Source organism: Acipenser ruthenus, chromosome 17 (genome assembly GCF_902713425.1).
Source record: "Acipenser ruthenus chromosome 17, fAciRut3.2 maternal haplotype, whole genome shotgun sequence".
NCBI lineage: Eukaryota > Metazoa > Chordata > Actinopteri > Acipenseriformes > Acipenseridae > Acipenser > Acipenser ruthenus.
The window spans coordinates 32,505,939-32,573,602 of record NC_081205.1 but is presented as its reverse complement, the minus strand read 5'-3'; the positions used below and the strand labels follow the sequence as shown (position 1 = coordinate 32,573,602).

At 39.3% G+C, this 67,664-nt stretch overlaps 3 protein-coding genes across 5 annotated transcripts; all 3 read right to left on the bottom strand.

The window, feature by feature from the left end:
* Window positions 1-22,654: 22,654 nt before the first annotated feature.
* On the bottom strand, window positions 22,655-25,463 carry LOC117423724 (somatostatin-like). The gene is made up of 2 exons (XM_034039845.2): window positions 25,221-25,463; window positions 22,655-23,152 (listed from the first exon to the last, which is right to left on the bottom strand). Exons 1-2 carry the CDS (start codon window positions 25,356-25,358, stop codon window positions 22,940-22,942), a joined length of 351 nt encoding a protein of 116 aa, XP_033895736.1. The 5' UTR covers window positions 25,359-25,463; the 3' UTR covers window positions 22,655-22,939.
* A 19,301-nt stretch (window positions 25,464-44,764) lies between these two features.
* Window positions 44,765-46,155, bottom strand: LOC117423209 (somatostatin-1-like). Its single transcript, XM_058989649.1, has 2 exons — window positions 45,903-46,155; window positions 44,765-45,083 (listed from the first exon to the last, which is right to left on the bottom strand). The coding sequence occupies exons 1-2, from the start codon at window positions 46,032-46,034 to the stop codon at window positions 44,883-44,885; spliced, it is 333 nt and encodes a 110-aa protein (XP_058845632.1). The 5' UTR covers window positions 46,035-46,155; the 3' UTR covers window positions 44,765-44,882.
* A 6,025-nt stretch (window positions 46,156-52,180) lies between these two features.
* On the bottom strand, window positions 52,181-60,929 carry LOC117423599 (B-cell lymphoma 6 protein homolog). 3 transcript variants are annotated; one of them, XM_058990429.1, is made up of 10 exons: window positions 57,444-59,173; window positions 56,967-57,339; window positions 56,701-56,872; window positions 56,247-56,468; window positions 55,204-56,124; window positions 54,909-55,081; window positions 54,440-54,607; window positions 54,060-54,190; window positions 53,720-53,857; window positions 52,181-53,461 (listed from the first exon to the last, which is right to left on the bottom strand). In XM_058990429.1, the coding sequence occupies exons 3-10, from the start codon at window positions 56,859-56,861 to the stop codon at window positions 53,330-53,332; spliced, it is 2,046 nt and encodes a 681-aa protein (XP_058846412.1). In that variant the 5' UTR covers window positions 56,862-56,872; window positions 56,967-57,339; window positions 57,444-59,173; the 3' UTR covers window positions 52,181-53,329. The 3 variants fall into 3 exon arrangements, with proteins under 3 accessions (XP_058846412.1, XP_033895549.1, XP_058846410.1); XM_034039658.3 differs by lacking the exons at window positions 56,967-57,339; window positions 57,444-59,173 and adding an exon at window positions 60,833-60,929; XM_058990427.1 differs by lacking the exons at window positions 56,967-57,339; window positions 57,444-59,173 and adding an exon at window positions 60,833-60,929 and having other exon boundaries at window positions 52,181-53,455.
* Window positions 60,930-67,664: the final 6,735 nt, after the last annotated feature.

Here is a 67,664-nt window from a genome sequence, read left to right as displayed (position 1 = left end):
CAATTACGAGTCACTGTGTTTGTAAGTGACCTTAAAAGGCCAGCTTGGTTTTTTGTATAAATGCTACTAATGCATCATCTGCTGGCATTTTTATTGATTCCAGGGAGTACTCTAAATGGTTTATTGCTCCTAACACAATATAGTGTTCTAACAATGAACATGAGGTATACAAACAAATTAAAACCCAGTGAATCTGTCATGACAACGTTTATGAAATGCTGGCACGTCATTATGTTATTATGGGTTTATTTTTCTCTCTTTTCATAACATTGGTTTTTTGTTCATTATATTGTTGTATGGGTATTTTTCTGTATCTCTTGTATTCTGCTGATTTGCGAGGGTGGTTAAAAGGGTAACCTGTGATTCTCATATTGTATTAATTACCTTTTAATGCCAAACTGCAAGTATTCTATTGGCCATTATTAATACAAAAATCCTTTAACGAGGACAGACGTCAACATTTACCTTACTTATTCTTCCAGATCCAGTCATTCTATTACACCCCATGAGAGCACTAAATCACCAATCTCTTTTATTAAAGCAGGAAATTACATTTCTATTTGAATAGCTTTTACCAATGTAAGATAAAGAGTAATCGCAGCCCTGTGGATTTAATATAGGGTATCGGATGGAGAGCCGAATACAATGCATGATAAATAAACATGAAGCTGTAAATGGGATGCTGGAATTCAAATAAATAATGAAACAAATACATAAATGGATACATTTCATTAAAAAAACTTTGTAGACACCAGACCGAAAAAACGAGTCTATTGGTACGTGCAACAGGGTAGAGGAGGCCTTGCAGTGTCTGAAAGCGTTACTGAACAGTGTAGGGGTTTACAACAAAACGCAAGCCCATGATTGCTGTGTTGCATCTATGCTAAATCCTTTTCAATGTAATTGTAAAGTTCATGTCTTGTGACACAAGCCTAGTGATTGTTGTAAACCCTACAGCCCGTGCAGTAACAGTTTATCCACTGTGCAAGTGAACCCAGCTTGTTCATGAGATGTACACACCTCCAGGGCTCACAATCTGTAGAGGCAGTTCAAACACTGCCATAGGGTTTCTTTTTTGAGTGTTACAGAAACTTACACCACTACAGGCAAGAATGACAGCTGAAAGAACCGGTTAAATTGCTCTTAGTGTATTTAAATGTCAGCGGTAAATCAGAGTTAATTAAATGTACCCAGATATAGAAGTGTAACTCTCTTTTCATGGAGAAGTCAGGTCTCATTTCGTTCAGTCTAAAGGGAACTGTTTCTGATCGCTCCTTGATTACAGTACATGTATTAATCTCACTTAGGCGAACAGGTCTGTTTGAAAAAAACACACTGGATGGGGCATTTCTCGCCAGTTTTACCACACTCAGAATTATTCCTTTCCAAGTCTCTGATAGAGTAATCTGTTTCAAATGTGCAGAAGTGCCCCAAATATCTTTCATTTGGTATCAATCCAGAATGACTGGTAAGTCTAGAGCCTTAAGTGGTTAAGTCAGATGCATTTATCAGATCTCTGCATTGTAATATCTCCCTGAAAGTAAGTACCTTGTTGAAAATGCTGCTTTCAGCTCATGACAATCGGTATTGATATTAGATAACTGATCGCACGCAGCATGGATAACTTATCAAGAATCTGGTGGACTTCTTTTCATATTTATTTAATTAGTCAATTGACATGCAAATATGCGGTTTATTCTCAAAGGCCAGAGAACCATGGAAGTTGATCTGGTAAAGAAATGAGTATGTGTGCCTGTCTTATTGTGTGCCCCGTTGACATCATATAAATGTACAATCTTATTTGGTAATTTGTTTGCTTTTTAAAAGTTTGCAATCAGTTATTTGGAATCAGGTCTTTCAAGTCCATTCAAAGCCTGTATTGCATTTCAGTGTTCGCTTTTTTGTTAATGCGGATATGTTTATGGTTATAAAAAAATAAAATAATAACAACTAAATGCCTGCGAAAGACATTCTAAGTTTGGGTATTGCAACTGGACAAAGCAAGTGTAAATGTTAACTTTTTAAAACATGTCTGGTTTCACAGCAGCTGAGAGAATCCTAGCTGTCTACTTTCATTTCAGCGTCTCTTCTGATTATCTGTGCTGCGAGTCATGATAATATCACTCATTGTCAGAGCGTGATACAGCGCAGAGAAAATCAAATGCATTGCCACGCTAGCTACGGTGGTCTATTATTCAGGACTGGTCACAGCTCAGCAGTCTCTTTCAGTTAGTACATTAAACGTGGAGATTAAAGGTTGAATCTGTTATGTATCAACAGTTCCACTGTTACAGAAAGCACCTGAGACCAAAAAAATAACGAAAACAAAATAAAGCACAAGGAATCCGGAGAAGTGGCTAAATTAGACTGTAATTACTGTGCTCAGGATATTGGAGCACCCTCAGGGAAAGCAGTAAATCAATAATACAGGTCATTTAAGATCTATCTAATTTCCCTGTTCTATGCCTCTATTGGTTAATGTACCTTTAGTTTAAGCAACATATATTGTTCTCTTGTGGCACCTACTGGGGGGGGTACTCTGTGGATCATCTCCCTGTTCAGATCAAGACATACTCTGTGGATCATCTCCCAGTTCAGACCAAGACATACTCTGTGGATCATATCCCGATTCAGGAGATCAAGACATACTCTGTGGATCATATCCCAGTTCAGACCAAGACATATTCTGTAGATCATCTCCCGGTTCAGGAGATCAAGACATACTCTGTGGATCATCTCCCGGTTCAGATCAAGACATACTCTGTGGATCATCTCCCTGTTCAGATCAAGACATACTCTGTGGATCATCTCCCTGTTCAGATCAAGACATACTCTGTGGATCATCTCCCTGTTCAGATCAAGACATACTCTGTGGATCATCTCCCTGTTCAGATCAAGACATACTCTGTGGATCATCTCCCTGTTCAGATCAAGACGTACTCTGTGGATCATCTCCCTGTTCAGATCAAGACATACTCTGTGGATCATCTCCCTGTTCAGATCAAGACATACTCTGTGGATCATCTCCCTGTTCAGATCAAGATGTACTTTGTGGATCATCTCCCTGTTCAGATCAAGACATACTCTGTGGATCATCTCCTGATTCAGGAGATCAAGACATACTCTGTGGATCATCTCCCGGTTCAGGAGATCAAGACATACTCTGTGGATCATCTCCCGGTTCAGGAGATCAAGACGTACTCTGTGGATCATCTCCTAGTTCAGGAGACCAAGACAATTGCCCAATAATTTGTAGAACATGATTTTACTGAACAGATTAGTGAATATAATGGGCAGTGGAAGACATAGAAATGACTGGAGTGTATTGATACAATATTTGGCCTCTTACACATGTTAAGTAGTGGGCTAAACAATAGAAGACTCCTGACTGGCATGCATGTTATAGAATGGAACTGTGGAACTAGGATATGCATGGTCTGAAGCATATGACTGTTAAAATGCATGTGCTCTGTGCTTGTACCCACAGTCCGTGTCTGGACAGGATTAACATCAAACCAGTCTGCCTAGTGTTACGATCTACTGATCACAGAACTGTGCCATTGACTCCTTTAGCACCTGACAAACTAGAACAAATACTTACCAAGCATGTATTTAATGACAAAGTCTAATGCTGTTTTGCAAGAATCCCATTGCAATAATAACATCATTCATTTATGCATGCTCATTTATATAAAGTAAAGAATGAGAGCTGGAAATTGAAAGTTATTCATAAAAACATAATTACACGTTGTCCCCAGGCACAGTAGAAGAGGTACTGTGTTCCTTGGCAAGTAAAGCAATGTTGTTTTCTCCCTGCAGTGATCATATGTTGAGTGTCAAACTGGTCCAAATTGTTCTTTGTCATGTAGACTCGATGACTTGCTGGACTGTGACTCATTCATCATTTAATCGATAGGAATTACCTGCGTGTCATACAGCAAGTCGTCACAAATGCAAACCCACAAAGCAATAGGGCCAGGAAGCATACTGTAGCACTCCTGAAACACCATTTACTATGGGGGATATACATGAGACTTTAACAACTTCAACTGAACTTCTACTGAACTGATGATTACAAAACAAGACCTGACAAACCTGCAATACTTTTGACAGAGCTAAGAGTATTGCCTTTCAAAGCGCCTGTAGTTCCAGTTTAATATTGACGACTTGGTGTGTAGGTATGTACCGTACTGTAGGTGGCCTAATTAGAAGCTTTATCATTGCAACTGATTAGTCATCTAAAGAAGATTGCAAAGAAAGTGATTCTATAATAATTACTGTCATTTGGAAAGAGCCGTCCTGTGTCACTAATGACTAGCATTGATTCAGTCCATTCAATACATAGAGACTCTGACATAGTGCACCATCCCTCAGCCTACACTGCTTTTAAATATACCAATATAAAATAAAAATGTACTATATATATATATATATATATATATATATATATATATATATATATATATATATATATGATGCAACTGATGCAATGTAGCTTCTTTATTTATCTCATTTCTAAATTGTATTAACAATTACAGATTGAGAAACATTATCATTGAGATAATGTTTCTCACATTTGCTGCGACTATAGTGAGTGAGTTCACTTCTAACATGTTGTGAAAGTTCTATCCAAAGACATTTTGTATTATGTACATTTGTTTTCGGATAACAGTGAGATTGCATTGTGCCAGCTTCTTAAACATAACATTCTCCTTTTTCAGATGAATAGAGGGTGGTTGATCTAGAATCTCTTATCCCTCAAATGTCATGAACAGAGGGTACGCAAATGGTTTGATCAATACATGAATAAAGCCTATTGATTTCTTCTAAGTTCACGTTGTAAATAGACGTCATGGCTGCACACACACATTAATCACAATGAAACCAGTAAGAGACTAATTTCAGTGTTGAAGTCTGCCCCAATATATCATGATGAAAAAAATTAAGCCTGCTACTGATGCTGGGAATTGTACAAGCTCCAAAGATTACCCCCCATGCGCACTGCTGAAACAGTTCATGGGGTTTATTGCTTTATACCAGCTAGTGTTAGATACAAGTCATTCCAAAGAGGTATCAAAATGAAACTCATTTGTTTCAGGCAGCAAAAGTATTTTCTGTTTTGTACTCTACAGACCTTGATGAAGGCATTTGACTAAATGTTTGATGAAGTTTCTGTTTGGCACCAGCATACTGTCAAAAGGGCTCTATCTGATTTAAACCATCAGTGAATGCATTTCCATGGTTTTGGGTTTTCCTGCAATCCTCACGACTGTGTCGAGCTGACAGACCCCAAATGCCCCTGTAATGCTCAGTGATGTATGATACACTGCAGTAATGTATTCTGCCCACAGCTGATGCATTCATAGTGAATGAAACCTTTGAGAAACTGAAAGTGCCTCAGAGTCTGTGAGAACATTGTGCCCAACATGAGCTGAGAGAAACACACTCTACACAATGTGTAGCTGTCTTGCCTTGCCTGATAGCATTCTGTTTCTGCTTCTGCTTTCGCTTGACTTTTGGTAATACACTTCATTCTTTTGTTTTGTTTTTTTAAGTCTTGAGAAGAGCGTTTTGGCTTTGGTTGTGGGAGAGCGTCTGGTTATCTGAGCCATGCATTGGCTGATGGTTAGCATTCAGTAATACGTTAAATGGCACCTCTTTGTAATCCTGCTTTTATTCTTTTCCCAGTTTGCACTGCAGCCCTTATCTTCCTGGTAAGAGTCTTCAGTCCTTGAGTGCTGCTGAGATAATGTAAGGAAACAAAATGATTTATGTATTTGTGTGTCTGAAGGAGCATCAAGAGTTTAAGCAGAATTTAACAAGTTTCCTTTACTGATTCCAAGAATCAAAAGTTACACACATATTGCTTAAACGTTATCATTGAGACCTTATAATGCATACATGCCACCAGTCCCTATATGGTCAGGACAGTCCCGATTTCCTAGCAAATGTTCCCTGTCCCGATGCATAGGAAGAAAGTCCTGATATTTACCCATATAAAAAAAATGTATTCTGCACAGCAGAGTTAGTGAAAACCACACGCTGCGCTCTTTGTGCAGCTGACACATCTGCTGATCACTAACTTATACAAAGGTAAGAACGCTTCATTATCTCTGTTTTTACTGTCATGATGGTCGTGTCGTGTTGTATATGATAATGAGCATTTTTTGTGTATGACTCCTCCGATGTTTATGATGCATATAACCCCCCTCCCCCCTGAGACAAGAATCCCGCTGAACAGTTTCAAAATGTTGGCAAGTATGAATAATGTAGCACCAAGTTCTAAACAGAAATGAAGCAGTGATCAATGACCTCATCCCCTGGAAGAAGCACGTCATCAGGAGAGGCCTCAGGTCTGCTTCTTGACTGCACCACCAGGTGTCTCCTGTTTTTATAGAGTCTCCACACAGATGCTGCGTTTACACTGCCACCTCCGACCTAAGCCGACTCGGGTCCGGATTGCAGAGATTCTTATCATTTTTTCACATAGCGTTTACACTGCTGTTGTGCCCTGAGCCGGCTTAGGTCCGAATTCGCGCACATACCATCTAAATTACAATTCGTGCTCGGTGACGTCATGAAAAGATATCTACTTATCTTGCATTCTACTAGAAAAATGGTTACTCGTTTAGACAGTGTTTGACACAACATAGCGGTTCCTGACCCATTTGTTATGCGAAGGATTTCACCTGGAGTAAGATAAGTACACTTGCTGTTTATTACTGTAATAATAAAGACCCTTTTGTTTTCAAAAGAACTCTATTCTGTTTCTTCACCATTATTATCTCACCTTGTATATATATACATAATTGTATGATGCAAATAAGTCCTTTATTTTTAGTTAAAATAGGCTAAGCAGCCACAGGAATACCGGAGAAAAAACATTTACTGTATACAATTGCAGTTAACCAATTTTATTTTTTCAAATTAGCCAAATACGACTACTGCAAGTGAATAAGTAATAATAATAATAATAATATGTTATATAAGTACACTATCTAAATTGTTTGTAATTATTCAAAATATCTCATTCCTTTTTTTAAAAAAAACGAAATGACAGGGACCCCAAATAATTAAAACAATCTTTATTTAATACTTAGAACATAACATGTAAAACTCAATTGTGTAACAGATGAACTATAATCAAAAAGTGCCGAGAGGGGGTTGCACAGATCTCGCTTTTCTACAGTGCTTGAGAGACAGCTTTCACAGACAATGCCAGGTGTGAGGTGAGGCTGGCACCGGGGCAGGTGTACGTTCATTGTCCTGGGTAAATTCCTGTGAGGGGTAGTGGTTGGGGGTGAATGGTCCTGGTTGCTGCTGCTGGGGGTTGCATAGACCTTGGTTCGCCAGACCTGCCGCTATTTTGAAACAAACTAACAAACAAACAAAAAAAAACATTTGTAAAAAAAAATATCTATTCCGTGTTTTTAAGCTGATCATGGGAACAATCAAAATATTTATTTAAATAACAATAAAAACAAACTACAAAAAGATGTATTTAGAACTAAAGCAATAACTAAGTGGTTTTACAATAAAACAACTGTGAAAAACACAATCCAGGATAGTTTTTGTATAAAATTATTTTTGAAAGCATTTTTTTTTAACAATTAAATATTACGCTTTGGTTTCTTTGACGTCCACCGGCGTCCGCACCTGTTTAACAAAGCAAAAAAGTTATCGTCAAAAGTTTACATAGCCCAATGTACGGATATTTGGGGTATGTACACTTTTGACGACAACTTAATAATAAAACGTAGATATTTACAAATACTCCCCAATATAAACAATTTGAAATATTGAGAGTCGGCCGTTTGCATTTACACTGCAGAAAAAACACCTGAGGCGGCCCTAAGCCATCCTAAAAATGGCCTGTGTAGACGCAGTAGGTGTGTGTTGAGCTTAGTTGCTGGCTTATCTGTGTCAGCAACATTTTGACCAGACCACTCTTACACCACTGAAGGCACATTAAACGGTTTCTCGGAAAACCCACAGTACTGTAGGCATCCTAGGTTACAAGATTAATGTGCACAAAATTCAGCACAAATTGCACATTGCAAAATGCGTGTTTCTTAAAACCCATCTTTATACATAGATATCTTCAAAAAAAGAATACCTATGCATGAGTTTTTTGTTTTCAAAGCTAACAAATGCAGTATGTTCAACAGAAACGTGTAATTGGTTTTTAACATCTGTGCAATTTTAATAGCATGTCACATATTGTCTACTCAGTAGTACATTAAATATATACATTTGGAAACAAGAGGAAATTCAGTCACACATAATAGGTGCGGTGGATTAATTTGAATATTATCGCAACGTACCATTAGGGAATCATTTCGTTTTTTGTTCAACGGTACAGGAGCCTCACGTGTGTGCTTTCCTCTTGCACAGCCTCTGTAATTTGTTTCCCATTTTGTATTACAAGCTTTGCTAGCTGTGAACAGCATCACATTTATCAGTGCGCAGCAGCGCTGGGCAGTGGGAGGGAATCTCTGCTCAGGTGCTGACCTCCGCTGTAAGTGGAAATGACAGGCACTGAATTGGATTCCGGAGAACAATTTCAGCTCGTTATCAGCATTGACCATTGTTCCTTTCCATTGTGAGAGGAATTAAGAGCCTATGTCATTTCGAAACAACTGTCTCGGCTCACAAAACAATACAGCAGATTTAGTGGGATGGAAAGACAGCTGTTACCGAGACTGAAGTCATAAAACACGGTTTTGAATGTCTGCTTTGGCTGAGGCTTGCTTTGTTTTGTTTTGCAATGGACTGATAGCATGTTCAAATTTAGGCCAAGAATGTATTGTACCCTTATTTTCTCAGTTGATGCAAACGGAGGCATTAGGACTCTTGTGAATGCCCCCCTCCCTCCACATGGTAATACATTGGGCAAAAATGTGAACAAGGCTCCTACACAAATGAGGTTATGTGGCAGTGTGGAAGAACCCTGTCTCTAGTTTGAAGCCAGCCCCAATCATGGCACTGGAGATATTGTATATTTTGTATTCTGTTGGGTTTTTCTTTGCCCATTTCTGCTGGAGATTTCTTGATTGCCCAGTTTGAGCTGATTAGATAGTCAATAGGCCAATTAGTTAATGAAGCTAATCCATCTGCAAAGCCAGTGTAAAAAAGGTTGCAATCAGCCTGTTACAGAGAGGAAGGTGGAGGCTGGAGCTTGCACAGGCCAGTCTGCCAGTCTGCCAGTCTGCTAGTCTACCAGTCCTTGGTCCAAGCAACCAAAGAGCTATCTGTTTAAAACCCAGAAGAGGTAGGTCTTTCATTTGTCTGTTCTTTATTTCTTTCCTTTTTATTTTGGGTTATTTATAATATGTACAAAAATATGAAATTATAAAATAGCTTGGAAAAACAAGCTGTCAGTTTGGCTGAAATGCAATTTTTGCTCTACAAATGCCTTATATCACACCCATATAATATTGCATTTAATATGTGATAGGCTATTTCTTTAGCAAGATAACACAATTCAAGGTGGGTGGTTGTACTGAGACTGTATGCCATCTTGTGCATTGTTGCTTTCTTGTTCAATAGCTGAGCCTTTGGAGTTTTCAGCCCCAGTCTTGAATTCTAATTATTTTACTGTGGGGACTTCAGGGACTAGTGTGTGTTCCTTACTCCACAACACCGTCTACAGTATTAAGATTTCTGTGTACTTCATGTGTGAAACCCTTGGGAGCTGACACTCCAGCATGTGAAACCAAGAGAATCTCTCTGCTAGATCTTGAGAGAGAGAGAGAGAGAGAGAGAGAGAGAGACCAAGTTAACTTGAAACTCAGCCATCGAATTTCCTTCCTGTCATTTCTCTTCATGCCAAATCCACAGCCTTTCTGTTAAGATCGTATTGATAATCTAAGTTCATCTTTATCAGAACTATAAGGATAAGATAATGATGAACGATGTTTGTTTCAGAGACATCCGCTTTTCCAATCAGTACAGGCTCAGCTTGTCAGCTTGTTTTTAAATACATGCAATGACATTGTGACAAAGGTGATAAATTACCATTGATGAACACGACAGCAGTTTAACATTATTTGGTAACACTTTACATTGAATCTCTAATTCCTGTGTGTTTACATAGCAGTTACTTAGTAAACACCTGTGTACTTGCACATAATTACAATGTAATTATGCATAGTTACAATGTACTTAATGTGTAAGTTTTTTTTTGCACGATATAAACCCTAACGTTTTTTTTCTGATACAATTATGTACTTACATATATTATGCAAAAATATTTACACATTTACACATTAAGTACATTGTAAATATGCATAATATCATTGCCCTCATGTGTAAGTAGCTACACATGCATTTACAAAGTAGTTGCTATGTAAATACATCGTCCATCCATCCATTATTTTAGTATATATTTTGTTACAACATCCTGCATGCTTTACATAATAAATATTCCATCATAGCTGAGTTCTCAGGTCTGTGAGATCAATCCCCTGCCAACCCCACTCTTTGATTGTGTTCAGGTTTGAGGAATAATGAAGCAGCGACTTGAGTCGTTGCCCACCTCCCATGTTGCACTGTTTATCTAAAGCTTTGAAAGAGCAGATGACACCCCCCCCCCCCCCCCTTGATCTTTGAAACAGGAATTATTCCGATATGTAATTAATCAAAGTACTGTACGAGCGCAGCTTAAGAAAAAGGTCAGTTTTAATGGAGGGTTTCATCCGCTTTTTGATATTAGATTTTACAGCCTGCCTTTGAAAATGGAAACATAATACAAGCACTTCCCATTCAGACATCTTCGCAGTTAGTTATTATAGTTAACCAATCGGTTAGACTTTATTTTCTTATACCTTTGTCTGATGTATATGTATATCCTATATGCCATTGCACAACCGATCTGTATTTGTACCAAAATGTAACGTATGAATAACACATGTAACAAACTTTGTATTTTACCCCCAGTCTGTTGAATTCCACAGATCTGTATAATGCTTGTTTTTTCAGCCTGTGGTACAGCTGTGTCTCCTTGGCGGTTGTACTGGATGTGTGTGTTTGAACAGCTTTAGTCCTTGATTAACTCATTAAAATACTTATTGAAGTGAAAACACAACTAGTTAAAACAGACACAGCACAATATGCTTCCTTTTTGTTTTACTTATACTGCATTTTGACTTATTAGTGTTTAATATTGTATTATATATATATATATATATATATATATATATATATATATATATATATATATATATATATATATATTCATTCTCCATGTCTGTTTAAATGCCATTTCTTTTCCAAATAAAATCATTAACAGCTTTTTATTACAGTGACTTATTTAGGACATCATTTAGGATCACTTTTGTCGAGATCAGGAACTCGACATTTCTTGTGATCTTGACACAACACATATTTGTATTTTTATTTTTGTCCATGTTATCAATGAGCCACTGCATTTTACTTATCTTTTTTCTTTAAAAAAAGTAATGTTGCCGTTATCATCCATGTAAATATAATTATGATGTCTATACCAGTGGCATTGAAGCACCTAACAATGCAACAAATTAAAAACGAGCCCAGCTGTATTTTTAAATCCTTAAACTAAATACCTGACACCTGTGTTAATTACTAGTGTTGTAAGTTTAACTGGCGTTTTACTCTTGTATTATTATTTTAAAGAAAAGTAAAAAGTACTCATATTACAGCACGTTTTATGCACGCGTTTCATTCTTATACCCAATGTCTATACCAGAAACCTCCAAAATTCTCTTTATTATACCAAACAATAATTCATGGATAAAAACCGATTTTTAATTAGGCACTGTGTAAAACAGATTTAGTAAAGTTTGCGTGGTAACTAGCATTTAAATATCTATGCATATCTGTCCTCCTCAATATATTTTTTTCAACTCAGCTGGGACGAACCAGACAGAAAAGTTAATATCCCCTTAACCCGGCGCTAAGCTGATGTTTATTCATGCGAAATCTTGAGCAGGCAGGTGTGAATTGAAATAAAGCCTGTAAAAACAGAATGCTGTATTTTGAAGTCGAGCGGTGTGAAATGAGTTCATTCACTATTGCAGAGTGGGCAGACGGATTTGCATAAAGTACACGGGTCTGGTAACATTGCTTTTTCTATCCGCTGTACAAACAAGGAGGTGCGCTCTGATGTACTCGTGCAGTTCTTCCCCACTACCTCGAATGTTTTAATCAACGATGATAATAGATTTAGTAAACGATAGCTAATGGAAAGCACTTGGCTAATTACTTTGAGCAAATTTCCGCAGGGAATGTGTGACCAGTACCTCACCTTCAGCTAGCAAAACTTTTAACAGTGCGACAATGTGGGATGGTTAACCCTTCATGAGGAACTTGCCTATATAGCTACTGAATCTCTTTATCTGCGCCTTTGTCTGTGTGTACAGTAACTGTCATAATATGAAGGTCATCCTGTGTGCAATACTGTGACAGGGTGAAGACACTGCACACTAATTGCAGGCTTGGCTGATCTGGGGTTAACTACTCCAGCTCAAGAACTCCGGGTGCATGTGCATGTGTTAAAATTGTTAATTGATTGCTAATTAACCAGGCCACGTGTATATAGGCACCTGGATCAGAGGGTGATAGAACTCATGTACTATAGTGCTGCAACCAAGCAGTCTTTCAATAGACAAGCACATCTCTGTGCTGGAATGTAATTCTACTGTTTTGGTCATTCCTGCTTCCCTGTCTTTGACCATCGGCTAACCTGTTGCAAACACCTTTAGGGACTGGCTAAGAATGAACCTATAAAAATGCCTCTTTTTTTTCTTTGTTTTCTTTCTGTATATATCTGTTTGTATTTTCTTAGAATTTCCTAATTGGAATAAACACACAGACATTAATATAAAGTCAGAATAAATGCGGAAATGCATGAAGGGAGGCTGGTGGAAATGCATGAAGGGAGGCTGGTGGACATGCATGTAGGGAGGCTGGTGGAAATGCATGTCATCCACATGCATGTGGTACATTTAAAGATCTGCGTAGTGTAATGCATGCTGTTCAGCATGGCACCCTGTGGCTTTACAATAATGAGCTCACTGAGACTTCCTGCTGATAGTGTGAAGGCAGATAATCCTGCAGAAGTGAGCTTGCTTTCCAGCACATCATTAAAGGCAGTTAGTGCAAGTGCTCTCCACTTTGTCAATGGATAAGCAAACAATCATTACTCAAGCCTCATAGCAGTTTACTGCGATCAAAATTGGTGTGGAGGGTTTAAGCCTATTGTTTTCCAAGCACACTTTTTTTTCTGCTCACTTAATGATGACTTGAGTCCCTGCTTTGTTCACTCTTCCCCCTGCATCTCTTAATGAGACCATGTCAATAAAGACAGGTACGCATTGGCTTGCTGGTTCACAGACATGTTTGATGAAAGCAGAGAATATTAATACTAATACTATTAATAATAGTTTTAATTTGTACAACCCAAGGCTGAAGTGAATGAAAAGTGTTGTGTTGTGTTGGTTCAGACTCTTGGCTCTCTATACAGATAATCAGAAACTTTCACAGAAAGGTAACATACAATTCCATCAACAGCATAAGTAAAAAAGGTTTATTTTAAGCAACATTATATGAAAGTGGCACCAAGAGTCTGAATATGCTCTCCCATATGCTGCATACAACACAGAGTGATTTTATTCCTTGAAGCATGTCAGTTAATAGCTCTTAATATGTATAATGCAATAGTGTTGTCTAGTCTGTTTTAATAAATAATCTATCGCATGAGTTTCCTCACTCAAACACTTGAGACTAATGTTGAGATGAAACTATAAAGTGGACACAAATTTTCAACAAACAGTATTTTTCCATGTTTGCTTGTCTACTTTAAAAGTGAATATCTGAAATTGTTTGTTCAGGGTGGAGAAATCCAGGTGAAGATCAACAGCTGAAGCAGAAAAAAAGCAAAATAAGAAAGATAGTGAGCCTCCTCCTGAAAACGTTCTAACGAACATCAGTAAAGATGAAAGGTGGACACAAGGGAATGGAGAGACAGGGATGAACCAGGGGACACAGGAGAAGACTCGACTAAATGACATCAAGTCAAAGGAAAGCAATTGGAAATTAACCCGGCACATGGCAGAGTGAAGTGAAAACAGATACAGTATCGGGGGCTAATCACCCAACAGCAATCTAGTGGTGAACCTCACCAGAGCCCGTCATTTTATGAGTTCAAATTGGACTCTCACCCGTGTGAGATTCAATATTCCTCTCTGAAACAAATACATTAAATCCTAAAGAGTTTATCAGCCAAACCTGCTGATCATTCATTAATTATGAAATTATATATATATATATATATATATATATATATATATATATATATATATATATATATATATACACATATAAGGTGTAGATAGACAAAGAATCACAGGCAACACACTGTAATTGGCAGTATAATCCATTTCTCTAGGTCATCCAGTTTTAGCAATGAGTCATCCCATCAAAGGTTCTGACCCCAGGCCCTTGGTTATATTCTAGCACCGAGACAGCCCCTCTTCCACACTGTGGCGTGCATGCATTGGTAGTGGAGTTGTACTAGCAAGAAATGGAGCAATGCACTCCAGGGAGATGTGTGGTGGAGGTGGGCTCTCAGTGCAGTAGGCTACACTATGTGAGGTTCCTATTAACTATGTGGCCTTATTGATTTCTGTAGTACTTCTGTTCACAACCAAGAGCAACGATCAGAAGAGAGATGCTGTTTCTGCACAGTACCATAGCAGGAGTATAAGGGCTAGCAGCTTGTTAATGCAGACGGAATCTGATGAGACATGGCAGTGCCAGTGTGACATGATTGAATCTATATAAGGCAAGCGCTTTACTGTCTTCTGAAGTTTTGATTTTACAAAGTACCTTGCCAGCTTCAGGGTGAAGCACACAATTATTGTGACCAATTATAAAACCTTCCTGAGTGGTAATTGTAAATAAATATGAATGATATTCTGAATATATAAAAATGCTGCTTTATCTATATTAACGTGCCCAGCAGCAAACTTCGCATCTGTGATGTTTTAGAAAACAAATGAGCTGCTATCTGACTTTACTGTCAATTAGGAAGGGCAAACGTTTCTGGGGAAAAATAAAAAGTCGGGTGCCATCTGCCTCTCAGCTGTACAGATTAATCTGAATGAAACTCTGTTAATGTGCTTGTGACAGCCCGCACGATGCAGCAAGGGCATTATTTTAACGCACGTTACAATCTTGTTTTGTGATTTTATACATTTAACAGAATAGAAGACTATATTAATTTTCTTTTATAAAGGGGGTCATCAGGAGGATTTTTTACCATAGGCCTTTTAAAGCGAATCATTCGTGCAGCGGTTAGAATGCTCGCTTGGGATCTGCATGATTGTCCATTCATTCCAGCGGAACAGCAGCTGCATTGGGACTGCTTCCTGTAGCTGTGGAAATGCAGCTTTATTTGACCTGAGTTTGGTCCTCTCACTGCTGCACTCTTCAAGCCAATCGTTTCTTTTCACCTGTCAAACCAAAGCAGTTGATATCAAATCCTGGAGGTGAGTTTCACCTGTGAGTGGAGCACAGACTATGGGTCTCCAGCCAAATCTGGTAAGTTCAGTCCAGGTTTTTATTTCAACCTGTCCCTAACGTGTCAATGTCAGTTTCCATTGCATTTCAGTGTCCATGGAAATCATTTTTTTGTGTTCTCCAGGTGTAACTGTTAAGGAAATGAATGGAACAAAAATGTGGACTAGAATATGAATTTTGGATTGGCAACTTGGTGAGACCAGGATTTAAGCCAGCAAGCTCCCGACTGCATGACTCCCTCTTTACATAGCTGTGTCTTTACCTGGAGAGCTGTTAGGAGATTTGTTTTCTAATGGATTCTCTAGTTATGCTGATAACTGTTAAACAATGGCCATGGACTCATGAAGATTTCAAGTGGAGCACAATGCGAATAACGGCTATTTTGTTGGAATATACTGTACATTTGTGGCAATTCTTTTCTCTTCAAGGTTAAAGAGATGAATTGCTCAGTTTGTAGCAAAATGACTTTCTGAAATCTCATACTGTGTAAGTAAACAGCAGCATTGCTTTTAAGACGGCACAGAATATTACATTGAAAATGTTTGACCAGGCAGGCCTTTCCATGTTCAGTGCTGTGGCAAATTTTCCCATTTGTTTGACTTTTGCTGCAGGAGTCAAAATGGCAAAAGGCTCATTGACCTCTTCCGTCTGCTCTTAATGAAAAATGATAGCACAGCCATTGTGAGTTCTACTCTTTACTGCACAGAAACACAACTATGATAGATTTACCAAGGCTGGCTTGGTGTTCCAGCATTTAAAAAGCTCTCATGATGCTCTACACAAAATAGTTTCATTTCCCACCTTCCTTTCAATTGATTTGTTACACAACAAGCTTCACACAGCATGTGTGAATATAAAAAGCTTTCATGAACAAGCCGTGCCTAAAATGGTTGTTTCAGATGAGCGAACATGGGACAGCAACTTTTAAAGAATTGCATCCTCTTTCAAAACTTTTATTCTCTCTTCTACTTCTTTATATTATTGTTATTGGGTAACTACACTTTTGTAAACTAATTGTTTGCCTGAATCAACATGTCAAATTTCCTTCGTAAATGAGTAGGGTTAGATAAAAGTGCAAGTGAAATACAAAATACTACAGATTGGATTAAGTGCAGGATTGAGAGAGGGTGAGGTGTGGAGGTTGAGCCGCGCCAGGTTATGTGGTAGGTGCAGTCAGAGAGGTAGGAGGAGAACCAGGCCAAAGCATTGCCAGAGATTCCCAGGCCAGCAAGAGAGGATAGGAGAATAGAGTGATCGACAGTGTCAAAGGCAGCAGAGAGATCAAGGAGAATTAGGATAGAGGAGAGAGAGGCAGCACAGGCAGAGGTTAGTGACAGACAGGAGAGCAGTTTCAGTGGAGTGAGCAGAGCGGAAACCAGATTGGAGAGAGTCTAGCAGAGAGTGGTTAGACAGGAAAGCAGAGAGCTGGCAGTGTACTGCCCGCTCGAGGGTTTTAGAGAGGAAGGGTAAGCGGGAGACAGGACAGTCGTTCTGGAGGGAGGTGGGGTCGAGGGTTAATCTTCTCGGCTGCTTCCCATCCCTATACCTAATGCAGGGTTACTAACACTGCAGGCATCATTAAGAAGTGCACAGGTGCATGTATCCTACTCCTGCACCGTCCATGGAAACCAAATGCGAGGTTAGTGCAATTGTTGGATTGGTCAATGGATTCATATACATTCCAAAAACAAAATGTTCATTTTTTAGATTTGGTAATTCTGGCAGAGGTCTTTAATACACATGGCATTGATCCTATTGTGAGGGTCTGGAACCAACTCCTCAGTAATGTTGTTGAAGCTGACACCCTGGGATCCTTCAAGAAGCTGCTTGATGAGATTCTGGGATCAATAAGCTACTAACAACCAAATGAGCAAGATGGGCTGAATGGCCTCCTCTCATTTGTAAACTCTCTTATGTTCTCTTATTGATCCTTTAAATCCGCTGTATACGAGCCAGACAATTCCCCGTGCCATATTAGTGTGGTTTGTGATACTGCTTTGTCTGTGATGGTCATCAGTTGGAGCCCCATAAAACCTGACCATGTTGCAAGAGGCTTCCTCAGTCTGATCGTGAGTAAGTTTGTGATATCTATCCTGTGGATCATTTTATCAGTACACAGAAAGAGGAGCGGGAGAGAGAGAGGTGGAAGGCAGACTGCATAGATGTTTAGCTGAGGGCTACGGAATTACATTAGATTCTTGAGATGGATCCCAGAGTTTCCTAAGGAATAGAATGCCCCCAGGTCTGTCCTTCTCAGAAGGAGTCTCAGCACTCCATAGAGACTCACTGATGCAGCAGCAGCAGCACTGCTGGGATCATAGGCTTTCAATGTGAGCTGAGAATTGGATTAGCCATCCAATTGCACCCGTGCTGTGATCAATCAATGCAGTACCTCTGCAGTAACTGTCGATTAACCCAAGTCAATGATGCAGCTGTGAGAGGATAATGTTAAACATCATTTGACACTTGGTATGAAGCAAGCAGTTTGTCTCTGTCCAGTAACTCTCTCTCTCTCTCTCTGTCCACAGCTGAATACATAATGGGTGATATGAGTCTTTTGTTACACAATCAGTTTTTATATATGTTGCCTTAATTTACCCTTAAAATGGGTGTTTCTGTAAAACATATAACCCAACTGTAATCTTCTGTATCAAGTACAACCCCACTCAAGATTGAAACCAAGTACCCTTCTTTCAGTGCCAATAACATCATGAATGGTCCGAGTAACTGAGTCTGACACAAAGAAAGCACAGCATTGTCACTGTGTCAGGGAAAAAGATAAAATGAAAATGGAAGATTTAAATGGAAAATAAAGAAACGATTCCCCCACCCCTGTTCAATACATTTGTAAACAACGGCTAATTATGCTGTCACACAGTCGGCTCTGCACAGCATTTAATCTCCTCTGGGGTAATCTCTGACAAACACACGTGTGTCTGCATGAAAACAAACACAAAATCAAATTAGTAAAAATGAATCCAAGATTGCTGCTATGGGCTGCTTGGGGACCCCCAGTTACAGCACTGTCCCAGCAGGTTCTAAAAGATTCCTGTCACCCGTCGCTTAGCTTCAGGTCAAGTCTCAGGAGCTCTGAGATGGTATAACTTTCTGACTGCATTCAGAGCTGCACTGTTTTTTTTTTTTTTTTTTTACTTTCATTGAAATTCAGCAACCAAGCTTGCAATTAATCTTACTGTATGTAGAGCAGGGCTTCTCAACCCTGGTCCTGGGGACCCCATGTGTCTTCTGGTTTTCCTTCCAACTGAGCTCTCAATTACTTAACTAATCCCTTAATTGAACTGATAATTTGCTTAATTAGACCTTTTTATTTGTTTTCAGCTCTTAAACAGTTTGAGATTTCAAGTTAGCTGTAACATTGTATAAGTAACTTGAAGTCTGCCACTTTTTAGGAGCTGAGAACAATTAAAAAAGGTCTGATGTAGAGGAATGCCAGTAACCAAACTATGTAGATGTATGCAAATGCATGTAATCACGTGACATTTCATGCAAAATTATATAAACTGGGAGATGTGCAACTATTCAGCAACAGTCATGGCAGCAAAAGTATCTAATTGACTTCACAAGGGACATGACAGTGGGTGCCCGTGAAATCGGCTTGCCCCTCGACTTTGCATCTGTCTTTCAACGCACTTTCTGGCTGCAAGCCGGTCATAACAGGTCAAGCTTGCTAACGTATGCAAGATATTGTGGTACAAGCAACAGTTCTTCAGGGGACCAAATGACAGGAGCCTTCCACACTGGTCAAGACAAGCCGGGTTCTACTTGTACAATGCACTGGGAGCTAGGTGGCCTTACCAACAGCGTGGCAAGCCACAATGAAGGGTATACTGATTCCAAAAAAAAGGTATACAGAGTTTTAGCATGGATTTGAAATGAAACAGATGGCTTTAAAGTGACTGAGTCCTGGTGGCCCTCAGTATCCATTTGTTCCTGGCTTTTATTTCACTGGTGCTTTGCAACCAAGTTCCAGATGCTCAGAGAGCAATACCCTCCTATTTACACAGTGTACTGGTATATTAGGAAAATAATAACACTCCCATGAAAACAACCCTTTGTCTGTTCTGGGAGACTCTTGGTTTCTTGTTGTTGCCCTATTTCAGTGCTCTGTGACAGGAAAGCCCTGGCTACCAGCATCTGGACCCCCTCCCTGGGGTTTCACAGCTGTAACACAAAGGAAACACTTTGAAGATGGTGGTGGTGTTGTTGTGGTTTAATTCGTTTAAGGCCCTTGTAAAATGACCAGCTTGCTAGCTCTGTTTGGAAATATGACCCAGAGGAAAAGTTTCTTTTTCGATTAAAGAAAACTAAACAAGAAAAGAATAATGTAAATTACAGCAAGCAAACAATTGCTGTGAAGGTAGCAATGTTTGAAGCATACTAAACTGCCTTATCGCCAGATGTATTATAGGATGAAATTGAAAGACATTTCTAGACTCCTGTGTCCGGTTGGCAGGACAGGGATCCGTGGATAAAAACAAATTCATTTGGGTTTCATTTTGGCAGCTGTAACTAGAGGAAGCCGCGTTTTCTTTTTAAAACACATCGAAGATCACTTGTTGTTTCTGCAGCATATGTGCCTGCCAGTAAAAATGAATAAATAATGATGGGAATTATAAATAACGATGGGATTTGAAAGTAAAGGAAATTATGTGGAATAAAAAAGCAGTTAACAAGCTGCCATTAGGATGTACTGCTTAAGAAAGCTCTTAAGTAATTATCATGCTGCCAGGAAGCAGTAAGCATCTGATAATTGGATGGGTTTGTTACCTTTTCTGAAATCTCTTTTAATGCTGCGACCCAATCCCAAATATTCTGCAAAGCTGTCTGTGCTACAGGTGTTAATTACTAAAGATTCTATATGGGGCATTGTTTAATCTTTGAGTCAGTTGATTATTTATTTGTAAACCTCCAGGTTGACAATGCAGCTAAACAAGTCTCCAAGCCAGCAAAATCAATATTTAATTCCAAGAAGTTAATTACGTAGTCTGGTTTGAAAACGAATGTTACCCGAGTGGAATAAATGATAAAATGCATAACCTTCAGAAATGCACAAACGACGGGCTAGTGCGGCTGAAGAATTTATATTGTCATATTTTATTACACGTTTACCCAGTGCAAACCAAATATAATGATGACTGACAAACACATTAATTATTGTAACAACCAACAGAACAGAGATTTATAACTTTAAAAAAACTTTACTAGGAGATGTCGGAGTAGCCTCGAGTGGGCATAAAGTTGAGGGAACACAACGCCACTTTTTAGCTTGAAACTTGGTTTGAGGAGACTAGGTTTCAGGCCTCTGCACGGCACAGCAGGGGAGAGTTGAGGTTTGATACAGAAAAGTTGACTCAAACTAGGTCTCCCAGTCTCCTGGAACCAGGTTTCAAGGCACTGTGGCTTTGTGTTCACTCAGCTTCATGGCTGCTTACTGGCAAGGGATGTTCAGGTCAGGATTGAGGAGCACTTGCTTGCTGAGATATAAGAGATCCTTACCACTAAAATCCAAAATTCACAAGCACCTTCAACAAAACGTGACCAACCAGTCCTATTTTTTGTTTCAATACCACATGTTTGACTGAATGGTGTGAAGTATAGGGTACCTGTAGAATGATGGCACATTTAAACCTTGACGGTTCATATAACTTAATATATCCTATATACTAGCTGTTATGTTCATATACCTACATAGATATAACTGTATATTACATCTAGTAAGTGTCATCCCTAAATTCTATTGTATATTGCATTTTAACCAAAAAAAAAGCATGTGTTAAATTTAACAAAAATTGTGTTTCTAGAATTAACACAAAATATTTGTATTGAGGACTTGTGTTTTTCAGAACTTTGCATTGACTCCCCTATAGTGCAGATTTACTGTTATGAATCCAGAAAAGGGCATGAAATGTGGGTCTATAGTATATTGAAAGTTTTGTTTTAAAATGATTTTTATGAGGTAGGTTTTGTTACATTTTCCTACTTTATCAGGACTTTTTTTGACCTTTTTTATAAGTACTATAAAAAGCCCACACACTATCTGGTAACCACTAGAGAATGTGCATTAGTCAAATATATTTTTGTAGGACTACTATCGGTGTCCCTGATGGTGATCTGTTTGTGAATTAGTGTTTACTAAAGGTAGTGGACAATGACACTAGCTACAATGGGACACATTTGCCTTTTTTTCTCTTCTTTTATGCACAATGCAATCGGATTGAAGTTACCTGTGTGTGCACGTGGGATCAGTTTCGGGGGTTTAATGGGATTCCATGTAAACCAGTTTGGATCTGGGATCAGGTTTGGGGGTTTAATGGAATTGCATGTATACCAGTTTGGAGCTGTGATTGGGTTTGGGGGGTTTAATGGGATTCAGGTGCACAGGTAAACTGCACATTTGTTTTTGGATTCATAACAATCCGTTCTAAAAGGACGGATTCCTTGTGCATGTAAACAGAGTAAATTGGTGCGCACACACCACCAATGCACCTCAGTCAGTCCTGGGTCTCTTCTCTTCCCAGCTGAGACAAGCGCATTGAATTACAGCACATTCATCCTCTGCTGTGCACCGCCAATGTCTATGTGCAGCTGTGTGAACAGGAGAAGCAGCGCGATAAGAGAGCAATGCACCTCTACTGCCCTGGCTGTAAAATGATGCTGCTCTATAATGTAGAACCCTTTTACAGAACATGTCTCAAATGATTACTTCAGATATTGCATTTTATAACAATGCATTATAATATAGCATAAAAGTAAGTCTGCCTCTGTTTTTCATTACAAGAAGGGCATGTATACTATATAGTAGCTTAATGAACATGACCCTTAAATAAGTTCTCAAATATTTAGCTTAACTCATCTGACAAGACTTGTTTAAATAATAATTGGTACAAAAAAACACTTAATTTTAAGCGTTATTTAAATATTAGGAAACAAACTAACGTTATGTGAATAGCTGCTATTGTTTCACATTAAAACCAACGTTTAATGCATTGTGTGAACTTCAAATATCATGGGTAAGGTTCAAACCACATAAATCATGAGTGTTCAAACGCTTTCAAAGGAATGATCCAGCAACACATTTGAGTCTGAAACATATTTTATTGAAACAAACAATTCAAAATAGTATATCTATCAGAATTGGGTAATGCTTACGAAGAGGGCCTTATGCATAAACCCCAATTCAAAGCAGATACCATACAATAGTAAACTAAAGGCTTCTTTGATAACATTAAAATCAAACTGATTGTTTTAAATCACCGCAATAACAGGGTGTACATTTCATTTTATTTACAGTCTGCAGCTCTTTTTAGACGGGTTCTGGAGAGAAGATGAAGAACAGGGAGGGTGGGAGAGTTTGACTCAGTTAGCAGGAGGTGAACGTTTTCCAGAAGAAGTTCTTGCAGCCGGCTTTGCGTTCTCTGGGTGCCATTGCAGGGTTGCCATTAGCGGACCTCTCCAGCTCTAGACGTACTTCGTTCTGTTCGGCTGCACGGGATAGCTCGTCTGAAGCCAGGGCGTCGTTCTCTGACTGCGCGAGCTCGGACAACAGTTCTGCAAGGGAATATTTTAACAGCTCCTGCGAGGAGACAAAGAAAACGCACCCAGTTTTATTCATTCCTACATGTCTTTTTATACCGTTATGTTGTCACAATCATGCAGCAAGTGTAATACAACGACGTAGAAGTTTCTGTCGAATTTTTTTCTTTTTTTTTTTTTAACTAAAAATGATTTGTTATATAAAGAAAATATAACTGAATTTCAACGAGACAAAGACCCGTACTTGCTCTACACTCTCTCTATAAATCTACTGTATAGTGATTCAGTTTATTTCCAAAGTAAGTTATTTACAAAGTTGAAAGCCTTAAACAAACTAATTACATAATCGCGATCAATACTAACTAGTATTATTATTCGTAGTAGTATCATCATCATCATCATCATCATCATCATCATCATTATTACTTGCAGCGTGTGGTACAATTCAACGCATATTAAACAAAGTAAGAACTCCTAGCGAAGCTGCCTGCCTCTCGTGGGAGCTGGTAATCGCAGACTCTGGAGTTGTATTGTGTCGCTGTTTGCATTCCAAAAAACATGATGGTTTTATGAGCTCTAAAGTAAGTTTTGTATCTAAAGAGCCCGAGCCATCCGGTCGGGCGCAATTTTGTGTACACAAATGGTATTTTTGGCAGCAGATACAGGGCTAATGTATCCTCTGTAAACGTTCAGTGACTTAACGTTTTAAGGACCACGCGTAACACCCCATATAAGTAGTATCGGCTCTTGATTGTATCGGGTTTCCTTTGAAGCAAAGGTATGAGGTTGCTGGTTGATTTGGCATTGATTTGATGCTAGTCATTGACATTATTAGCAAATAACATATATATATATATATATATATATATATATATATATATATATATATATATATATATATATATATATATATAGTTATATTGAATAGCTACGTGAACTGTCTTAAAAGTACACAGACAACCAATATGCTTAAAAGTTAAGCAAAAATCGTATGTAACACATTTTAACACACACACACACACACACACACACACACACATATATATATATATATATATATATATATATATATATATATTACACACACACAATATGTCTATTACACTGCAGTCATTATTTGGTTACTCTTCTTTTTTTATATTGTCAAACAATTAACATAATAAGAATTAAAAGTGTTTAAAACCATTGCAAAATATCTTCATTTTTTAAAATGTTGGGTCCAGTTGTAAAAATGTGCGTTGCTTTAACAGCTTGGAAACCGCGTTTCTGTTCAGTGGCTAGTTAGACTATAAACTACACATAAACAAGGGTCCTGATATAAGCTGTGTATAAAGGAGTTTGGTGCCACAGGTGAACAGGTAACATCCCTTCACTAAACCCAGCCTCTTTCTGCTGTTCAGCAATGAAGACCGCGAAACTAACGGGACTTGTTCCACAGGAACACAAATAAAGATTTCAGAACCTTGGAGAGCTCTGAGTGAGAACAGCCCGCGCGCTCTTACCGACTCTGTGGAAGCTAACCACCAAAAAGTTTCCTTATTAAATATTAGTGTTCCAGTATGTTCTTTTTTTTCTACTTGAATAGGGGAAAAGCAAATAACACTAAAAGGGAAAAATAAGGAAATAAACAACTCCTTATTACTTATTCGAGATGAATAAGAAAATAACATTTTTTTTGAGGGGCTTGCTTAGAGGAAATTGGGCAAAGCTTTTTTTTTTGTGCTGGTGCCACCTGGTCTTTCTGAACCGCAGATATATTCAGCTCGAATAAGGAATTAGGAAACAACTTTATGGTGGTTTGCCGCTCTACCGTCGCAGATCCTAGTTCTGGCTGGTTGGCGTGCCTGTCTCATCAATAGAGAGTTAAGTGACCAGCACTGCATCATTTACATAGTTACAAAATGTAAGCAATACAACCAGAGCGCACTGGGCATGCACATTACACACAGCTTTTGAAAACAGCAAATTTCTGAATCAAACTGCATAGTCGAACTTTTAAGTGAGCTCTAAGCAGCTACACTTAACCCTATCGATTCTAATAGCCCTCCGATGCGCATCTCCTTAGTTCTAATAAAAGTACATTCCTGGAGTTCGGACTGTCTCCTTACCTGCTTCCCTGCGGATGCAGCGAGTGTTCTCTGAAGAAGCTGACGGAGCCGAGGGTCTGAAGGAGCCGCTGAGACGCTGCTGACTGCCAAGGCGAGTGACAGGAGAGCCAGGGCGCACTGGAGACGAGAGGAGAGCATCTTTCCAAACTGGAGTACACTGAGGACCGGTGAGAACAGCTGGCTTCAATACTTCTTGGCGTTGTATGGGTTATCTTCTGTTCTGCTCTTAGGGATCGCCAAACTCTGCCTTTTTAAACTCTTTTCTGACGTCAGGGGGAGAGGTGGACCCCGATTACCGGGTTGTCGCGCGTAATTTTTCTTCCTGACTAATCATCAATGACAAGCTTCTGACACACATAAAGTATTATTTAATTTGTTAGTGGAAAAATTAGCTCCCATCTTAAACAAAAGCGTTAATTAAAAAAAAAAAACGATGTCTTACCTAGTATGAAACGTAATTTCGTAAGAATAGTACATTATTATTATTTGGTTGCCTTTGTATGCTTTTATATCTCTTTCAAAATAATACTAACAGAACCAAAAACGGTTTCTTAAAAAAAAAAGGCGTATGCATTTTTCTTGCCTCTAATGTGGCATTGACTGTAGGGTCGAACTGCCCCTCACAGAGATTCTTCTTTGATCTGTCACTGTAACCTGCAATTTAAAAGGGAGGAGAAAATCAAACTATCAATATAACATGAATAACCCCCTTCGTAGAGGTTATCATAATGTATTAATATAATAAAAGAATAGACTAATTATAATAAAAGACGAATTTTAAATTGATTGAAATTGAATATAAATTCTAGAGTCTTTATTACAACCTGTGCAGCCCTGTTCTAATCAAACGCATTACTATTCATAATCTGTTCAGGAATATGTTAGATTATTGGGGAGAATTGCAGTGTGGGTGGCTTTATAGCTGCTCTTATGGACACTAGCGTGTTAAACAGCAAAGAGCAGGAAAGCACAGTAAAAGAACCCACAGAGAAACGGCAAATGATCCTTTTTAATTTTATTATAGTAAAGTTTTGTAAGGGTACCCAAAGCACACAATAATGCTTTTTTAAATTAGTCGTTATAGTATTAATCCAGGAGAAGAAGAAAATAAACTAGCAGCATGAGGTAATGTTCTACCCAAGGGAAGTCATTTACTGCATGTGTTTTTGCATATTAATTGTGCTGAAGCCACCACATTAGCAGCTCCTAGTGTTAGTAAAATATAAATGTTTTTCCTACATACTGTACAGTGTCACCCAATGTGTGCAAGTGTGAAAGACCAGTCAAAATTTGTGTGTTATCCCACTAGATTATGTGTGTGGGTGTGGGTGTGTGTTTGTGGTGTTTTTATTAAGCCTAACCACCCTTATAAAAGTTTACTGCAGTAAAACAACAGCACTTTGTAATAGCATAGCATAGTTAAGCATTGTAAAGAGGTTTGGTAAAGCATATTTTAAAAAGTGCCAATTACAAAACTATGGTAAATGCACAGTACACCCATAGCAAAACTGCAACATTACCCTGAAAATGTGTTCATCTTTTATACATCGTAAGACTGGGATTATGATAATTTCAGTTGGACTTTCCACTGCCCATGTCATCCACTGATAGGAGCCTCACTTGAGCACTAGCCTTGAAAATCTACAACAGTTGTGTGTACCCTTCTAAAAGTTTACCATGGTAAAAGCATTGCAAACTGTCATGAAACACAAGGAAAGCATGGTAAAGCACAGGTAAGCATTGTAATGAACAACGAGGTATGGTAAAGCATAGCAATAAACATGGCATGGTAAACGATGGGAAATGCATGGGAGACAACTGCAAAAATGCTATGGAAACCCTTTCTAGGGGTAACTGCAGTAACTGGTTCTGAAATTGGTTTTATTAGATTTAGCAACAGTTATTTAGACTCATGAAGAGTCACTCATTGTGAAGTGATACTAAATATTCGATTATTCAGTTTATACGACTAGTAATAAAACAATTAATACTGTGCTGATGCCATGGGTTTATTGCAATAGGATTTGTTTATTGTTTTACAATGCTTCCCTTGGGTACAACATTACTGCATGCTGCTAGTTTATTTTCTTCTTCTCCTGGATTAATACTATAAATACTGTTGCAAGAGAAAGCGCCACTACAGATTTCACACCTGAAGAAACATTCTGGTCTGGTTCAAATTCCACTGAGGCTAATTGTTGCATCGATAGATTTTTTTTTTTTCTTTCTAAAATTTGGAAACCAAAGGAAGGAAAAGAAAACGTCTGTGTTGGTTCAAATGGTAATTAAAAGCAGAGACAAAACAACAGTGGATAAACACCTAAGAGGAACAGCTGTGCCTCCCAGTGAAGTGAACACACAGGGAGTCTGTACAACTCTTACCCCAATTCCCTGAAGATCTATCGCTTCACAATATCTATTAAAGACAAATGTTTGAGCATCCGTGGTAGACAATTCTGTAATGGCACAGTACACTGATTCTAAATGTGAGGGAACACAAAGCCACTTTTTTCAGGAACAGTGGCTTGAAACCTGCTTTCAACACTGCATCCAGACTTTTGTTTTCTCTGCTGTCTTGACTCAAGTTGAGTGGTTTCATAAAATGCCTCTTGGCATTTTCTGAAGCATTAAGCAATATTGGATCATTTTAAAACCGTGCTGCCAGGAAATAATTCCCAGATATCGCAGGATTGCAAAATAAGCACTGTTACTCATAATCCAGTTCCCCAATCAGCCATTTAAAGCCAAAGCTGTTTATTCTTTCTGCAGATGATATTTAGTCTTTTGAATCTTTACTTTTTGTTTGTTTTTGTTGTGTATTAAAACTGTAATTATATGCTGGAAGTTCTACAATGTAAGTTCTATTCTTTTCATATCTTCCAGTTCTGAGTTTGCATCTATCCATCTATCCATCTGTCTGTCTATCTTATACATAGAGTATGTATTTGCATGTACTTTAATTTGAGTTTAAGAATGATTTCTTTCCAGATCGTTTGGTTAAAACGGTTACATGAAAAAGACCTAGGAGTTTATGTTGACTCAGAAATGTCTTCATCTAGACAATGTGGGGAAGCTATAAAAAAGGCCAACAAGATGCTCGGATATATTGAGAAGTGTTGAATTTAAATCAAGGGAAGTAATGTTAAAACTTTACAATGCATTAGTAAGACCTCTCCTAGAATATTGTGTTCAGTTCTGGTCAGCTCGTTACAAAAAGGATATTGCTGCTCTAGAAAGAGTGCAAAGAAGAGCAACCAGAATTAGCCTGGGTTTAAAAGGCATGTCGTATGCAGACAGGCTAAAAGAATTGAATCTATTCAGTCTTGAACAAAGAAGACTACCTGGTGATCTGATTCAAGCATTCAAAATTCTAAAAGATATTGACAATATCGACCCAGGGGACTTTTTTGACCTGAGAAAAGAAACAAGGACCAGGGGTCACAAATGGAGATTAGATAAAGTGGCATTCAGAACAGAAAATAGGAGGCGCTTTTTTACACAGAGAATTGTGAGGGTATGGAACCAACTCCCCAGTAATGTTGTTGAAGCTGACACCCTGGGATCCTTCAAGAAGCTGCTTGATGAGATTCTGGGATCAATAAGCTACTAACAACCAAATGCGCAAGATGGGCTGACTGGCCTCCTCTCGTTTGTAAACTCTCTTATGTTCTTATAACAGAGTCCAAAACCGTGCCGACATCACCGCGAGGGACATTACAGCGCTACAACATCACCGCGCAGAACCCATTGTTTTCTTTCTAGCATGACGCTTTTATCGAGAGCGAGTTCGCTTTTGTTGTTTGAAATTAAAACGTTTATTCGGATAATTCCCATTTATGTACTTACTTGGCACGCCGTTATTATTATTATTATTATTATTATTATTATTATTATTATTATTATTATTTCATTGTGTATGCATATCTTTATTTGAGTGAGTGTTCCACCCTCAAGCGTATATTGCAACTGGCTGATATCCACAGTTGTTTGTCCATGGTATCCCAATATGCTTCTGTTACAAACATTAAATGGTGATTTTTTTTTGTTTCTTTGAAAATATATTTATTTAGGGCTGCAAGAGCACAAATAAACAAAGCAGTGCGTAACTGTAACAAGCTGAACTGACAGCGTTTTGTTTTGGAACTTTTTTTATATATTAGAAAACAGAATAGGGGGATTTTAGGGATGTACCATCTACATATATTTACCATAGATAAATAGGGGTGTTTATAGGAATGTGCTATATACATGTATTCAACATTAATTTTAAGGTGTTACACTTCCATAAATTAGGGTTTGTAAACTTTGGAGGACCACTGTGTATATACACACACACACACACACACACACACACACACACACACACACACACGGTATAAATCTATTCTCTAGCAGTTTACAGGATTGCAGTTTTAGGTGCCCTGCCAAACGGGCAAACAAACGTTTCTACGTATGGTGTTGGCGGCATACAAAAGAAACACCAAAGGCAGTTTTGGGTCCAAAATAGCGGAACAACCACCACTGTTTATTTATTCATTGAGAAATGGGATGGGGGGGGGGGGAGTTCTTGGTAAGCGACGCATTTGTAAACTTCGCAGAGTCTTTATGTTTGGGATCTATTGGTATATTTTTTAAGCATGCAAGGACCTTTGGTATGTTAACTGTAATCTGTATTCTGATTAATTCTGCTTTCGGTTAACCATCAAATGTAAAAAATATTTTTTTTAAAAAAAGCAAAAATAACAAGCAAACAGAAAAAAACACTTGGAATTTGAAGGGGGTAGGAGTCAACTTATCTTGTAATATAACCTCCGTCCACAAGATGGCACTGCTCACCCTTCAATCTTAAAAAAAATGTTTTAATGAATTACGCTCGTAGTGTTTGTTTTATTTTTCATCATATTTTTGTCTTGTCAAATATTTAAGTTTTTTTTTTATTCCATATTGCTTCCTTGAAATATAACAATGTACTGCTGCAACAAAATCGGTTTCGTGTTTCATGAAACTCATATTGTGCCTACAATAATACCATGCAGGGATTCCCTTGCTTGCTTGAATAACAACTTACAAAACAATGTTGTCTGTGATCAGGTTGTACATCAAGTTGTTACCTAATGTAATGAATCTCCTCCCAGCGGCTGGCTGATGAGTTAACAATGCTGACATCCGCGTAAAACCTGAACATGCCTCTCCACTCCAGAACTTGCTCTTTAGTTGAATGGTAAGACGTTCCTCTTTGAACCGTGCGGTTTGTGGTTTGCATTTTGCCCTTGCCGGTCAATTCAATTCAATTCAATTCAATTCAATGGGCTGAGATACCAATTGATCAGACTACATAAGAATAACACTAACATTGTTTACCAGTGAGATGATATAATGGATGCTCTAGCTTCTGAAGGAAGAACTACCTTGAGTTTAGCATGGATAATCTTTGTTCTAGGAAAATATAGTTTCTTGTGATGAGTGTATATATTGGAAAGGCAGCAGTGCTTTAATTTAAAAGAAAAGGCTCTCAAGCATACCCTAAATGGCAGAACCCTTTTTAGTAGATGTGTAAATATGGAGGAGCAATTCTCTGAGAATGCAGAGGGTTTTTTGTATTAAGTGTAAAGTTTTACTTACTCTGCTATCATTAATGAGTTTAAAGCTGCAGTCATGCACAGTGAACAATTTAATACCCGTAATCTCCCAACTAATTGTAAAAATTGCAGAGTTACTTCATGGAAAGTGGGCTGAGTAATAGCATCAGTAATGCATTTCTGAAAGATAAATCAATCCTGCTATTCTTTTAATTCCCTTAAAAGTCAGCTTTCTTGTTTTTAATAACCCAGGGAAGACCAAACAAGGCCTGCCCGCTGTTATTGACTTGAATTTGCTGAAGAAGTATGTGCCTCTCCATGGAATCATGGGATTGCTGATAAGCAATCTGAAGAGCAGTGACTTCAATACAAAATAAATAGCTGTACATTGCTTTTTTGTTTAAATAGATTATACAAATGAGTCTCTTCATTGCCTAAGGCGTTGAATCTGTACAGTTTATGGTATGTGAAATGGAAGACGACATGGTGGTAGATGAAAACTGGAAGACTTCTTTTCACAGAGCTTTAGGTTTCATAAATCTTAGTTGGTTGCTCATCATTTTAAGTTAATGATATTGTTTTTATTTATTAAAATACTTAAAATATGTCTCCAATATACACAACTAGGTCCTTATACCCATTCCACAGCCTGCTCGCTCCTTACCCATTGTGTTGTTGTTTGAGTCATTTCAGGTTTTCATGTGGAAGTTACCTGTACAAAGGCTGAGTGGTGCTTTCATATTAAGCTCACACTGAAAGTTGGATTGTCTCAGACAGCTCTGAGGGTTTTGAATTCGCCCATGTTGATTCAGGCAGTCGGGAGGACCCTGCCTATGCTGCATACACATTGTACTGCACACTGACTGGAGGAGGAGGAGCTGGAAATTTAGTTTTTTCAAACACACTCGCATTATTTTCTGGTCTACTGCAAGGAGAATTAAATCAATGACCGATGCATGCAAAAATCATTACAGCTTAACAAGTTTCAATTGCAATGATGGTCTTTGAAAATGACTAACTGTTCACGCTGAAACAACTGTTTTGAAACTTTGATTGAGACGAAAGGTTTCTAAATTCCTTAGATGATTGCTTAATGAACACAAGCAATACTCGCAGTGTTTTCTGGGATTGGAAATCGTAATGGAGAAGGTGACATAGGAATGGTATTATGCAAGAATACAATATAATGTCATTTGATACTGACTGGCTGAAAACGAGTGATACAAGAGGGGGTGGGGGGTCGCTTGTAGTATTTATACACTTTTAAATGACTTTCAATTTATTTCTGTTCAATAAATGTGCACAAAATATTTCATTACCTTAAATCAGAAAAAGTTTACAATACGCTTTGGAAATTGAGTCTGCTCTGAGATGGTTGCAGTAGAGATTTTGAATTGTATTTCATATGCATTTAATATTGAAATATATATTGATAAATTGAAAACTCAGTCTTTTAATAATTAGCTACAGTGTTTCTTCTTCCTCCTTCCTCAGATAGCCTGGTAGAAATAGCCGGGTAGACTGATATTGTAACATTGAAACGTTGTAACTAACTGTTAAAATAGTGAGTTTTCAGTTTATCAATTACTGTTCTTCATGTAGTATTTCTAGTGATTGACGATGGTCTGTACTAAAGGCTTCACCCAGCACTGATACACATAGAAATCCTGCTTCTGATAGACCCTAAACACCCAGTGTAAACAGCACTGAGATTCTCAATAGAGTTTTTCAGGAAGAATCAGATAGTCACACTCTTAATAGGATGAAGTCAAGAGAGCGTTTCTTATCAGACATTATTCCCTTTTATCAATAGAAAAGTCTGCTGGAATCACAACCCAATAACAATGACACAACCACAGTTGAGTGAGGTGTCATTTGATTCAATTTCACTTCATTAAAAACAATCTCAAAAATTGTCAAGGGGGAGAAAAAAAAAACCTTAAGCAATTCAGGGGAGCATTGGGTTTGACACACAGAAGTTCAACGTGTTTAAGAGTGAGATTTTTCAGAGCCTGTTCAATTAATAAAATCAAGTTTGCAGTTCATGAAACATTGTAAAGTGTTCCAGAGGGGTCATTCTCCTTATCCAAAGCACTGTTTAACTCTCTTCAAAAAACTCAACATCTAAAACACTTAAAATACACCCTGAAGTTTTGTAAATGAAACCCACGAGAACATGAAGTAGCACAAAGTTTGAGAAATAAGTATAATTGTGTAGAAATAGTTATAAGAACATAAGAAAGTTTACAAACGAGAGGAGGCCATTCAGCCCATCTTGCTCGTTTGGTTGTTAGTAGCTTATTGATCCCAGAATCTCATCAAGCAGCTTCTTGAAGGATCCCAGGGTGTCAGCTTCAACAACATTACTGGGGAGTTGGTTCCAGACCCTCACAATTCTCTGTGTAAAAAAAAATGCCTCCTATTTTCTGTTCTGAATGCCCCTTTATCTAATCTCCATTTATGACCCCTGGTCCTTTTTTCTTTTTTCAAGTCAAAGAAGTCCCCCGGGTTGACATTGTCTATACCTTTTAGTATTTTGAATGTTTGAATCAGATCGCCACGTAGTCTTCTTTGTTCAAGACTGAATAGATTCAATTCTTTTAGCCTGTCTGCATACGACATGCCTTTTAAACCTGGGATTATTCTGGTTGCTCTTCTTTGCACTCTTTCTAGAGCAGCAATATCCTTTTTGTAACGAGGTGACCAGAACTGAACACAATATTCTAGGAGAGGTCTTACTAATGCATTGTAGATTTTTAACATTACTTCCCTTGATTTAAATTCAACACTTCTCACAATATATCCAAGCATCTTGTTAGCCTTTTTTATAGCTTCCCCACATTGTCTAGATGAAGACATTTCTGAGTCAACATAAACTCCTAGGTCTTTTTCATAGTTCCCTTCTTCAATTTCACTATCTCCCATATGATATTTATAATGCACATTTTTATTGCCCGCATGCAATACTTTACACTTTTCTCTATTAAATTTAATTTGCCATGTGTCTGCCCAATTTTGAATGCTATCTAGATCATTTTGAATGTTATGAACAAGTACTGTACACAAACACCCTGCTAGAAGATGAAATACCTCAGTCTCAATTGATTCTTTTCAGAGCAGCGTTAAATGTGTTGTCAAACTGCACAACAGACTGCCAGCAACAACGGGGATGGATTCCTAATAATCTTCCATCCACCACTGTTCTCAGTTTCATCTGTATTTGACAGGTGGTATAAGAAGGGTTTGTGGTTTGGTGGCTGTTAATTATGAGCGATATCCCCCCCGCCCCCTGTAAAATGAATTCTATGTTGGATAGGTCATTCTGTAGTTGTGTTAGTCCTGTGGTTTTTCTTTACCACTGATATATCCTGCTGGGAAATCATTTTACAAACAGATTCCTTTCAAATCAAGCTCAATGTCCACCAGACTGAGTGTGATGAGACAAAGTGAGGTGAGGCAAGAGTTTCTAAGCACAGCAAGTTTTTGTTCAGCGGTTAAGGAGCTTGTTTGGGGACTGATGTTGCAGTTTTCTGAGGCCTCTCCTCCACCATCGAAACATCTGGGTTTGTTTCAACTCCCTCTTTTTGAAAGGAGAGAAATCCACACTCATGTTAAACTGAAAAGCAAACAACCTGAGAGTGCAGAAGAGACCTTGATTATATGATTTGTTTGGCTTTTTTTCCATAGAGTTCACAGCTGTTTTCTCCTTTCAAATGTGGTCCTGTGTCGAGGCACAGATTTTAAAGACTTTGCTGTATAGCGCACTCAACACTTTATTGAAAAGAGCATTTAATATCAATGCTAGCAATCAGCTGGAAAATAAATACAGTACACCTGCATTTGATTAGCCCAAGTCCCCTAGTGTGCAATAAACACATTAAATAAGTGACGTGAAAGAGGGTTGTATTCAGAATCCTTCACAGTGCTCTGGAAATAAATCAATGTTTATACTACCCTTAGGCAATAATTAATCTTGTATCCGTCAAACAACTATTACTAATTATTAGTACACTGGAGTGACTCAACATTTTTAATGATGCTACAAATTGTTATTCCATAAACACAATGAAGCGAAACCTCATTTGGCAGCTAGGAATGCTTTTTGTTAGTGTGTTATTGTATCATAAACTACAATAGGACATCAAAAGTCAAAGGCCAGATGTTTATTTGGGAAGTATACCAAAACCTAAATAAAAAAGACAAAAAAATAAAATATAAGTGAACATATTTGAAAGTATGCTCCCATATAATACATAAACTTACCGATTTTTACAATATTTTGAGTTATGTTATAAAATTGCTATTACACATGCATAGTACCCAGAAATAATGACACTCAACACAGTTAAATCAACCAAGTTTTATTCATCCAAACCATGCTTCAGAGTATAACACAAGTCAAGGCATTTCACACACAGTGAGGAAGAGACAGGGGGTTCAGACCAAACGACTCACACACACTAGACGGTAACACATGACACTTATCCCAGACAGGACAGGACGGTGGTACACACGAGGTGAAACAATAACAAACGGGTTACCGTCCGAAAAGGGGAACAGCGCGGTCCGCGTGTCCTTCGGAGCCGATAGAAAGTGCAATCGCTCTGTCCCAGCATACCCCACTCCAGCCATATGCTAATTGAGTCCCTGATTCCTTGTACTGTGAGGTAATGTCATTTATAACGTTGTTTTGTGTCAAGACAATAATGAGTTGTGTGTGATAATATAAAATGTTAAACTTCTTCAGGAAAGGATAAATACAAATTAATAATAAATCAGAACTACAAAATACGAGTGTTCCTTTGCTTTCATATATTAGTAAAATATAATATCTGGTTAAGAATTAAATTTAGACCCAGGATAACATTTTAAGAATAGTTAAACAAAAGAAAATGTGTATGTTACAGAAAGTGTGGCCACGACACGGCAAGCCTTCTGTTTTAGAATGTATTGCAATATATTTTGATGAAATCCATCTGTAAAATATATCTTGTATTCTTGTAGGAATGCGCTGCAATATATTTTGAATGTTTTATGAAATATATGAGAATATTAACAAAAAAAATTGCACTATACAGCATATATTTAGGAACTAGATGACAATATATTACCATGCATTTTAAATATATTTCTATTGCTTTGACATGTCCTGCAATATATTATTTTTCCATATGGAATGCCTTTGCACAATTAAAGATTATACTGTACTTACTGCAGCAATTAAAGACATATTAAAGCAAAGTCTTTCACTGTGTTGAAAGTATTATTAGCAGTAATATAATAACCTGTTTTTTTAGAACTAGTAATCCTTGCGCAAATGTATATCCAATGGAAAATATTGCATTTAAATAATGTCGCATGTACTGTAGACTTCAGCAGCCGACTGAAGCCAGACTTACCCGGAGAAGTGATTGTGTGCACTTTACACTATGGGGGAGGATAAAAGGGTACAGTATACACAACATACTGTATAGATGTTGAATAAAAGGCTTCTTAAACTAAAAAGAAAGTGACCCGCGTATTTGCATATATTCAGTAACTCTGTCACATATAGCATTTTGATTAACGTATGCTGACGTTCCTTTTGACCATAACTATAAATCTGTAATACCTATTCAGTGTGCGTGTGTGTTATTCTAAATTAACAAATGTCCATCCTTTTAAAAAAAAAAGAGCAGTTTGTAACAGGTTTGTGTCCCTCTTTCTCCTGATTCATGACACCGACCCTGAAGCCTAATCTCAGCCGTCCACGCGCTAGTGATCAGCATTAAACTTCTGCAATGTCTTCAACCTGCGTCACTGTTTCAATCCTGCCACAGCGGCAGCTCTTATCAGACTCACAAGGGCACGTCTTCAAGGAGGGCTTGAGGCACCACGACAACAGCAAGCAAAGGGAACCTGCACACTTCCACAAAGAAAGGACGTGTTTCTCATTAATTCAAGTGGAGATAAAGACACGTGAAATTCCAATGTGCTCAGCAGCAGGCTGGTCCGCAACAGGCTTGATTGTTCTAGATTGAACCGGTGCTGCATTTCACATTGTGTGGGATACCGCTGAGCAGTAAAGCAGTATCATTTGTTTTACTCTTCCCCTTGTCCTAATTTATTTAGATTTGTTGCGTACAAACGTTCGTACAGAAACTGTAAATACAAATGACTGCATTTTTAGGAGTAGGATGTTCAGATCCCAGAACAAAGGGATTTTTTTAATGTTTTCTGTAATTTCAGTTTTTTTCAAATACCCCCCAACATTGCATTTTTTGATGTTTTAGAAGGCATTTATAAATGTTAGTACATTTTATGCATTGCTTGGTGATGCCTTATTAATATATTTCAAATACACTAGAAGGAGTCAAGTGTTAGGCAATTATTGAGAAACTGAGCGCGCTGTGTGTGTGTGTGTGTGTGTGTGTGCGCGTGTGTGTGCTTTGAAGCCAGGAGGGTAGTTTTGTACTCTACAGAAATTCTACAAACAGTCAGCTAGAATATGCCTTTTCTTCAGTGAAAAAAAAACATTGTAATAGAAGTCTTCTATCTACAGGTATGGGGTCTTTTTATTTGAATCAGGCTTGTAATTTACCAACTTACTTTTCAGTTGAACATAATAACATTTGAGTAAAAAGTAAGGTGACAGAGTAGACGCTGCCTAGACATTACTAAAGCACTGCATTTACTCTTTCCTTCATTATACTAATCATAGGTGTGGTTCCTCATCTAGAATTGGAACATATTTTATTGCAAACTCAGTGCCTATTTGCCCCCCCAAACATACATTCAGATAGATAAATAAAGTCATAAAAGCAAAATGATGTTCAGAGCAGGCCTTGCTGATGCAGTGCAGCATGGAGGGGATGCTTCCAGTCAGGTGCTGACCTCTGCTGGAAGTGGAACTGACAGGCACTGAATTGGATTCCGGAAAACAATTTCAGCTGGTTATCAGCATTAGCCATTGGTCCCTTCCATTATCTGATCATCCTTCATCCAGGCAGTTATCTCCTTTATTCTTTGTCTTTATGTCTTCAATCTGTATGATAGGTTGTATTCATTTCAACGTCTCTGCATATGGTTTACCGTTGCAAGTGGGTTTTATACAATCTTACATCTTCAATCTTAAATGATCTGTATTTCAACATATTACCCATTCAAAGCCACATCTATAACAAACAAAAACAACATGTTTGTTAATATGACAATGAATTCCAGTGGAACACCACAGGAAGAGCAGCTAACCCAATGAGAGTGAAAAAAATATTTTGGAAAGATGAGGCATAAGTTAAGCTTGTTGTGGTGCAGGAAGCTTTTTCAGTTTAACCTGGAACGAGCGCTTTTGGAAAGGTGGGTTCTGTCTTATGTTTTAGCTCAGGTTGGTTATCCAATAGGTTTTAGTAAGCAGGCTAACAATCCATACTGCAGGAGAATCCACTCCTGACTAACAATGTTAACTGCATCTGCTGCACAGAGAATATCATTTCAGTCATCCCACTGGGGAAATGAATTGCAATACTTGCAATCTGATTTGCATTCCAGATTAGGATAAAGTCACAGGTTTGGGGTAAAGTTGTGATTTAGGTTGATGTGCAGAGGCTCCCAGAAGCAGGGCTGTTTCTGAAGCATTTGCTGAGCAGGAGGAAAGGTAAACGTGCTTTAGGAATTACAGAAGGCCTCAATAGAGGGAGACTTGTGGACTTGTCTGGAAAGCAGACATTCCCAGAGTTTGATGGAACCTGGGACAGTGCAGTGTATGGGGCACTGGCTGTCCCTGTCCTGGTGCTGATCACAGCTCATGGACAGGTTTCCCAGTTTGCTGATGACCTCTGCTACTGGACATCTTCTAAAAGACCACAAACTGCAGCAAAACGACTTCAGGTCTGTATAAATGCACTGGAAGACTGGGCCAATCTTTGGACAGTCAAATTAAACCTTAAAACTCAATGTGTGCTCTTCGGCAAGAACAAAAACCAGATATCGGAACAACCAGTTAAAATACAGCTATATGGTGAGGATTTGAAACTGGAGCCAACTGCCATGTGTTTGAGTGTGACGTTCCAACAGAATATGACTTGAACTAAATACATAGATGACATTGAAACCTGTACCAGGAAAAGACTTAACAATTTAAAAGTACTCTGTGGGAGAAAGAACGTTGCCTCGCCAAATACAGTACTGAAAGTTTTCAAGAGCTATATTAGACTGTTGTTTGAATACACTGCACCAGCCTGGCTGAATGTCAGCAGCTATCAGAAGAGAACATTGCAAATGATTTAAAGCCTTGCAATCTGAGTTGCACACAGATATACCAGTACATTTTATACTGTTTGTTCTTTATTTTTTCTTTAATTGTTTTTATAATTGGTGCCAGCTCTTTGGCTAAAGATTGTATTACATTAGTAGGTCCTGCCTCAAATTAGTAGGTCCTGTCTCTTCAAACATCATGACCAGTGAGATTGGTAGAAAAGAGCTGGGGTCCTGAACTATCCCTACATGCATCATGCTCTTGACTTGACTTGACTTGACTTGACTTGACTTGACAGGTCAGTCTTGTGACTGGTCAACATCAAGGTTATACTGGGCCACCCCCAGGCACATTCACACAAGAGATCACATGACTGTGATACCGCGTGTGCATGGGATAATGAGACCTGCATTCAAAAGCTATTCATCAATGCATTTTTGAAAATGAGGATCAAATGATTTCCGTTAGGCCTGACACTTTTAATCAGAACTCTATTATTAGTTCTGTACCTATTTCTTAACCCTGAATTTCAGCAATCATGTGCCAAAGTCACTGTTACCTTGATATTTTTTTTCATCAATCATGCTAATGGAGATGGTAAATACCAGCTAATGATGACATTTCCTTTTTTAATTAGGTGAAGCACTTTGCTTGTTTGCAGACTGCCACAGGCTAGTGAAGCACCATTCCAGACTGCACCAGGAAGGATGCATCTACAGAACCTCAGGTAATGTTTCCATCACAAACGTACCTAGAAAACTCATTGTTAGGGTAGTATAGAAATCCCAAGCTTTCATAAACGCCGTTGGTAATATTTTGACAAACATGCTAATATCCTACATTACAGTGTGTGTGTGTTTTGTTGTTGTTGTATTGATCTATACCTCCTCCCAGCTCTTACCCTGCTCTTTGTACTCTATTTTAGCATTGCTCTTAGCGAAGGGGTGGGGATAGATATACACCACAGGTTGTCAGTTCACATTAATTGTGACTGCAACAAAAATTCCTGCTGGCTTGTTTTTATAAAGGCTGTCAAGCGTCTTTTTACAAACCCAAATAGAAATAAAAAAGAAAAACATCTGCATAATGTACCGTTTAATGGCACAGTATATTTTACATTATTTTACAGATATTGAAAAAGAGTCACTCGTCACAGCTTTTGTCCAGTACCTAGGACAATAAGATCATTTGGTTTTATGCAGATGATATGACTGGGTGTCTAACTCCAGGTCCATTTGATTCCTGTAAAACCTTCTCCTCTCCCTGGATTAGTTCCTAAGTGGCATCACATCGTCTTATCTGTGGGAATCCTTAAGCTGGCCTGGCAACCAGCCTTTCTCAATTAAAAGGAACTTAAAACTGAGTCGTAAGCGTGGGTCAATATTTGACATCTCGAAAAAAACAAATTATACCTTTTAAGCAAATCAAGCCTGAGCAGCACAAAGCATTAAAAGATGACCCTCTTGCACATGTTTGATTAACTGCTTGCGAAATCAAATATGTATTATAGATGAAGTGCAGTAAGTGATGCATGAAGGATGCCAGCTGCCCAGCTTCCATGCCGAGAACATCTATATTATTAGGACACACAGCTGGGCACTAAGTGTTGGTGCAGCAACCTTCCAGCCTCTGTACCATTGCTATAATTATCAGAAAAAACATCCGCCAACATGCAGAGAAAAAAAGCCACCCCGAAAGTCTGTTTACTTTTCAATTTAGGATGAAAAGCAAAACAACCTAGTCATCGCTCTGTGAGTAATTGTTTAAGCTGCACAGAGAGCAGTGGCTCGCCGCTAATATCGGATGGCTCTAATGAACGACACAGGGAAGACTGTCAACAGAAGCATCTCCTGCTGCTCCATTAATGGATAGATTGTTCAGACAACTCGGTTAGTCATCGTTATGCGTGTGTTTGTATATGTGTGTGTGTGTGTGTGTGTGTGTGTGTGTGTGTGTATGGAAGGCCATCATGGTCAAAAACACATTTTGTACACTTTTCAAATATTTTGTGTACTTTCTAATTTGGCCAATCAGATCACTGAAAATTAAATGAGAACCAATACATTTAAAGAAATAAATTGTCCAATTAAAAGTTGCCTTACATCTGCCATTCCCGTCCAATTTGTGCCGGTATGGACTTGGAATCTCCGAGACGAGCATCAGCTGGCGGTTTCAGAACCTTAGAAATCGCTTTAATTCAGCAATAAGCCCACTGTAACTAATATGTATTTTTAAACAAATGTTGAAAGATCTGACACTGAATCTAATATTGGCTATGGTAACTCAATATTTTTGTGTAAAACTGAAATAAATATAACAGAATATAAACTCAACAGAATATGAAAGAGCAGTAGCTTCAAACCTCTGCTAGGCTGTATTTGTCACAAAGGCTGCATGTAGGAACCATCGCCTGACACCATTTTGTTTTGCTGCCAATAAGCCGCTGTGATCTGAAAGCTGGAGCTGGGGCTTTACTAATATAAAGACAGTTCGATTGGACCAGCCTACAGCGGTCGAGGGCAGGCAACTGAAACTGAAGAGAACTGCTCATGAACACACAGTCAAAGCAACACAGATTATCGGATGCTACTAACGCTTTAAACAAAGCACTGCTGCAATCATTTAGATATTTTGTTATTTCGTTCATAGTTCCTCTGTTATTACACAGCCCCCCCCCCTCCCCCCCAAACAAAGTGGCAAAGTCAGACAGTTCTAGTGTGAGGATGTCAAGACAAGACAATTGATAGCTTTTTTTAATTCTATCATGGAATGCAGGAATCCTTACCAGCTAATTACACTGTCAAACTGTCTGTTTTGCATAGCACCCCAGCGACTCTCGGGTAATCTCAGAAAAGCAGGCTCACGCGTGCGTGAAAACAGCAGGGAAATCTGCTCAAAGAAAAGAATCGGAAAGAAAGACTGGAATGAAGACATGAAGGCTGCCGCATTCGGGTTGCAAACGGTCATCCAGCAACCCGTCCCTGTGCCACAATAATCTAGAGGCAGAAGCTGTTTAGTAACGTCTTCAGCAAGGATAAGGTTAAGAGCGACGCAGCCTTCAAATTGTATTTAATCACATCTGAGGTTTCTGGTCGTCTAATATGTGGAGGTTTTGATTGAAATAGGCCTGTTTTGAACAGTTGAAATGTAGCACCGAGGTTGCAACTGTTATACATTCATGTCTTGAAATGGTTTGGGATTTACAATGGAATTTGCATGCTTTTCTGTCAAAAGAACGGCATGCACAGTAATTTGTTACTTTGTAGATGAAAACTAATACTGCTAGGAAAGCTTTGTTCCCTAACTGCATATTTCAGGGTTGCTAACAGTGATAAATTGATGACGAATAAATGCAAAATATTCCTCATGATATTAACTATAAACCTAATCTACACAGTCTGAGGTACTCCCATTATATTTTCCAACTGTGTGACCACATAATTGTGTTTGGTAGTGTAGCAGGGAGTGTTGTGTGATACACTGCAGTTGTGGATTCTGCCCCCTGTCGTTTGAAATGAGAGGAGGTTAAAAGCTCTAAAAACACAAATTCAGACGAGCCCGGCTCTCTTGCATTGTGGTTAAGATGCTTGCTTGCGGTGCGTGGGGTCTCCAGTTTCGTGCCCAGCCTCTGCCCTGTTACAGTAGGGCAAATGTTCTTTCAGTGAAAGAAGGGCTTTAATGCACAATATTCCACGCATGCTCCCAAGATCCCCAAAATAACTTATTTTCAATGCAGATGTATGTGGCAGATGTGGATTTGAGTAACATAGTTCTGCATTGAAGAAGATGTTTCATGTAGATACTGAGGCAGACACAATGTAGACGTTCTGTAAAAATCTGCAAGATGCACAGAACATGCTGCAAGATTTGTATAATTACTACATTTTCAGTATACAGCATATGTATACTAGCGGGACAGTTGATGCAGACATTACTTGTTTTATAATATTTGCCTTATTGGAGAAGAGAATATTTTCTTTCTGTGTGATCCAGAAAATACAAAATATATAAAGCAGTGTTTGTCAATGTAGTTACGGTCCTGAGGTGACCTGTGTTATATGTTCCATCTTCCTGCTGCCAAAATGAAGGATGTCATTTAAAAAATAAAAATAAACAAAAGCTGCAACAAATTAGTCAAAAGTGCTGCTTTATTGAGTAACAATTACCGTTGGCAATTATGTGCCTGTTCCCAGTCAGTACAAAAATATATAGAAATATATATAACAGCAGGATGCACAAATGAGAAGTGCATTAAATCCCTCCATTAGGGGACCATTTTGAAGAGCACTTCATTAAATGAAATGTCATCAGTATTTTTTAATTGTATTACTTTATTCCTGGATGGGTTTGGGAGTGTATTAAAATGTGGCTTTCATTTTTTTTGTCATTATAATCACCTGAATAGTTCAGAAATCTCTACCTTTTATTGGTATAAATTCACAATTGTGATCTGACCTCTAGGCTAATTAACCTTAATTTGCATAACAGTATCTTCTCTGGGATGTATCTTGATGTCAAAACTCCAGAAATGTCCATTTTGAACTCTTTATTTACAGTGAGTGTCAGTGTTTTCGGGGGAAGAAAACTTTCACACGCTCTTTATTTTGAAGGGTATACGTAGTTACACCACCGTCCAGTATTGCAAGTGGCAATGTACATTCCCTTTTCAATGTGTTGTCTTATATTTTATGCAAATAAGTCCTATTCATCATCTTTTCATCATTGGAAAGTGGAAAGCCTGGCATTGTGGCTTGTGTCCATTATCACATGTCATGAATTTGCCCCAGCGCAGTGTATGAGTACTAATGGTCTCCCTGTAGATAATTGAACGGGTTCATTCCTTTACCACTAGTGCTTCGCAGTTCATTCATGTCTGATTAAGCTGCTTTTCTCAAATCACTCACGCAAAATAAGAACAAATCAACTCTGTGCTTTCCAGGTCAGAGCAATTATGCAAAAAGCAACAAATTATGTTTACTTTAAATTTAGCCTTTCGATTTACTTAAATGACTAGAATCCTTAATTGTTTAGCTTTTTGCATTTTAAATGACCTTTTTTCTATCAATTCCATGAAAAGCGTGTAAATTAGCTGTGCATGGAACAGGAAAACAAACTACTTTGGGCTGCAGTGTATCAAGGCAGGTCTTGTGTGCCGGGGGGGCTCAGTAAAATCCTCACCTCTCTTCCTGGTGTGCAGGGAGAGTCACGCGCATGTGGTTTGACTCCTGCTTGGGTCAATGAGTTGCCTATCTTGGCTGGGGACCCACTGGGACCACAGCATTAGCTTTGAAATCTGAATCTAGTTCTTAGCCAGGTACGAATAATAAAGGGTGCACAGACTCTGAGAACGTGCAGGGTTTAATACATGTTGTTCTGGTTCCATGTACTGCAGCTCAGTGCATAGCTATGATGTGATAAGGAAACCGTTACTCAAATGAAGAAATAATGGACTCAGCAAGCATTTCCTTTTCATCGTCTGTGCAACTTGGATACCAAAGGATCCAGATCAGTTATAAGACCCAACCAGATATTAATCCTGCCTGTGTTTATTGCTCCCTATAAACCACAGTAAATGGAACTGTACATTTAGCGTAATAGTAGGGTTAAACGTTTTAAGGGCGGAGGTGTTAAGATCGGTCACCATTTAAATCATTAAAGTAGACTAATAGATTTCCATTTAAATATATATTTTTTTAATCAGAAACATGAACTAAGCATTGCAGACACTGTAATTAATCAAATACAAAGCCTTTGTTTTTATTCACTAGTTTGTTACATTGTGGACGTCAAATCAGGAGAATTTAGATATAAGACATGGAATAAGAGACATTATTTTTTTTTCTTAAATGTTTAACATGATGTAAATGTTTTCCAGTAGAAGTTTCTGCAGCCGGCTTTGCGTTCCCGGGGGGGCAGGCCCTTGCTGGGGTCGTTCTCGAACTCCTGGGATCTCTCAAGCCGGGCCTCGCCCTGCTCATCATACTCCAGGACATCTCTCTCAGGCTGAGCTAGCTGCAGGAGCAGGTCATCCAGGGAGTACTTGGGTGATTCCTGCAACAAAAGACGAGCCTCTGGTCATGTGGGACTGCGCAAGCAATGCTGCTCATTCGTTCTCAATTACAAGATCTCAAGAAGATTAGAACATTGTTTTCTTATGAGTGCCCTGGGTGTTCTCCATTATATTATATATATATATATATATATATATATATATATATATATATATATATATATATATATATATATATATATATATATATATATTAAAAATATCAAATTTTAAAAACCGAAGGATAGTAGTAGATAATTAAACACTTATTCACTTCATTTCAGCACCTTGGCTAGCTGCCTTTTTCTGAGTTGCAGCATTGAAGGCAGTCAAAAACAGGTGTTTTTTTTTTTAAATAAAGCTCTTAACTGTGTGGAATTCTTGCTTCTAAACTACAGTCACCTACATTATAAAGATCACAACTTGTCTGGCCTAATGAGATACTGAGTCCATCACTCACAATCCCACCAGTATTGACTGTTAGGCCTTTATTAGTGGGAGGTTTACTTTAACAAAACCTTGACTCAATTGATCACTTTTGAAATGTCTTCATTACAGACTAAACAAAAAAGGTAGTCTTGCAGACTTGGGGTGCCAATGACGGTTATCTCACAAGTCACTTGCCTAGCAGGTAATACCAGCTGGTGGAATTGCTTGAATTGTTACAGCCAGTGGGCTATGCACTATCCACAGGATTAAAACATGAGATTTCAAATGAATTTCCTCACAGAGTGAAAGGAAGAGTCGTTGGCTGTGAGTGAGTCGAGCAGCATATTTAAGTTCATTTTAAACAGATGAAAGGAAAGCTGTCAAGGTGTTACCTGTGCACCCGTCTCCGTAGCCCCATTTCGCTGCCTGAGCCGAAGGTTTGGATGTGGAGCTGCACTGACGCTGCAGACAGCTATGGCAAGACCCAGGAGAGCCAAGACCCACAAGGCACGGCAAGACACCATCTTCTCTACGGCAGCAAGCGGATGATAGGGAGCAGTCAGTGTGTTTCTGGAGCTGTCGCTGTTGTCTGGTTCCGAGGTCTGCTAAGTCTCTTTTTAAACTGGCCTCCACACGTCAAGGAGGAGGGGTTACCATGATGAATGGACTTTGTGTGCCATGTCTCCGCCATCCACATTGTAAGAGTTGTTAGCATTTAGTGATTCGACTGCTTTGTTTCTCTTAGAAACGTAGTCATTCTCTTTGTTTAGCCATAAAAACCGAAGTGTTTTATGGAACCTTGGGCTACTTAAACAAAACATAAAACCACTATCGTAGCTATTGAAATATTTAGCTTTGGTGCTTTTAGTTGATCTGCAGTAAACTCAACATCGCATTGTAGGCAAGCAAGCTAAAACCAGAACTGCATGGAAATGTGATGTTGTGGACTTCAATGTTAAACATTACACTTAACCAAAACAATGTTATCAGCTAAGGAAGTTAATAGCGTATTTTTAATGGAGGGTTTTAAAAGAAAGATGTGGGCTGATTTTCAAAGGGTGCTTGTCACAAAAAATACATTTAAACATCCTGTGTTGAATTCTGCATTCTGGTATACAGCACAGTAGAATACAACACAGTGGTACAATCTTAAAGAACTTTTAAAACTATTATTTATTTTATTGTAGGATTCAATGCGATTCATTTCCACAGTTCAACTGGAATAAATGATGGACTCTTGAGTTAAACCATGAAGTAACCACAGTTGTGCCACAGTTTTTCAATTCTTTTGAGCTCTTTCAGCTGGTTTCTCCCATCGCAATGGTTTCTCTCATTTGTTTCATTCTCAAGGCTATTTACTCCAAATCACCACAAAAAAACTGAGTAAGAAATAACTTACAAGCCCTCAGTGAGATGCCTGGGTTGTTTATGTCTGCTTTGGTAACTTTATTGAGGGTGTGTAAAGAACTCTGTGAATAAGCCTCAAGAGGTTCTGAGTTTCCTGTTTCTTTCGCCATTGTGATAAACCCAAGGTGTTGATTTTCAGGTTCGGATTCTGGTTTCTGTGAAGACTGCTAACTAACTGCTCTAGATTTGGTTCAGGTAACTGGAAGAGATCAGAAGGTAAAGCGGACGCTCGTGAACTCTGACCTCCTAGTCACACCGTCTCTGTCATGCTGGTAATCCTTAAATGAACACACTCCTGGCTCTGTGTTGGGCCATGGGATTAATATCTAATAAAAGAGAAGCAAGAAACCGGCATAGTTTAGAAATGGCTAATAGAGTTAAAGTGGTACATTAAAGATGGTGATGTGGGTATTAGACATACAAACATCGAACGCTGCGGAGGCAGTGAAACTGAATTAGTACAATGTTCTCTCTGGGAGGGATGTTGACCTGGTGTATTATGTGTGAGGATTTCATGACTACCTTTCACAACACAGCTCACTCACTCGGGATGGGACTACAAACCAAGGGAAGGTTACATTGCAATGCATTAAATTCCTTTTCTCCAGTCCGAATATTCATGTCAATGCATGTCTGGCATTCATAAATAATACACTAATTTATTTTTTATTTTTTTTGGCATTAGAATTTGTGATTCAATATTTATTTATTTATTTATTTTAAAAGCAACCGTGTGTGATTCTTATTAAAAATCTGTGTAATGTGTACAGGGACTAGGATTTTACCTAACCTGACTTCTCACTATTTATTTTAAGGTTAAGTGAAATAATAATAATAATAATAGTTAGGTGATAGAATTCAAACAAGCTCTCAAGTCTCTCAGGAGTCATTGTGGTTTCTGAAAGTTTTTTGTAGATATAATTGTAATACAAATTGCTCTATTGATTCTGCTGTATCTTAGCTGAGAAACTGCTTCCTGACGTCTTCTGTTCTATCATTGAATCAAAGAAAACCTCCAGCTCAGGTATAACATTTACCACAGTATTTTTATTATATGGTGTACTAGACATTTTCCATGGTTACCCATATGCTTTACCATACCTCTTTGGTCTTTACAATGATTACATATGCTTTCACTTTGCTTTATTACACTTTGCAATGCTTTTACTGTTAGAAACCGTTATAAAGGTACACACAAGTATATACAACTGTTGTGGGTTTTCAAAGCTAGTGCTCATGAGAGGCTCCTATCAATGGAAGACACAGGCAGTGGAAAGTCCATTTGAAATGACCATATTCCAAGTGTTAGGATACGAGTACAGATATAAAAGTGTACCACATCTGCAAGGTAGTTTTGCAGTTTTACTATGATTACACTATGCATTTACCATAGTTTTTTAATGGTTTGACATGTTTTTTTAGTTTTTTGTAACATGCTTTACCATACCTCGTTACAATTCCTAACTATGCTATTCAACTTTGCTGTGCTTTTATTACAGTAAACTATAAGGGTAGCTAGGCTTGCCAAAAACAAAACACACACACCCACACACACGTCATGAATCTATTCAGTCTTGAATACAGCTCATCAACTACGATAAGTAAAACCTCCATTCAATAAAAGCATGTTTTATGTAGTTGGGCTGTATATCGATTTTTGTTTTTCACAGGACATCCGGGATTGGGGACTGATACAAGGACATAACGTGTTTGGGTTTTTTGTATTATTTGACTGACACAACCATAAACGTATAGAATGTAATGATTTGCAAACTACTAAAACACAACATGATTACATGACAATAACCTTGTACAATGAAACGTATAATTCATTTCAATATATGAATCCATATACTGTGCCGTACAGGTGTGAGGGCTGTTGTATACCGATGATTATGTATACCCAATGCATGCTGTGTGCATATCTAGAAAAGGTCTAGTTTGGTGACGCTGTTTATGAGAAATCTGTTTCTGTGCAGGCTGTCATGTGAAGTTCCCTGGGTTGAGTTCTCATCAGACGTGAAGCAGAATAAGTCAAGGCACTTAATTCTGAGCAAAACGTCAAAGCTGTTGTGTAGTGCTGGAGACTCGATTTGTGTTTGACTCGATTCTACGGTGCTTCTGATCTTGTGTGGATGACATCAACCACAATAAAAGCACTTCTTTGAGATAAGTGTGGTTTATGCTATTGCTGTCCCCTAGCGCCAATCCTATGACGTCATCAACACACGCACACATACACACAAAGAAAGTTACCCGTATATGTGCTTCACAAAATATGTTACCTTACAGGTCCTGCATTCAGCCACATGGGCTGGAGCAATCTAAAAATAAATAAATAAATAAATAAATAAATAAATAAATAAAAAAAACCTCTACTCAAGGTAGAGCTGATCCCTATCAATGCAGGGCTAAAACATTCAATATTCTAGGCTCTGTTGTACAGCTGAGAGAGCTTAGCCATTAGTGATCATGGCAATGTCCTGTGAATGTTCAGTATCCTAGTGCTATACTGACATCTGCTGGTGAAATGATAGTATTGCCTTATGTTTTCTTTTTGCTATTGCAGGCAATGGCAACTTCGCGGGCCTGGGGTGCTGCTGTTCTACACCAGCGGGTAAAATGAAGCAGTGACCTGCAGTAGGACCTGGCATCGGTTCCATTGCTTCATTTAAACGATTAGGAACGTAGCTGGAACAAAAACCCGGTCTGGAAGGGCGCTGCCCTCCTCTGCTGTACTCCACGAGGCTGTGGTAGGTTTGACGTTGGACTTGGAAGTTTGCCAGTGAATCTAATGACAGTCTGTATTTTGTAGTCAGAAATGTCAATAATGCAATCCTAGGTGACACCATCTCTACCCCCCTCCCCCTCCCGGTTGTGTTTGATGTGTGATAATAAAATGCGGTCAACTGACAACAGCACTCAGTTTCCTGCTAGATCTGCTCTGAACTGGCCAGGGTTAGCGAGGAGTCAGTCAAGTGATCAGTGTCACCTGAATCTGCACGCTACACCTTGAATAGAGTCCTGCTGGTTGAGATCCAGGGAATATAAGGTGGAGCCACTAAACCTGTTCTCGATGAGCAGCTCGCTGTACCACATTGCTGAGCAATTAACTAAATGACTTTTCTTGTTCTAGCAGCATGTACACAGCATAACAAGTAATACACACAGCTGTGGTAACGACACATTTAAAAATTCTGCACCCGGGTGATATCCTGTGTTTTGGGAATACACAATGTTGTTGCATTTTTTTTTTCTTTTATATTATTATTATTTATTTCTTAGCAGACGCACTTATCCAGGACGACTTACAATTGTGACAAGATATCACATTATACACATTATACATTATTTCACATATACAGATATCACATTATTTTTTACATACAATTACCCATTTATACAGTTGGGTTTATACTGGAGCAATCTAGGTAAAGTACCTTGCTCAAGGGTACAGCAACAGTATCTAAATATATATATATATATATATATATATATATCATTTTCCTGTGGCGACTTTCACTAACGAGCTATTTAGAGAAATGGTTTTGCATTTCTAAACAGTTTCACCTAAAATACGCAAGAAAAACGTCTGCATTTGCAAGTCTAATACTTCCAGCAAAATATTTTGTACTTAACTGTATCAAATTTAAGTTTACAGCGGAAATTGCGTTTTTAACAAAGAGCAGGGAAAGCCTAGCCATTTGATTTTTAGGACTGAAAACTGAGTATACAGGCTGCCACGTTTACCTGCAGTGCGTGAAAAGTGCGATGTAAATATGAAAGATTATTGTCAGACAAATAGAAAGAACACTCAGCCTCTTGAAGTTTCACTATCACCAGGCTTTTTGGGGGTCTTGCACGTCTGAAGACAACTTCCTTCCTGCTTTGCTTGCGGTTTAGCTGCACCTGCACCTCCACCAAGCCTTCAGCAGAAAAAAGCGTTTCTGTTCAAATGAGAACACATTTCAAACATCCTGTCGGCTAGGACAGCAGATTGTGGCACGTCAACAATTATATTATTATTGGACAGTGTTAGAACAGCTATCTTAAGACAACATATGGGAGAATGTAATTGTTTAAAAGTAACACACATTGCCACATACAGCTCCTTAAAATGAGCCTTTGTACTTACATTGCCTGCAATTCAATTCTATAAAGTCCTTCAGCGGTGTGCCCTTATTTTGTGAGCAACAGAACAGACAGTATTATCAACGGTACTGTACTGTTAAAGGATTTGCTTTTGTACATTAATAAAACTAAAGTAGGAGACCAATTTCTAATTCTAATCAGACAGCAGGAGGAGAATGACCCCAGTGTAGACTGAGGCGCCTCTGGAGTCCAGTCTACAGCCTCCTCATCCCAGTCTCTCTATAGTGCCTGGGGTCCAGTCTACAGCCTCCCCATAGCAGTGTGGAGTAGTGGTTAGGGCTCTGAACTCTTGACCAGAGGGTTGTGGGTTCAATCCCCAGTGGGGGACACTGCTGTTGTACCTTTGAGCAAGGTACTTTACCTAGATTGCTCCAGTAAAAACCCAACTGTATAAATGGGTAATTGTATGTAAAATAATGTGATATCTGTATAATGTGAAATTATGTATAATGTGATATCTTGTAACAATTGTAAGTCGCCCTGGATAAGGGCGTCTGCTAAGAAATAAATAATAATAATAGTGCCTGGAGTCCAGTCTATAGCCTCCCCATCGTGCCTGAGGTCCAGTCTACATCCTCCCCATCGTGCCTGAGGTCCAGTCTACATCCTCCCCATAGTGCCTGGAGTCCAGTCTACAGCCTTCCCATCCCAGACTCCCCATAGTGCCTGAGGTCCAGTCTACATCCTCCCCATAGTGCCTGGGGTCCAGTCTAAAGACTCCCCATTCCAGACTCTCTATAGTGCCTGGTGTCCAATCTAAAGCCTCCCCATAGTGCCTGGAGTCCAGTCTATAGCCTCCCCATCGTGCCTGAGGTCCAGTCTACATCCTCCCCATAGTGCCTGGAGTCCAGTCTACAGACGCCCCATAGTGCCTGGGGTCCAGTCTACAGACTCCCCATAGTGCCTGGGGTCCAGTCTACAGACTCCCCATAGTGCCTGGGGTCCAGTCTACAGACGCCCCATTGCAGACTCTCTATAGCACTCGTTCTCAGGTGGTGTGGACCAGGATAGACTTACCTGTATTAAGGGACAAAATGCAAACACTTGCACTTTATAGATTCTCACTCAGAACACTCCTTCTCAGCCAAATAAACCCAGAGACAAATGTGCATTAAAATTCAATATTCAGACATTTTATTTTACATTCATACACCTATATTTTTACAATATAAGCTTAATGCAGTTTAAAAGACCACACCCCAAAGCCTCCTGAAGATTTACAGGTAAAGCACGTTGATGGCACAGGTTCTGGAGGACGATGATAAAAGCATTTTAAAATTCCTTTCAGGACATACAAAGTCCTTGAAGTCGTACCTTGCTGGTTTTTATTGGACTGATTGAAAATGTTTTTGTCACCACAAAGAAAGGCACCTTCAGTACAAATACCAACAGTCACACCTACTGTAGCTTGTAAAACAAAGAAACTGTCAACCTTCACTTACAAAACAAACAAAAACATTTCTGTACAAATAAGTATTAGACACAATTTCTTGCTTCTACAGAAGCAATACCTTCAAAATACATAATTTTAAAACACCAAGCCCTGATTGGCCTCTGCCTGCAGAAGCCAGTCTGTTTTTAAAATGCATTTACACAGCAGCATAAGACACAAGCATTGCTGTCGATTGCATTTGCCATGTCTGCCAATTCCATGAATTAGGCAATTGTGCTATATAGATACACCCATACATTTATACACACTTTTTTTTTTTTTTTTTTTTTTTTTTTTTTAAAACAAGGTCTACCATTAAAAGATTTGTACCGTTTAAATATACCATCCTTCACTTAAATTTATAGTGCTCTCATAAAACTATGCTCTTTATACAAAATACAACTCTGGATTTTTTGTACATTCCATCCTTTTCCCAAAATAAAGAATATATATAATATGAGAGAGAGAGAGAGAGAGAGAGAGAGAGAGAGAGAGAGAGAGAGAGAGAGAGAGAGAGAGAGAGAGAGAGAGAAGAGAAGAGAAGAGAAGAGAAGAGGAGAGGAGAGGAGAGGAGAGGAGAGAAGAGGAGAAGAGAGAGAGAGAGAGAGATCGCTTAAACACTCCCATCTTTATATTTGGACAATAAAGTGACTATAGACAATAGTGACTCAAATGTGGCTTTCGTTTAACATGTATAGGAAACCCGTTTAGGTTGGCAGACGCGGTTTGGCTGTCCTTTCCCACAACAGTGAGCCTCTCCACATTTGGATGACTGTAGAATCCAGGGGTGTTGAAACCTTGTCTTGTGTCGGTTCCTGTCCCAGTAGCTCAGCAGGACTTGGTCAGGTCTGGAATGGGCATGCGGTATTGAATCTTGGTGTTCGTGATCGCGCCGTGCTTTTGTCGGAGGTGGAGTCTGAGCTGGCTCTTGTGGCGAAAGTGCAAGTTGCATTTCTCACACTAAGACGAGAGATAGAGGGAGACCAATTAGAAACATTACAGAAAGACACAGTAGAATACATTTCTCTCAAAAGACAAACTTGCTTGATTATACATTTTGCATAACTAAACAGGAAAGCTTTATTTTTATTACTGTTAGTGTATTGTATGAATTCCAGAGGAGTGCATTTCCATCTATAATCTAGTTGGGCGTTTCGATCCTATGCACTTCAAGCACGCTTGTTGAAATGTACAAGGTGATGGGCGCGCAGTGCTTACATGGTAAGGCTTCTCTCCTGTGTGGATGCGAAGGTGGCTCTTGAGGGTCTGCAGGTGTCTGAAGCGAGTCCCGCAGATCTCACAGGGGTACGGCTTCTCTCCTGTGTGGATCAGCACGTGAGCACGCAGGTGAGCAACCTTACAGGAGAGGACAGAAACATGCACAGTCAGTCAAAGCAAACAAGTCCTATACTACATTTCTTTTTTATACCCGTTAAACCAGAAGTCGAATGCAATTCACATTTTTGGTGAGTGGAGGTATTTATGGTATTTAGCATCAGTCAATGTTCCACACGGGTAGAGCAGTGTAATAAATCACTGTGGTCAGAGCGCCACCTACCTGTACAAAGCGTGCACCACAGGTTTCACATTTGTATGGCTTTTCTCCCGAGTGGATGCGAGCATGGGTCTTGAGGTTAGCTGGTCTGTTGAACTGAGCACCGCAGATGTTACAGCGATAAGGTTTCTCTCCTACAAAAAAAATAAATAGAATGAGGATAAGAAAAGATTGCATTGACAGTATTCCAACTAAAAACAGCAGTCCTTACGAAAACATGGCCACATTAGAAACTAATACTACAGTTACGGTTTCCAATGCAAAAAGATATCTGCGTTAAACAGGGAAGCAAACGTTGAAGGAACACCGGCAGTGTAAGCATAAGGCTCTATTAAACCGCGTTCAGGCTCTGATGAAGAAGCAGAGCCGAGACAGGCCCATACCTGTGTGGACGGTTTTGTGGCTGGCGAGGTTTCCTTTGTAGCGGAAGGCAGCCTGGCACCGGTCACATTTGTATGGCTTGTCACTGTGGACCTGGAGAGTGTGTCTTTTAAGAGCATCCTCCTCTGTATATTTGGAGTTGCATTCATGGCAAAAGAATGTTCCATTTTCTAAAAACAAAAAAAAATAAAAACCCACAAGTTTTACTTTTATACATGCTAGGCTTTTCTGAAAGAACAACTTTGATACTGATTTTGATTACGAGTTGCATATGGATTTGTTTGTTGTTTGCACCATCTTAACAGCTCCGAGCTGTATTGCAGATTGGAATATGCAAGTCACGAGAGCAATCGTTTTTGTAAAGTTGTACTGTAGTTGTGAATTTAACCAGGTTGAACTGAACACCCAAGCCGCACCCCCACCACCCCCAGCTTGGACCACACATTTAAATGCAATATCCTCACGCCTCACCACAGCTGGAGTCCGAGTATTCCGAATGCAGCTCCGTCATCTCCTCCCCATAGTGAGATCCGGGAGTGTTGGGGCACACTTCAGAGTGCCGGGGGGACTGGGAGCCGCACTTCAAATGGTTCATGTAGAGAGAAGAGTGGCTTTCATTGTGACTCCGAGGGGATTCCAGGGATCTGTAAACCAGGAACGTGAACAACAAAAATCAGAAGATGCACACAGACTTCACGGGATAAAAGAGCAAAGGAGGCTTCTATATATTTCATGCATGAATGCAAGATGTAAAGACCATGCGTACCTGTTGATGATATTGTTGAGCCGGCTAGTTTGGGGGGCCGTCAGGTCCCCCTCATGCTCGCTCATCTTGGCTGGGGTGTGGAGCTCCATGCTCTCCGGCTCGCTGCTCTGCAGGCAGGCTGGGGAGTGAGTCTCCGTGTCCCGGGGGCTTCCACTGCTGCTGCTGCTGTTGCTGTCCTTGCTCTGGTTGCTGGAGTTCAGCACAATGAGCTTGTACTTCTTCCAGTTGCGTCTGGGGTCTGGGGGGCACTGGGAGGTGGGGGAGCTGGCGGTCTGAGAGAAGGCTGCGTTCTTGCTGCTGCTGGACTCTGTGGGGGAGTTGGGCTGGCAGTCTGATTTCAGTGGGCTCTGGGGGCTGCTCATCAGGGCCTTGCGGCTGCCGGCTGAGCCGCTCAGGGGGTAGTGCCGGGGGCTCAGCTCCTCCTCCACAGACGGGCTCCGCCTGCCCTTGTCCACCTGCTCGTGCCCCGGTGTGGAGAAGCTGTTCTTCCTGAGTGGGATCCCCATGGGCTTGGGGCTCTGGGGCACGTGGCAGTGGCTCTCCTTCCTTACCTCTTCGTCCAGGGCTTCTCTGGAAGTGATGTTGGACACCAGCCTGCTGTACTCCGCGTTAGTGTTATCAGGAGGAGAGCAGTGCTTCTGGTGGAGGCTACCGCCTTTGGGGTAGTCCGGGTAGGGAGATTTGGCTTCTGGCAGCTTTCCAAGGGAGAAGGGGAAGCCATGGACAGGCATGTTGCCGTACAGGTGGTAGGTGCTGGCATTGTACATGTTAGGGCCATAGGCTCCCCTGTCCCGGAACGGAGCGATGCGGCCAGGCAAGCTCTCTGCCACTTCATGCAACCTGTAAGCATTGATGTCCTGAGGCAGCATTGAGCTAGACAGAAACTCTTCTGTGGGCAGCTTGGATGAAGGGCTCCGGTCACTGGAGGAAACAAAAAACAAGAAAAGGCATTAACTCTGATCTGCAGTGATACCAGCAAGTTCTCTGGACAAACTCTAACGTGCACGATTCAGCTTGAATTGCATTTCTCATTCTCCGCTCACCTGGACTGGATGAACCTGTGGCAGGTATCGACCACGTGATCCATTTGCAAGTAGACGGCCGTGTTCATGACTGCCACGATGGAGCTCTCCCTCAGACTGAGACGCGACGTGTACATGAAGCCCAGCAGAATGGCAAAGCCGTCCGGATCCACCTTGGGGTCGAGGCTGATGGCGTTCAGGTTGCATTTCAGCGAGTCCGTGAAGATGGAATAGAAGAGCCCACTTCAAAAATAAAAAAGGACACAATGTTACTAACAAACAAGATTCAGTTCTGTTCAGACATTCCTAGAGCGAATCTATCTGGGTGCTGTAGGTTAACGCTTCTACAAAAGCAGAACTCAATTTGAGCTCATTCACTGGTCGGAATAACTTTGGAAGAGCATTCCCGTTGTGCTCTTGGGTTCTGTCGGTACGTCACATATATAAAGATGGGGAAGAGAAGTGGAACCCCCACCTGCAGGCCATGAGGACGGTCTTGTGTGCGCGGAATGGCTGCCTGTTCACCAGGATGGTGACGTCGGTCAGCACGTCCCGGCTCCGCAGACGGTTCAGATTGAGAAGCACGTCGCTCGCATGGCGGGTAAACTGGATGCAGCTGTCTGCTGCGCAAGACATCTTGTCAAGATCTGAAAAACAACATGCAGTACAGGCATTAGAAACAACAAATCGCATACCCTGAAAGGCTGGCATTGATATTCAATTTGTGGCAAACTGACTTACTGGATACTGGTCCTCAGCCATTTGTGATAAGCAACTTGCAGTCTTAGTTGGGACAGAATAAAATGTGTTCTACATAAACTTTGCCAGCAACTCATTATACAGCCATCTGTGCCTTAACAAAGACACACAAATACAATGAAATTCCTCAACTTGTTAAACAAATGCGTGTTTGGAAAACACGAAGTAAAACACAACAAAAGTTAAACAGTTAACCATCTTCAAATTCTGCTGCGTCTTATCAGTCACTTTCACAGCACACCCTAACGTGGTCTGCTTCATGGATGAGTGTGCCCTTCTTCCCTTGAATTACAAGACAACCCAACACAACCAGTGTAACCCGTATCTTGAACAGCTGTTTGGCACCACCTATTAACTTTGAAAAGACATTAAAGTTTAAAAAAAGGTTGTCATTTAAGATGTTAAATACTGAAACAATTGTACCGATCTTAGATGGAAAGAAAAAACGTGAAACTGTACCTTTAAAATGTAGTTAAAGGACATTGGATTTAGCCATGCATCTCCCTCCTCAAATACAGACATGCAATTCTTAAACGAAGTTTAAACAAACCGAGTGTCTGGCGGAAGGCAATACAATCTATATCTGCCATTATCAGGGAATATTGCGGTTCCCTTATTCCGGAAATCACAGCACAGACAGAGGCTTATTCTTTGAAAAGTAGCCCCAATCTCATTAGAGCCAGCAGAACTCCTGTTCTCGGAAACAATGCGAGGGCAATAGCAGCCAAATGTGTACCGACGGTACCACAGAGTACACAACGCCTAGACACACCAGATTAAAAAAAAAAAAAGATTTGTTTTTCTAATTGAAATTGTATGCTCTCAAACATCAAGATTAGTGTGACGTCATGTGCGAGTATAAAACTGCGAGAGGCTCACGTTTAACTGAATTGATAGAGGAGTATATTCAATAAATCTGGGACGAGAAAAAAATAAATAAAAAGCTTGTCATTGGAGAAATGTTTAATTATGATCTGCTGTTTGTCAGGCTGATAAGCGAGGTTCAAAAGACTCTTCCCTGCACCGAAACTAACCCGCACACCCACATTTTCAAGAATATCGTGCCAGCTTGTTTTCCGACACATGAACTCTCTTTTCTTTGACTTCAATGAGCGTGGGAAAGGCTGCACTTGGTGTAAGAGCACTCTCATTTAATAAAAGCTTGAAACAAATGTCCGCAGTGAATTTCCCTGCATTTCCCACCGTCTAATCGGTCTGTGTTCAGAAAACGTCCCCGCATCTTCAGTGTAAATTCCAGTGTCTCTGGAGAACAGTTTAGCTTTGACACCGCTAGATGGCGCCATGTCATTGAGAAAGAACTACAATAGAAGCGCTTTCAGCCTGCCGTTTATTTAATTCGCTCAAAAGCATTTGTTTATGCTAACAGCAGGAATGTACTTTTACATTACACATCCTCTCCAATGTGTGTTAAATGTTAAGCTACCATCACAATATTAGCATTCTGGGAAGCACACATGCAACCAGTTCCAACGCTTTCCTGGAATCACCAACAAATCATCCACGCTGCATTACAGTGTTAGTCACTCATTTAACGTAGTGACTCGTTCACAAACAAACGAGCTCCTTTTGTTGATCGTGCACAAATAAAACATTTCACTACATTAACTTTAACCCCACAAATCAGCGAGTCGTGTACGAATGTCCAACAGACCGTATTTTCTCTTCTTGTCGATTGCTGTTTGATATACGATGCTGTGATTTCAAACCCCTCTAAAATCAATATTCAATGCATATTAGTAAAGTGGCAAATCATTTTGAAAATCTTCCCAAAATATTGAACCGCACTAAACTCGTGATCCAGGTGGTATTCAATTACTGTACTTTGCAAACTTGTATTGGCCACAAGCTTCTCTAAAAATGCTTCCGAAAACCGAGTCACAAGTTCCATTCAAATGGAAGGTTTTATTATTTCGGGCAGATTTGGTCAGTGCGAGTTTTTAAACTGTAGCTTCACATGTACAACAAATACCCGTGTGCTACTTTCCCCCGCAGTGTAAACCAAAACACCCTGCCCGCTGCATTCCTCTAATTTCTTCATAAAGTGCCTTTAAAAAAAATGACCACAAGGTGTCGCTAAATCTATTCTTCGACAAGAGCAGGGGTGGAAAGACAAGCAAAAACGGAAAACGGAGAAGTCTTGCAAATGCATTGGGACTGTTACTAAAGACAGAGTATACCGATTTACCCCCCCCCCCCCCCCCCACTACTCCATTCAAGACAAAACAAACGTGAAGGCGTATTAGGAGGTAAACATTTCTGCAGAATTCACTGCACACAAGCAAACTAACCACTTTACAATGACGTTCGCCCCCCTCTATTTTAAAATACACTCGCAGTGTAAACATGCCCGATGAACTCCACGAACCCGTCCGCAGAGAGCTCATACTGCCCATGCAGTAGCGGGGGGGGAGCAACACCACAAGCTCGCTGCCTGCACCCCTAATGTCAAAGTCCAGGGCAGCGCTACACACAGAGAGGGAGGGGGGGGGGAGAGGGGGGGGGGGGGGGGGGGGACCGGCTGCTTTCGCGAACTTGATGCTAATACCCAGAGATACGGTCAAAGTAAACACACGGTCGCAATTAGCAGACGTTTTTGTGAAGGGTGCGTTCATCTCCAGTTTTATTCACATGTATTAAAACAATATTTTATATAAACATTGTTTGCTCCGTCATATTTGTCGTACATTTAAAAACATTCAAGTCAGACATGTGGATTTACTTAACACCCCCTCAAACTAATTTTGTACAGTTTGCATATTTAGTATCTATCCTCCTAGCCACTTCAACAAGAAAACACGGACCTCTAACAATTTTGCGTGCGTCTGTTTTTATTATAAATGGTTTCAAAAACACCTGTTCGCGAAAGTACTGCATCGCTTTACCTGGGAATTAGTTTCATATTAATTACATTTTGTATCCACATAAAGTACCAGCACTCGTCACCAATTACATTACTTGATCCAGTTATTTTATTGTGTGTATCTGCTAGCCATCTGGTGACATTACTGTTTGATGGCTGATGCACACATCCGCGTGTTTTTGACTTCGCATCCGCAGATCGTATGGAAAGCTACACGTCCGTCGCCAGAGCTGCGCTACGCCTAACCGCTACCGGAGCCTGAATTCCCTCGCCTCCCCTGCAATGCAAGGGGGAGACGGTGCAAAAGTTATTCTGCAACCTGATGCGTCTCAAGGCTGCCGTTTGACAGCCAGCACAGTCACTCAGATATCCAAAAATACAAACACTTTGATGAACGAGGTCAGCACTTGCTAAAACACGCGCACACACACACACACAAAATACCAGACACCCACTAACGAACAAAAAGTACCAGACTCTTTCTATGCACGGTTGTCATGCAATTGCAAACAGAAAGACAACCGCTTTCAATCATTTAGTTTCTGTATCTGCAAAAGATTCACAACACAGTAATCAGATGTGTTCCCTGCGAAATCATTATTCTGTCAAGCGCTGAACTGCTTGAGAAAGTGGATTGTAACCTCACTACTACAGGACTCTCGCTGTACTGTATCTGCACTATAACTCTCAAATCAATCGGTCTGTCCGCAGAAGCGGCGAGCAGCGCGCTGCAGCCAGACAGACAGCGAGTAAACAACGGCGCTCCACACTCCAGCACAGACGCGGTCTAATGCCAAGCGAGACAACACTGACACGCCGCACACAACTGTCAAAAAACACCGGAAAATCGACTAGGTGCCGCTAACAACACATATTCAGAGACGAATTTGACCTTGAAACAAACCACCTGCAAGAAAAAAAGTACAACTTGGCGCGAACTTATTGGCAGAAGAAAAAAAATTATCACCTGGTAAGGCTTTCCTAGAAACTCCTTGCATCACCACTTCTAAGAACCCCCGTTCTAAGAATCCGAGGAGCTAAATTCTCAGAATTTGAGCTTGTGACTGCACCATTCTCAGACGACAGGGGAGGATCACGATTTTCCATGAGGCGTTTTAACAACGATCTGGGAAAACATATTCAGAGTCTCGTATGCGGTGTAAATAAACACCTCATGAGGGACAGAAATAAAATTTAAAAATCCTTGTATTTCTCCAGATATTTTGTAAAAATATAAGAAAAATAGCTGTCGCTAATCTCCAAATACCCCTTTCTCGTGGTTGCTCCCAGTTCTGGACGGTCACGTGGGCAGAATAACAATTGACGTAGCCCCTGAACTTTAAGACCAGCCTCTAAATTCTCAGAACTAATTTGCTATTCTGTGACATAAGCACTGGGTATGTTTTAATGCTTGCCCATAATAAACCCATTGCCACAACATATACAGAACACACACGGCTGGTTTTACACACGGATATGTACTGCCTTTATATTATACAGAAATTATGCGTCTTCGGATAATCTATACATGTGTATCGATTTGTTTTTTTGTAATCATTTTAGATTGTGTTTACTTCCGTGGCACAGAGAGCTTGGAGTGGGGCCGTCAAGAAGGATTTTTATATTATACAAAAAGACTTGCATTACTATTTTCACTGGTAGCTTCCTTGCTTGATGTGAAGTGCTTGTGTTTTGTTGTCGTTGACGGTGCAGCTTGTCCTCTGAGGCGCAGTATGTAATGGATGTGGTGTTAAGTTACATGGAGTTGCTGGTGACGATGTTTCATGGTGTTGCATTTGGCTGTGCATACATCATGGTCTTGGTAATAATGTGCTGAAATAAATGGCTGCGTAATACCGGGAGCGAATCTGTTACACCGAATTGCAGCAGTGTGTAGTCAGCCTTTCATAATAAGATGACAATAATGAGATTTGTTTTTGGAAAGGTGTTACACGCGTTACTAGTCGGCAAAGGCCTGCTGATTATTTCAAAATCGAGTTTTTGCACGGGACTGTGTGCTGCACAGACCCGAATCCGCTTACAGGAGGTTAAAAATATATATAAAGTTCCAATACTGTATTCTCGGCCCACAAACAGAGCTTTGCGGGTGAATGTGTCCTCCTCCAGGGTGTGCGGCTTCTGCAGGTGTAGCCTTGGTTTTGTCCAGTATAACACTGAAGCTCTTGCTAAGCAATATTAATTCATACTGTGTATCACTGGAATAAATACATAAATAAACTATTTGGGTTTTTTTTTCCCTGTTTTTGTGCGTACAAAATAGTTTAGGTAACCCAAATAAAATATGAATGTTTATTAGTTTACACCCAAACAATGCTTATGTGAAATTTATAGACTTATATACCAAATGACGTTGGACAGGGCAGTTCTGTTTGATATGCTTGAACTCAAGGCGCGTGTATATTATTTATGAACCGTCCTCGTTTTTTTATAATTAAATGACAAGAAACAAAATTCATTAGAATCGCATGTCATTTTACACTTACCTAATCCTGAAATAATCTACTGGATGTTTCTAGCAAAACCAGAACAACGTTTGCTCAGTGTTTTCACTTTTGTCAAGGATATATCAATGCTTCACAGTTTGTAAATAATAATGAAATCGCTGTTTATTAATAAGAAGCTCATACACGGATTGTGTATAGCTGCTTCTAAAGAACACCTTTACACGTGTCCGCAGTGCACCCTGTGGATCTACACTGTACACGCTGGGCCTGCTGTATTAGTTGGTTCATTCTTGCTAAAGTGCCTTAAAGGGTATGTGCAATCATTGATGATATTATCACACACAGCAAAAAGAAGACGATAAACTATAAAGAAATTACTTCTTCGTTGACTGTGTTGGCAGATATCTGTCTCTTTGTTCTTTTAGTTTGTTTGCTTTTTAATATTAAAACAAACAAAAAAAAATGGATTTCATTGAAAAAGGATAACCATGTGTTAGAACCGAAACTATACAGTTCGAATAATATCACTGACTATTCCTGAATAACGTTTGTTAAATGCTATTTGGAACAGTGCGCCTGTTTTCTGGTTTTATTAAAATAAAACAAAATGGGTTATAAAATAAAATACCTGTAAATAGAACATATGTATGTGTATTATTTTTATTTTTATGTATGGTTTCAAAGCATTCGCTTTTTTCTGTTGCTAAACTGACTGTCAATAAGGTTTAGATTCAGTGTTAAATCTAGCAGAGACAGGCCTTAACACTAAATAAATATTCTTCGATACATATGTGTACACATATTGAAATATTGACATTCAGGAATAAATATACTTTTTTGACAAACAACTGTACAGTCAGTTGTATTGCAGGCAGTTACTCGGTAATATGCGTGATGTGTGCTTCACTGTTACTGTAACTGATTTGCATGGCAGACGATATTTGCATCGTGCATGTTTAGTTAAATTAGTGTCGACCTGCACTTTCTGGAAACGTGAAACCTATGGCAAGCTGTCATTCAATATCACTCCTGACAATAATCAGCATCACTTTATTTCATAGTGCCATTCGGGATTGGCCAAGTGCAATCAATTAATATATATAATTTAAAAAGAAAAATCGTTGCATTATTATTATGAATTTGTTTTCTTTACCACGTGGTTCAATGTAACGTTCCATATAGACAGAGGACATTTCTATTTAATTTGTCATTTTAGCGTGGCCTAAAGACTAAACATTAAGACCAAATGGAAGTTTCTTTCCAAGTAGCACATATTATAAGACATACAGAACCAAGCTAAGTGTGAAGTTATGAAGCAGATTAGGAAGTTAAAAACTGTACAATTCGTTGTGGCTTGTGTGTTGCACTCTGGGTGTTTTGTAGGCTGTAAATGTAACAGTTCGAGTGGTCAGCAGCTGCAATTTCTTTTTTTGTATTGGCCTCACGCCTCACACATACACCTGTCCTCGGAACACTCCGTCCTGCCTCGATACCGGCTCAGCCTGCTGACCAGTCCACCTGCCCCACAACTGTTTGTTATTGGGGGAAAAAATGAATATCCCGCCTCCACTCTTTCTGTGGAATCTTTGTGCTTGTTATAGGTTCTATTAAGAACCATTACACTGAAGCATTTGATCCATGGCATTAGAAGCCTGGGGTTCCATATTCGATGCTTTATTATATGAACCTCAGTGTTTTGTTTCGTTATTTTTAGTAAGCCATTACATTTGATATTCAAGGAAAAGCATGAAAGCACAGTCCTAAATATAAATGATATCTCAACTATCTGGGAATTCCACGAGAACAGAGAGCGGATTAAAAAATACGATCGCGTATTATTGCGTTTACAACATGCATGTTCCTTCCATTTCTATTTTGTTTTTTAAAATACACATTTAGAAGAATTGTGCACGCCTAGATACACGTTAGAAAGGCATGCATTTAGTTTCTATTTCAATGACCATTCTCAAGTAGTTCATTATATTTGGACATTCCTCGAGTCCAGGTATGGTATTTATTCGTTTCTCAAGAGTACGTCAGGTGTATTTCCTTTAGTGATTTCACATTGGAAAATAAAGTGAGCAATTAGGGTTAACTGCAGGCAGAGGTTAACAACTATATTCAAATAATTAGAAACGTGGTGCCTGTTAAAAATAACATTACATAAGGCAATCCACGCTCAACTGCTTTGTTGAATGGGCTTTGCTTACAGGCCTGGTATAGTGAAAGTTGGAGAAGGTTAAGTTCAGTAATCGCTGGACTATCGCGCCTGTTGACCTTTCTGCGATTGAGCGCTGGGTTTCTTCAGTCTAGTCACCATGGGCGGACCCCCAGGCCTCCCTTCATTAGAAATGACAAAATATATTTTACTGTAAAGGTATGTTTCGTATCAGATATCCCCTTCATAACAGATGTGACAGACCACATTCCTCTGTTGATAACGTGGTCATCAGAACTCACGCAACCAACGTGACCCAACATGGGACTGCTGTCAGTGAGATGTCAAGGAGACTAATGAAAGAAAATATATAGCAATATATAGGCAATACATTAAAAAAGTTATATATATATATATATATATATATATATATATATATATATATATATATATATATATATATATATATATATTATATATATATATATATATATATATATATATATATATATATATATATATATGCGTGTTTACGGTTTCTTTTATAAGAGACAAACAATTTGAGATAATTAAATTACTAAGTGGTTTGGTTCTAATTTTGGAGAAAATATCACCCATTATGTTTTGTGTTTGCTTATCCTTTTAGTTTGCTTGTATTTGCTGCACAAATGTGCGTCCACTCGGGTGCTTAGGCTGTGATTTGAAAATAAAGGAGAGAAGGCAACACAATACTGTAACTGAAAATGCATTCATGCAGCGTTCAGAACAAAACGGAAGAAAATGTCAGTAAACAAACAAAGAACTTCGTGGGCGGATTTTAAAATGAAAATGCTGACAAAACATGCTGAGAATAGCACATCCAAACGCAACTGAATAATGCCGTTAGGAACATATAAGTGTCACTTTATCTCGCCAGCCTACCGGAATAGAAATACATGTTTCCTGGTGCTGTGAAGAAGATGAGAGAAAAGCATTTTGGCCATTCACAAGGCTTATATTGAAATGGAAGCGAGATAGAGGGAAAGTTACACGTTTGCAGCAGCTGAAACCCAGCGATTATTTGTAGATTTGCTTGTTTTAATAATAATAGCACAAAAGTTTGCTATCACGCAACACTGCCCGTGAGACTGCTGCCTTCTGTGTAAATAGTTAATTGATATTTTTATTCTGCTTTCGGTCATTTTCATTTTTTTGTTCATGAAGTTCAATAGTTAAATAATTCATTCATTTTCTGTAAATTAGATCAATAATTAAATTTAAACAAAACGTTACTGTCAAAGAGTTTTTTGTCCCTGGATTTTACTTTTATTTAAACAACGTTCGGTTCAATACACTCAGAGCACATTTTGCATTTGTAAAATAAATAAACAATACCAATAAACACATTTATACCACGACGTGTAAGGGCGACTGGCAGAACAGTGAAGACAACGGCATAAAATGCATTTATTAACTCACAGGGCTGTAAGCGATCGGCAAAAACAAACAAAAAAAAAACAAAATACTGCCGAGTTATCGTTTTGATCTTATACCTTTAAATCCTATTACACTTAAAATACACATCTCTTACGATAATAATATGAAACGTTATATTGACACCTTTTAAAAATCTCCTGCCATACAATGCTCTAAGGGAACATTGACTCAGAAGTGCTGTGATTAACTACACACAAATCACTACGAACAAGACAAACTTGTTCAGCCACACAATTTTGGATAACCCAGTGTATTGCTCTCCAGTTTAAAGTTACATAGATTTACTGAATTGTGAAAAATGTGTGTGTATATATATATAAAATAACTGCCAAACTCAGTGCAGTACATGGTACCCCTTTCAAATGGTCGTTTCCTTGTTTTCTGAGCTAAACTCATTTGCGCATGCTCGGGCAAGTGCAGTACGTGCTGCACCACGTGTTAAGGAGTACCGCAAAATAACACCACACCTGTACCTCATTCCAAGGTCTCAAAAGCAAGAATAAACAAGATAGGAACTTTCAACATGAATAAACACACCAAAATAAAATAAATAAAAGTAGATATGATTTAAATTGGCCCTTCCTTCACCTAACCAAGATACATTGCATTAATAACTAGTGCGTGGAGATGTAGCTTTATAGGGCATTATCCATGCCTCCCACACTCAAACAGCCATGCAGACAATTTCTAACAAGGCTCTGAGGCACGTACCTTATCAAGAACAGACTCCCCCGATAAGTGTCTTCATCAGAAAGGAGCCGCACTGTACAGAACAGTGCGGCAGGACGGTCAGACACCAAGCAGTCAGCATTCTTAAGACTTTGCTGCACTCCACTTAAGGCAGGGGTGTCCAATCACGGTCCTGGAGTACTATTCCACTCCAGGTTTAACAGGTAAAATCAGACAATGAACTACTTCAGGGTCTGGGTGGAAGTTTATTGGTTCAATGAGACCATTTAGAACAGGGTTGGAACAAAGACCAGGAGTGGAAGGACCATCTCAATCATACGGGATAGGTAGATCCATTGGGAAGCAGTACACTGCTGATACTGTGTTTTACCATCTCATGGGGCAAACAAATAATATAGGAGACAAAAAATGTAATAGAAATTATTATACTGGAGCAAGGATAATCTCTTACTCATTTGAATTATTAAAAACTGGCAAAAATAAGTTTACATTCATTTTGAACTTTGAATTCATGTTCTGTTTTGCTCAATAATAACACATTTCTTAGATTAATTTCATAAAGTATTTAGGGAGATATTTTCCACCACAGATATATCCTGTTTAGCTGATCCAGCTCCAAGCTCCCTCCTCTCAGATCTCCACACAACTTTCCTAGAGTATCTGGGTATCTGTCATCCCCCTAATTGCAAGCGCATTACTGTGGAGGATAAAATGTAAAGGCTCTAAGAAATCAGGCACAAAATTCAAAGATGATATCTTAAACTAACCATTGCAATTCGCTAAGGCGACCAAGCCAGCTTCCTCTTTTACATCTAGGAACTTGAGAGTGGATGTCAGTGAGCTACCAGCCTCTGGAGGACAAAGGCCAGCCCTGCCTGTGTGCTTCAGCTCACCGGGTGCCTGGCCAGTAGGGTTTTGCCAGTTTTGCCTCCCTGACCTGAGGGAGCGCTAGAGCCACTGCGACGCTCTCTTTGCACAGCCAGGATGTGAACCTGCGCTACCCTGACTGG

Bases quoted from the DNA above. Each gene is read 5' to 3' on its own strand.
- LOC117423724 (XM_034039845.2), bottom strand. From the start codon at position 25,358: ATGCTCTCCTCTCGTCTCCAGTGCGCCCTGGCTCTCCTGTCACTCGCC. The intron at 23,153-25,220 runs GTAAGGAGACAG...GTCTCCTCGCAG, and splicing joins CTGCATCCGCAGGGAAGCAG to GAGCTGTTAAAATATTCCCT.
- LOC117423209 (XM_058989649.1), bottom strand. From the start codon at position 46,034: ATGGTGTCTTGCCGTGCCTTGTGGGTCTTGGCTCTCCTGGGTCTTGCC. The intron at 45,084-45,902 runs GTAACACCTTGA...CTTTTGTTGCAG, and splicing joins CTACGGAGACGGGTGCACAG to GAATCACCCAAGTACTCCCT.
- LOC117423599 (XM_034039658.3), bottom strand. From the start codon at position 60,863: ATGCAAGGAGTTTCTAGGAAAGCCTTACCAG. The intron at 56,873-60,832 runs GTGATAATTTTT...GTTGTTTTTCAG, and splicing joins TTCTAGGAAAGCCTTACCAG to ATCTTGACAAGATGTCTTGC. The intron at 56,469-56,700 runs GTGGGGGTTCCA...TTATTTTTGAAG, and splicing joins ACCGTCCTCATGGCCTGCAG to TGGGCTCTTCTATTCCATCT.